The 72089-nt window shown below is 37.6% G+C and overlaps 5 protein-coding genes and 2 pseudogenes across 5 annotated transcripts; 1 reads left to right on the forward strand and 6 right to left on the reverse strand.

Moving 5' to 3' along the window:
• LOC129627885 (olfactory receptor 5D13-like) overlaps window positions 1-585 on the forward strand; it is a 2813-nt pseudogene extending 2228 nt beyond the window's left edge.
• An 8942-nt stretch (window positions 586-9527) lies between these two features.
• LOC129628439 (olfactory receptor 5W2-like) lies at window positions 9528-10472 on the reverse strand. Its single transcript, XM_055547881.1, has one exon. It carries the CDS (start codon window positions 10470-10472, stop codon window positions 9528-9530), a length of 945 nt encoding a protein of 314 aa, XP_055403856.1.
• A 16411-nt stretch (window positions 10473-26883) lies between these two features.
• Window positions 26884-27813, reverse strand: LOC129628440 (olfactory receptor 5W2-like). The gene has a single exon (XM_055547882.1). It carries the CDS (start codon window positions 27811-27813, stop codon window positions 26884-26886), a length of 930 nt encoding a protein of 309 aa, XP_055403857.1.
• A 4690-nt stretch (window positions 27814-32503) lies between these two features.
• Window positions 32504-33436, reverse strand: LOC129628441 (olfactory receptor 5W2-like). Its single transcript, XM_055547883.1, has one exon. The coding sequence runs from the start codon at window positions 33434-33436 to the stop codon at window positions 32504-32506; it is 933 nt and encodes a 310-aa protein (XP_055403858.1).
• A 4777-nt stretch (window positions 33437-38213) lies between these two features.
• On the reverse strand, window positions 38214-39145 carry LOC129628442 (olfactory receptor 5W2-like; annotated as a pseudogene).
• Window positions 39146-53240: 14095 nt separating this feature from the next.
• LOC129628443 (olfactory receptor 5W2-like) lies at window positions 53241-56983 on the reverse strand. Its single transcript, XM_055547885.1, has 2 exons — window positions 56971-56983; window positions 53241-54172 (listed from the first exon to the last, which is right to left on the reverse strand). The coding sequence occupies exons 1-2, from the start codon at window positions 56981-56983 to the stop codon at window positions 53241-53243; spliced, it is 945 nt and encodes a 314-aa protein (XP_055403860.1).
• An 8239-nt stretch (window positions 56984-65222) lies between these two features.
• Window positions 65223-66158, reverse strand: LOC129628444 (olfactory receptor 5W2-like). The gene has a single exon (XM_055547886.1). The coding sequence runs from the start codon at window positions 66150-66152 to the stop codon at window positions 65223-65225; it is 930 nt and encodes a 309-aa protein (XP_055403861.1). The 5' UTR covers window positions 66153-66158.
• Between the last annotated feature and the right edge of the window lie 5931 nt (window positions 66159-72089).

Consider the following 72089-nt stretch of genomic DNA (forward strand, 5'->3'; position numbering starts at 1 on the left):
TAAGCCTCTATTCTACACAGCGGTTACGTCCCCAAAGCTCTGTGCATCGTTAGTGACCTGTGCCTACACTTGGGGTGTAGTCTCCTCCCTGATATTCACCTGTTTTCTCCTGGAATTATCCTTCTGTGGGTCTAACATCATAAATAATTTTCTCTGTGAGCAGTCTGCTATTGTCTCTGTCTCCTGCTCTGATCCCTTCATCAGCCAAGTGCTCTCTTTTGCCATCGCCATACTCAATGAGGTGAGCAGCCTGGCAATTATCCTCACTACTTGTATTTCCATTTTTGTCACTATCATAAAAATGTCCTCTGCTGGGGGCTCCAAACAGCCTTCTCTACTTGTGCCTCCCATCTGACTGCCATCACCATGTTCCATGGGACAATCCTGTTCCTTTACTTTGTACCCAGCTCCAAAAACTCATGGTTTATGGTTAAACTAGGTTCTGTAGTCTATACAGTGGTGAGTCCCATGCTGAACCCTCTGATCTATAGCCTCAGGAACAAAGATGTGAAAGAGAGTGTCAGGAAATTAATGAATCACTTAATACAATTTGCTGAAAGGTCTATATTTCCAAAAGAAATTTGATCTATTACATAGTGTTGATTAAATCTTCTTGTAGAGATGAAGACTCAAATTATATAGTCAACTCACTAGATCATAAATTTAGAGTCATAAATTGGCTATTTGATCTCTTAGCTTCTGTTCAGTTCAGTGTCAAATAAAATAGCTGTATATCGAGTGTAAAATGATGTTTGTTGTGAGTGTATGAAAAGTGAAACTGTGAGTTGTTCAGTCATGTCTGACTCTTTGCCACCCCACAGACTATATAGTCTGCCAGGTTCTTCCATCCATGGACTTCTCCAGCAAAGAATAGTGGAGTGGGTAGCCATTGCCTTCTGCATGGGATCTTCCTGATGCAGGGACTGAACCTGGGTTTCCTGCATTTCAGGGAGATTCTTCAACTTCTGAGCCAACATGCAAGCACTGTGGGTGAATAGTGTCTCCCAAATATTCATGTCACCCGGAACTCAGAATATCACCTTATTTGGAAGTAAGAGCTTTGCAGATGTAATTAAAGTAAGAATCAAGATAAGCTGAAAGGGAACCCAAAATCCAACTACAGTGTCCTTATAAGAGACAGAGAAAGATACACAGAGACACAGGGAAGGAGGGTGTGTGACCTCCTCTTCTCTCTCTTTCCTCCTAAACCACACACAATTCTTAAAAAACAACAACAACAGCAGCAACTAATTTTTAGTATTGTTGGCACATAACTGCTTCCTGGCTGTTTGTAAGCCTGTGCTTTACACAGTTGTTGTGCCCCAGAAGCTGTGTTCCATCCTTCTGGCTGGTGCTACAGATGAGCATAGACTGTTTCTTACACTCATCCTTTGAGTTGTATTACCTACTGTGAGTCTGTCAGAGTAAACATATTTTGTATGAGTATTCTGCTACCCTTTTGGATCTTATTTTACTTTAGCCAATTCAATGAACTAAGAAAGTTCACAGTCATCATTTCCTAGCTTTCCCTTCTGTCACTATTTTAAAGATAGTTTCTACCTGTGGGCATCACAGAGTCCTGTCTACCTGTGCCTGCCACACATCATCATCCTTTCTCTCTATAGCACGTGTGTGCTGTGTGCTAAGTCATTTCACTCGTGTCTGACTCTTTGAGACTCTGGACTGTAGCCCACAAGGCTCCTCTGCCTATGGGATTCTCCAGGCAAGAATACTGGAGTTGGTTGCCATGCCTTCCTCCAGGGGATCTCCCAGATGCAGGGACTGAGCCAGAATCACTTGTCTCCTGCAGGTACCTTATCACTAGTGCCACCTGGGAAGCCCTCTATAGTATGCTCAGTTCCAAATTCTCATAAGTGATTGTTCAAGTAGAGTCTGTTTTATACCATGCCAATCCTCACACTGAACTCAGTGACGTACAATATCCATACTGACATACTCACTGACATAATAGCTTGAAATATAAAAACATGAAACACCTTGTAAGGAAGTTAATAGGCTCCAAATATTGTAGTGCTCAATCCACTGTTAATAAATATATTTCTATTAAATCATGTATGTGCCTATTCAGATGCCACCTTCCAAGAAAATTCTTTTTTGAAAATCTAATGTAAAGAGATAATCACTCTTTATCCCATTAATGTTAATTTTTTTCCTTAGAAACAGATGGTATGTTAAATACATGCAATAATTTATTTGTCTCATCCCCTTCTCCCTCTATACACTCCAAGAGAGTAGAAATTTCTGGTATTATTCTTGTATATCTCTAATGCCTAGAAATTTACCTAGAAAACACATTTAGCCTTCAATGAATACTTGCTGGATGAATAAAAATGAAAATTGCTGACTAAATTCATCATATTTAGTACTGTGCTCACCTAGGTAAGGGAGCTTCCTTGGTGGCTCAGATGTCATAGAATCCCCCTGCAATGCAGGAGACTCAGGTTCAATCCCTGGGTCAGGAAGATGCCCTGGAGAAAAATGGCAACCAACTCCAGTATTCTTGTCTGGAGAATCCCATGGACAGAGTAGCCTGGGTACAGTCCATGGGGTCACAAAGAGATGGACACGACTAGGTGACTAAGTTTTCATCTGGGGAAGACTTTAGATGATGTCTCCTTAATGAACATAGTTGTCACATGAGATTTAAAAGCTAAAATAACATTAATAATACACTCATCGACTTATATGAGTGCTTCTATTGCTGAGTACTGTAACTTGGAATATATTTCTTTGTCTAAGTTTAAGTCTTTAGCTGTAGCTACATACTCTATAAACATTTGACTCTCTTGCAGTTTTCAGAACCACAAAATGACACTTCCATTATCATAAGGGTCTCTCACAAATAGTCCTTGAATGTAGTTTATTAACACTTGCTGTTGTTGCTGTTGCTGTGTCGCTCAGTCATGTTCGACTCTGTGCGACCCCATGGACTGCAGCCTATCAGGCTTCCGTCCATAGGATTCTCCAGGCAAGAACACTGGAGTGGGTTGCCATTTCCTTCTCCAATGCATGAAAGTGGAAAGTGGAAAGTGAAAGTGAAGTCGCTCAGTTGTGTCTGACTCTTAGCGGCCCCATGGACTGCAGCCTACCAGGCTCCTCCATCCATGGGATTTTCCAGGCAACAATACTGGAGTGGGGTGCCATTGCCTTCTCCCTTATTAACACTGGTCATGTTCAATTTAGAGATCTTGCCCTTTCTAAGCTAATACAGATTTCAGAAATTCTGAAGAGTTTATTCAAAATTCTCCAAGTCAGGCTTCAACAATACATGAACCGTGAACTTCCAGATGTTCAAGCTGGTTTTAGAAAAGGCAGAGGAACCAGAGATCAAATTGCCAACATCCGCTGGATCATGGAAAAAGCAAGAGAGTTCCAGAAAAACATCTATTTCTGCTTTATTGACTATGCCAAAGCCTTTGCCTGTGCGGATCACAACAAACTGTGGAAAATTCTGAAGGAGATGGGAATGCAGACCACTGGACCTGCCTCTTGATAAATCTGTATGCAGGTCAGGAAGCAACAATTAGAACTGGACATGGAACAACAGACTGGTTCCAAATAGGAAAAGGAGTACGTCAAGGCTGTATATTGTCACCTTGTTTATTTAACTTACATGCAGAGTACACCATGAGAAATGCTGGGCTGGAGGAAGCACAAGCTGAAATCAAGATTTCTGGGAGAAATATCAATAACCTCAGATATGCAGATGACACCACCCTTATGGCACAAAGTGAAGAAGAACTAAAAAGCCTCTTGATGAAAGTGAAAGAGGAGAGTGAAAAAGTTGGCTTAAAGCTCACCATTCAGAAAACGAAGATCATGGCATCTGGTCCCATCACTTAATGGAATTAGATACAGAAACAGTGGAAACAGTGGCTGACTTAAATTTTTTGGGCTCCAAAATCACTGCAGATGGTGATTGCAGCCATGAAATTAAAAGACGCTTACTCCTTGGAAGGAAAGTTATGACCAACTTAGACAGCATATTAAAAAACAGAGACATTGCTTTGCCAACAAAGGTCTGTCTAGTCAAGGCTATGGTTTTTCCCGTAGTCATGTATCAATGTGAGAGTTGGACTATAAAGAAAGCTGAGCACCAAAGAATTGATGCTTTTGAACTGTGGTTCTGCAGAAGACTCTTGAGAGTCTCTTGGTCTTCAAGGAGATCCAACCAGTCCATCCTAAAGGAGATCAGTCCTGGGCAGTCATTGGAAGGACTGATGTTGAAGCTGAAACTCCAATCCTTTGGCCATCTGATGTGAAGAGCTGACTCATTTGAAAAGACTCTGATGCTGGGAAAGATTGAGGGCAGGAGGAGAAGGGGACGCCAGAGGATGAGATGGTTGGATGGCATCACCAACTCAATGGACATTGGCTTGGGTAAACTCTGGGAGTTGGTGATGGACAGGGAGCCCTGGTGTGCTGCGGTTCATGGGGTCGAAAAGAATTGGACACAACTGAGTGACTGAACTGAAGTGAAACTGAGGGTGTTTGTGTCACTCAAGAGTTTTACTACTGTTATCTACTTCTCTAGTCACATATTTGAACGTTGGAGTTTGTCCTTGCTTACTTCATTATGATTCTTTTCCAAAATCACTTTTTCCATCAGGCACTTCTCTGTTTCCAGGGATATCAGATCTCTTAGGGTTTCACTCTGTTGAGAAGCACTTAAATTCTTGTCTTGTTCCTTATCTTTGAGGGAAAGATTTTACCTTTTCACTATTTAATGTGATGTAAGAGGAGTTTGTCACATATGTCCTTTATTTATGTTGAGATAGGTTCCCTCTCTAGCTGGTTTGCTGAGAATTTAACCATGAAAGAATTTGAATTTTGTCATTTGTTTTCTGCATTTATTGATATGATTATATTACTTATACTTGTGTTTGTTAATGTGGTATATCACATTATTCAATTCACACATTTTGAACTGTCTTTGCATGCTTGGAATAAATAACATTTGATCATAGTGTATAATCTTTTCAATGCAGTTTTGAATTTGGTTTTCTGATATTTATGTTCATCAGGAATATTGACCCTTTATTTTCATTCCTTGTTGTGTTTTGTCTGGTATTGAGATCAAGGTAATGCTGGATTCATAAAGTGAGTTTGGAAGTACTGCCTATGCTTCTATTTTTTTTTTTTTTGAAAAAGTTTAAAAACTATTAATTCTTCAAATGTTAAAATTCACCAGTGAAGCCGTGTGGTTCTGGACTTATCTTTTTTGGGGAGCTTTGGATAACTGATTCAATCTCCTTATTAGTAATTTGTCTATTTGGATTTTCTATTTTTTCATTGTTCAGTCTTTGTAGGGTGTTATGCTCTAGGAATTGAACAATTTCTTCTAAGTCATTTGATTTTTTTTTTGGGGGGGAGGGATGTATATTGCTCATAGTAGTTTCTTATGATCCTTGGTTTTTGTGTAGTATCAAGGGTCATATCCCTTCTGCCATTTATAGTACTATTTATTGAGACTTCTCCTTTATTTTTGATAAATTTAGCTATTTTTCCCTCCATTTTGCTTACCTTTTCAAAAGTACAGCCTTTATGTTGATTGACTTTTTCTATTTAATTTGTTTTAACTCTGATCTTTATTATTTCCTTTCTTTTACTAACTTTTGACTTAGCATGTTCTGCTTTTCTAGTTCCTTGGGGTATAAAAGGTCTAGCTTTTTTTCTTCTTCTTCTTCTTCTTAATGTAAGCATTTTTTCACTGCAAATTTTTCTCTTAAAGCTGTGTTTTTTGTAATTTGTTATTGTACTCTAATTTTTGGCATTATATTTTTCTATTTCCATTTGTCTCAGGATATTTTTAAATTCTTTTTTGATTTCTTCTCTGAACTACTGGTTGTTCAGAGATATGTTTAATCTCCATACATTTGCAAAATTTTTAAACTTATTTCTCTAACTGATTTCTAGTTTTATACTGTCGTGGTTGGGAAAGTGTTTGATATGGTTTAAATTTTCTGTGGCATTCTTGAATGAAGGTCTTACTGTCAGAGTCAAATGATCTGGAGACATGTCAACCCTTAAAGTGTTAGTCACTCAGTCATGTCAGACTCTTTGTGACTTCATGGACTGTAACCCACCAGGCACCTATGTCCACGGAATTCTCCAGGCAAGAATACTGAAGTGGGTAGCCATTCCCTTCTCCAAGGGATCTTCCTGACCCAAGGATCAAAGCCAGGTCTCCCATATTCCAGGCAGATTGTTTACCATATCCCTAGGATAGTCATAAAAGCTGAGGTATATCTATGTGTACAAGTTCCTTCCAGGGAGATACTGGTTAATTGAGGTGGGAGGTCCTCAGACAATTGAATAAGTCAATTTTAATTTTATAATTCCATTTATAGGACTTAAAATATTCTTGCCTTTAGTTCACATCCACTAGCTCTCATAACAGTCAGTTTGTATATCAAATGAATCTTTAGATGCCCTGACTTTATTTTTTTGGGCCCCAAAATCACTGCAGATGGTGTCTGCAGCCATGAAATTAAAAAACACTTACTCCTTGGAAAGAAAGTTATGTCCAACCTAGATAGCATATTCAAAAGCAGAAACATTACTTTGCCAACAAAGTTCCGTCTAGTCAAGGCTATGGTTTTTCCTATGGTCATGTATGGATGTGAGAGTTGGACTGTGAAGAAGGCTGAGCACCGAAGAACTGATGCTTTTGAACTGTGGTGTTGGAGAAGACTCTTGAGAGTCCCTTGGACTGCAAGGAGATCCAACCAGTCCATTCTGAAGGAGATCAGCCCTGGGATTTCTTTGGAAGGAATGATGCTAAAGCTGAAACTCCAGTACTTTGGCCATCTCATGGGAAGGGTTGACTCATTTGAAAAGACCATGATGCTGGGAAAGATTGAGGGAAGGAGGAGAAGGGGAGGACAGAGGATGAGATGGCTGGATGGCATCACTGACTCGATGAATGTGTCTGAGTGAACTCCGGGAGTTGGTGTTGGACAGTGAGGCCTGGCGTGCTGCGATTCATGGGGTCTCAAAATCAGACATGACTGAGCGACTGAACTGAACTGAACTGATACAGGGTAGTCAAATAGAGAGAAATTAACTAACCAGTTTACACATTTATATTCTCTAAATTAGCAACAATCCACGAACACTCCATTTTTCTTGGACAATATATCTCAAAAAATGATTTCTACCATGTTTCTGCTGATAAATAATAGTTTTAAAATATTGTGTGTAAATTGAGAGAACATAGCACAGGTGAAAACCCCTGATGTCTTTTATTTAAAAAACAAAAATAAAAAAACCTCTTCATAAGTTCTTTCCAGTATGATTCTGTGTAAGAGGTCAATTTCTCACAAATGCCCCCTGTGGTAGCCAGAGAACCTTCTTGGGCTTTAATTTCATTCCAAAATGTTTTTGCACAAAGACACTCTACAATGATAGCTAGAAGATCTAAGAAACAGTGTTTTTTTAACTTTTGCAACTGTAATAAATAAGTAGATGAATTTTACATGCTTCTTCAAATATATCTATTGTTTAGACATGTTGATTCAGTGCTTTAGCAGAAACCAACAAAATAGATACATATTAAGAATGTATCCAGATGAATGCTCTTTATTTCTAGTGTGATATGTATCTTCTTTATAAATAAGTACCCTGGTATTCACAACCATTTTATATTCTTTCTTAAAATTTATTATATATATGTATTCAAGCCACATACCATATCTTCAGTTAATTTTTATTTTGTTAATTATTGATGTCTAATAAACACCCACAAATGTTATCTACTCTTTTTATTCCTTCCTTTTTCTTTACTTAATTCTCTCTCTCTCCTTCTCCATTTGTGTCCCAAACATTAGGTAAGTCCTTTGGATAATGCAGACAGAATGCAGAATCCTTGAGCAAAGATTGTTCACAATCTCATATTGTGGGCCATAATTTCACAAACAGGACAATATTAAACAGAATGATTAAAGAAAATGGTTGTTTGTGAACTATAAAAAGGAACATTTAATCAGAGCTAAGAAGGGGAGGAGTTGATAGCTAATTATTAAAGAAATGTATGCAATTTACCAAGGCACTGTAAATTGCTTTCAGTTTTGGATTTCTTAATTCTAAAAAGGTGTGTGTATGTATGCGTCTGTGTGTTCAGTTGCATCCAACTCTTTGTGACCCAAGGGACCACAGCCTGCCAGCCTCCTCAGTACATGGAACTTTCCAAGCAAGAATATTGGATCAAGTTGCCATTTCCTATTCCAGAGGATCTACCTGACCCAAGGATTAAATCCGAGTCTCCTGCGTCTCTTGCATTGGCAGGCAGATTGTTTAGCACTGAGCCACTGGGAATCCCCTGAAAAGTTATTGTTGTTGTTGTTCAGTCACTCAGTCGTGTCCGACTCTTTGTGACCCCATGGACTGCAGCACACCAGGCTTCCCTGTACTTCACCATCTCTTGGAGTTTGCTCAAACTCATGCCCATTGAGTTGGTGATGCCATCCAACCATCTCATCCTCTGTCGTCCCCTTCTCCTCCTGCCCTCAATCTTTCCCAGCATTAGGATCTTTTCTAATGAGTCATCTCTGTGCATCAGGTGGCCAAAGTACTAGAACTTCAGCTTCAGTTTCAGCATCAGTCCTTCCAGTGAATTTTCAGGATTGATTTCCTTTAGGATTGACTGGTTTGATCTCCTTGCTGTCCAAGGGACTCTCAAACATCTTCTCCAACACCACAGTTCAAAAGCATCAGTTCTTTGGCGCTCAGCCTTCTTTATGGTCCGACTCTCACATCCATACAGTTCAGTTCAGTCGCTCAGTCGTGTCCGACTCTTTGCGACCCCATGAATCGCAGCACGCCAGGCCTCCCTGTCCATCACCAACTCTCGGAGTTTACTCAAACTCATGTCCATCGAGTCAGTGATGCCATCCAGCCATCTCATCCAACTCAAGACCTCTATAAGTGTCAAATTATCTTCCTAGAATCATTTCCTTCCAAATTTTTGAATCTGATAATTAATATCTCCATTCAAGAAAAACTTTCTTCTGCACACTATGTTTTGACATTTGTTCCTAGATTTTTAACCCTACTTTTTTTTTTTTAATTAATGAAAGTCTTAAACTTTACTATGAATTGTATGTGTGGTTAGTTAGTAAATGTTTCTTTATTCATCTAGATTATAAGGTCCATTTTTATACAAACTAATGGGTTTTTAAAGAAATGTAAAGCACTTAGAGGCAGACAAAGAAGAATTAAATAGTTGCTAAATATTAATACACTTAAAATAATAATGTTTGAATGAATGGATACACAGATAAAGTATGATAGAATTTGAAGAGCCAGGAGGTTTTACACAGAGTTTCATAGATAAGGTCAAGACATATAATGAAGCATGACAAGTTTTGAAAACTGCAACAATTTCCTATGGCTGAGCTTTAGTATAGATACTCATTTATTAAATAATTTGATAAAATTATATTTCTCATGTATCATACTATATAATTTTGCAAAAATAATAACTACTGTATGTGTGTGTATATGTATTATATAAATCTTTGAAACCATCTTTTATTTTTTAATTTTCCTAGGGCAGTTTTCACATCCTTGTTACGTAGGCTATAAATCAGGGGATTTAACATGGGAATCATAAGGGTGTAAAACAATGAGGTCATTTTGTCTTGATCTAAAGAGTAGATTGAACTTGGCCTAAAGTACATAAAAAGCATAGTTCCCTGGAAAATTGCCACAGCAGTTAGGTGGGAGGCGCAGGTGGAGAAAGCTTTGAACCTCCCCTCTGCAGAATGGATTTTTGAGACTGCAAGGATGATATAACAGTAAGAGATAAGAACTCCTGAAATTGAGCTCAATTCAATAACACCAAAAACAATAAATACTGTCAATTCATTGACTTGTGTATCAGAGCAGGAAAGAAGGTAGAGTGGAGGTAAGTCACAGAAGAAGTGGTTAATCTCATTTGACCCACAAAAGCATAAGTGGAATGCTAATGTAGTGTGGATCAAAGCATCTGACATTCCCACAAGGTAAACCCCAGCCACAAGCAGGGAGCACACCCTGCTGGACATGCTGACCGCATAGAGCAAGGGGCTGCTGATGGCCCTGTATCGATCATAGGCCATCACTGCCAGCAGGAGACACTCAGAATCTGCAAAGGTACAGGCAATCAAGAACTGGAGGGCACAGCCATAGAAGGGGATTGGTTTGTTCTTGGCCAAAAGGTCAACCAGCATCTTGGGCCCAATTGCTGTGGAATAGCAGAGGTCACAGAAAGAGAGGTGGCTGAGGAAAAAGTACATTGGCGTTTGCAGCTGGGGATCCATTCTAATCAAAATGATCATTCCAAGATTTCCCAGAAGATTAATGAGATAAACAACTAGCAACATGGCAAATAAGGTCACTTTCACTTCCAAATCACTGGTAATCCCCAGGAAAATGAATTCAGTCACAGAGGAGCAATTTTCTTTCTCCATTCTTTAATTTTTCTTATCTAAATTTTTGACAAAATGATCAGGAAAAGTATAGGTAAATGTATGGACATCTGCAAAATATCTGTAAAGGAGAGCACAGTCTCTTTGTGTAAATGTCATTTTATACTCAGAAAATTACCCAATAATGTACTTACTTTTTGAAGGAACATTGTTACCTACCTGGAAAAATAAAAACAAACAAACAAACAAACAAAAAAACACTATATTACACATTGAAAAAGTTTTATCTAAGTCTGCATGTCATTATGATGTATATAAAACTCTATGAGTTTGTCATTTTCCTAGGTTTTTGCCTTTTTATCTCTGGAGGTATAATTGGAAGAATTAATGTTTTATTTTATGTTCAAAATACAATAGAAGAGACACCAGTGTTTGAGACCTGGCTGTCAGTTATAGGATTAAGCATTTTCCATCTCTGGAAATAGTCACTTGGGCACAAAAATTTGTTACCATTGTTATGTTTCCCAAAATACAGCTCAGATAATGTTGGTTTGAAATGATTTTCTATACATTCTAGAGCATATCAGCAACTATTCATAATGAAAATTATTATGTTACCGTCCTGGTCTAAGTTACCTTCGGCATTTGGTAGACATAAAATAAGCATTATTGGCCTTTACTATAGAAACATGTTGCTCCTTTGTCACAATTCTCATTACTGATCTCTGCTTCGCCCTGGTGCCAGAGGATCAGAGGATGGATCCCTTGACCAGCCAAAGAAAAACGATACAAAGAAGTGAAAACAACAGAATTTAACACACACATTTGTGTCTCTTTGATTTTAATTGACTTTTATATTAAAAAGAAAATGAGATGAGGTATAATAAACACTTCTGATATATAGAGTGCCCTCCTTGTGTGTATGTATTTGCATGTGTCATGTCTGCATGTATGCACATCTCTGTTGATATAAGAATTAGCATATTGGTGACAGATTTTCTTTAAGTATATATTGGCATATGATTTACATGGAGTTAAGTTTGCAAATATTGCTATTTATAGTGTTCTGACTATATTATTTTTTAAATAAAATTTAAAAAAGTATGTATATGCTTCCCCAGTGACAAAGAGTAAAGGCTTTCCTGTGAATATAAATTAAAAGTAACTAATTAAACAATCATTTTATAGATGCTAGAGACAGATTCTTCCAGTTCTGAGAAGATAGTATTTTCTGACTTTTAAACTCATGAGTTTATTATATTGAATTGGTAGGCATAAGTAATTAATTGCTTAATCTCTCATTTTTAAATGCTGTTTTTCTCCTATATTCTTACATCTGGAGACTCAAGAACATACCTGGAATGAGCAGGTCTTTCTGTCCTTGCTACTGATGTCTAAAAAATAAACAGCTAACCTTTTACTTTGCCAGGTAGCATTTGGGGACTTAAGTCTCTGAAGCGTCCATCCTCTGGCTCAGTGTTTGCTAACATTCGGTTAATTATATTTTCTGCTCTGTATTTTCCCCCGTGAAAACAGTAACAACCTTTGCAAAAATTAAGCTTTATTTCTTCACTATTGTCAACGTATTGATCTGACAGTATGAAAAATACAGATTATGTTTATTTTAAGCTGCACAGTTACACTGAATCTAAACTCTCCTTACCTAGTCAAAGCAGAGATCTGATGAATTACAAGATTTCCCAACTTAGTAATTTACATCTTCCTATTATTCTTTTTGTTTCTTCCTTTTTGAAATATTCACCTTCCTCATGTCATTTAGGAATATTTCCAGTAATAAAAGTATATGAAGAAATGCCAAAGCAATGCATGAAAAGCCAACAGATTTAAATAATCAGTACCTAAAATCAATTCTTTTTGATGAATGCAATGATTTGATGTAATTTGTGGGAATACTTGGATTTCACTAACGAACGTTATAAATGAAAAGTGGGGGAAATGTACTTGTTTTATACCTGCACTATATCTTTTTAGAACAAAGATTGACTCAGGTGTTAAAGCTTTTTTGACTCATAATTTCCTCTCTTATTAGAGAGGCAAAAACAAGATATCTGCACTAAAGAGAATTGATGATGCATTTAAGTCCTCTTAGGCTTCAAAATCACTGCAGATGGTGACTACAGCCATGAAATTAAAAGATACTTGTGCCTTGGAAGAAAAGGTATGACTAACCTTGGAAGGAAAGTTATGACCAACCTAGATAGCATATTGTAAAGCAGAGACATTACTTTGCCAACAAAGGTCCATCTAGTCAAGGCTATGGTTTTTCCAGGGGTCATGTATGGATGTGAGAGTTGGACTATGAAGAAAGCTGAGCACCGAAGAACTGATGCTTTTGAACTGTGGTGTTGGAGAAGACTCTTGAGAGTCCCTTGCACTGCAAGGAGATCCAACCAGTCCATCCCAAAGGAGATCAGTCCTGAATGTTCATTGGAAGGACTGATGCTAAAGCTGAAACTCCAATACTTTGGCCACCTCATGCGAAGAGTTGACTCATTGGAAAAGACTCTGATGCTGGGAGGGATTGGGGGCAGAAGGAGAAGGGGATGACAGAGGATGAGATGGCAGGATGGCATCACCGACTCGGTGGATGTGAGCTTGAGTGAACTCCGGGTGTTGGTGATGGACAGGGAGGCCTGGTGTGCTGCAGTTCATGTGTTCACAGAGTCGGACATGACTGAGCAACATAACAGCAGCGGCAGCAGCAGCAGGCATAAAATATTTTACTTACAAATTTATTTTCCCAAAACAGTAGCTATTTGTTCTAGAGTCTTGAAATCATTACCTGGAAACCTTACCTGAGATGAGCAGGTCTTGGGTAGCTGAATAAGCAGATACGCTTTTATTTTACCAGGCACACTGGGACTTAAATCCCTCTGCTAGTGTGTCTAGGATTTGACAATATGCAAATACATCATTAAATTTATTTCTGCTTCTGTGTATCCCCCTGTGAATTCAGAAACAACTTGGCAAAGTCTGAACTTTTATGCTTCAGTATTGTCACCAAATTAATCTATGGTACGAAGAAGACTGCAAAAAGTATGTAAGGTGTTCCCCACAGTTACGCTCTATCTGCTCAAAAAGATGCAAAACTTGGGAGTTGTGAGTTAAATTTTATTGGGGGAAAAATGAGGACTGCAGCCTGGGAGACAGCATCTCAGGTAGCTCTGAGAGATTTCTCCAAAGAGGCACTGGGAGAAGGTCAATATATGAAATTTTGATGAAGGGAGAGTTCTATGCAATCAAATGCTTATTTTACAAAAGGTTTTCTGCTGGTTACAAGGAGCTAATGTCTCGTGAAGGGATTTAGTGATTTTTCTAAATATTAAGGGATGCAAGGATTAGGATCATAAAATCAGTTTCTGAAAATCAGTTCGGTTCAGTTCAGTCACTCAGTCGTGTCCGACTCTTTGAGATCCCATGAATCACAGCATGCCAGGCCTCCCTGTCCATCACCAACTCCCAGAGTTCACTCAAACTCACGTCCACCGAGTCCGTGATGCCATCCAGCCATCTCATCCTCTGTTGTCCCCTTCTCCTCCTGCCCCCAATCCCTACCAGCATAAGAGTCTTTTCCAATGAGTCAACTCTTCGCATGAGGTGGCCAAAGTACTGGAGTTTCAGCTTTAGCATCATTCCTTCCAAAGAACACCCAGGGCTGATCTCCTTCAGAATGGACTGGTTGGATCTCCTTGCAGTCCAAGGGACTCTCAAGAGTCTTCTCCAACACCACAGTTCAAAAGTATCAATTCTTCGGTGCTCAGCTTTCTTCACAGTCCAACTCTCACATCCATACATGACCACAGGAAAAACCATAGCCTTGACTAGAAGGAACTTTGTTGGCAAAGTAATGTCTCTTCTCTTCAATATGCTATCTAGGTTGGTCATAACTTTTCTTCCAAGGAGTAAACGTCTTTTAATTTCATGGCTGCAGTCACCATCTGCAGTGATTTTGGAGCCCCAAAAAAGAAAATATCTAACATCTAAAGACCAAGTCCCACCAGTTTCCCTAGGGCACAGAGTGCCTCCCTCTCCACCCTGAATTCCCCTTGTCGGTGTCGCAGGCCGGCAGCAGCTGCAGCACAGGGTTCAGTCTCCACACAGGCAGATGGCAAACACCCTTGTTGTTGTTCAGTTGTTGGCAAAGATTTTTGTCAAGTGCTAAATAGTAGTTGACACCTCCATAAATATTCTCCTTCTTTAGTCAGAAATAAAATAGATCCTTCTTTTACAAATTCTTTGGATTGTTCATTGTTTTTGAAGCATTCTCTGCAACTACCTCATGTGGAGATATTACTACCCTTTGATCATATTTATTTTTATTTAAATGTTACATATATATAAATATATATATGCATTTTCATATAACTAGTTCTTTGGGTTTAAATATATTTTCAAGGTTGCTCACCCATCACCATTATCTCCTTCTGGAACATTTGCATCAATGAGACAGACATGCTAGTGTCTGTCACTACCTCTTCTTCCCTCCCCCAGCTCTGGCAACCACTAGTCTGCTTTCTGAGTCTAAGTAATTGCATATTCTGGCCATCTCACGTAAAAAGATTCATGAAATAATGTGTGTCTATGTGTGTGTTTCTCCTGTCAGGTTTCTTTTCTTCAGTTAAATGTCTAAGGTTAAATCATGTCGCTGAATGCATTGGAATTTCGTTTCATTAAATGGCACTACAATATTGCATTTTATAGATACAACACATTTTATTGATCCATTCTTCAGACATATGGATGTTGGCTTGTCTCTGCTCTTAATCTATTATGAATAATGATGTTTTAACATTTATGTCAACGTTGCCTTTCAAGGCAGCCTTCAAAACCAAACATCAGCTTATTCCCATCCTTCAGTCTCATACTGATAGCTTACAGTGAACAATTTCGGACTTGTGATCTCCAAAGAAGATTTAGCTTCAGGACCAGGGACCAGGCTTGATCACGCAGAGCTTTCGTGTGGCAGAGGTTTTATTACAGTGAAAAAAGACAGAGAAAGCTTCTGACATAGGCATCAGAAGGGGGCAGAGAGTGTCCCACTCACTAGTTTTAACAATCCCTTATATACTTTTACCAAACCCATTCCCCCAACATACATCTTAAGTTAACAAAAAACATGTATAATATCATATAAGAAACGAATTGCCAGTCCAGGTTCAAAGCAGTATACAGGAAGCTTGGGGCTGGTGCACTGGGATGACCCAGAGGGATGCTATGCGGAGGGAGGGGGAGGGGGGTTCAGTATGGGGAACATGTGTACACCCATGGCAGATGCATGTTGATGTATGGAAAAACCAATACAATATTGTAAAGTAAAATAATAATAATAATAAATTAAAATAATAATAAAAAATTTTAAAAATAAAAAAATAAAACTAGAAATAGAAAGGTATTACCACACCCACTCCCACAACATAGGTTTTAAAACAGCAAGATTAGTCAGAAGGTTCTTGTTAAGAAGGAGAAACATGTCCTTAAGCAAGATACATTGTTGTTACATAATCATTCAGTTCAGTTCAGTCACTCAGTCGTGTCTGACTCTTTGCGACCCCATGAATTGCACATGCCAGGCCTCCCTGTCCATCACCAACACCCGGAGTTCACTCAAGCTCACATCCATCGAGTCGGTGATGTCACCCAGCCATCTCATCCTCTGTCATCCCCTTCTCCTCCTGCCTCCAATCCCTCCCAGCATCAGAGTTTTTCCAATGAGTCAACTCTTTGCCTGAGGTAGCCAAAGTACTGGAGTTTCAGCTTCAGCACCATTCCTTCCAAAGAACCCCCAGGACTGATCTCTTTAGAATAGACTGGTTGGATCTTCTTGTAGTTCAAGGGACTCTCAAGAGTCTTCTCCAACACCACAGTTCAGAAGCATCAATTCTTCAGCGCTCAGCTTTCTTCACAGTCCAAACCTCACATCCATACATGACCACTGGAAAAACCATAGCCCTGACTAGATGGACCTTTGTTGGCAAAGTAATGTCTCTGCTTTTGAATATGCTATCTAGGTTGGTCATAACATTCCTTCCAAGGAGTAAGGGTCTTTTAATTTCATGGCTGCAGTCACTGACTGCAGTGACTTTTGAACCCAGAAAAATAAAGTCTGACACTGTTTCTACTGTTTCCCCATCAATTTCCCATGAAGTGATGGGACCAGATGCCATGATCTTAGTTTTCTGTATGTTGAGCTTTAAGCCAATTTTTTCACTCTCCTCTTTCACTTTCATCAAGAGGCTTTTGAGTTCCTCTTCACTTTCTGCCATAAGGGTGGTGTCATCTGCATATCTGAGGTCATTGATATTTCTCCCAGCAATCTTGATTCCAGCTTGTGCTTCTTCCAGTCCAGCATTCTCATGATGTACTCTGCATATAAGTTAAATAAGCAGGGTGACAATATACAGCCTTGACGTACTCCTTTTCCTATTTGGGACAGTCTGTTGTTCCACGTCCAGTTCTAACTGTTGCTTCCTGACCTGCATAGACGTTTCTCAAAAGGCAGGTCAGGTGGTCTGGTATTCCCATCTCTTTCAGAATTTTCCACAGTTTATTGTGATCCACACAGTCAAAGGCTTTGACATAGTCAATAAAGCAGAAATAGATGTTTTTCTGGAACTCTCTTGCTTTTTCTGTGATCCCGCAGATGTTGGCAATTTGATCTCTGGTTCCTCTACCTTTTCTAAAACCAGCTTAAACATCTGGAAGTTCATGGATCACGTACTGCTGAAGCCTGGCTTGGAGAATTTGGAGCATTACTTTACTAGCATGTGAGATGAGTGCAATTGTGTGGTAGTTTGAGCATTCTTTGGCATTGCCTTTCTTTGGGATTGGAATGAAAACTGACCTTTTCCAGTCCTGTGGCCATTGCTGAGTTTTCCAAATTTGCTGGCATATTGAGTGCACCACTTTCATAGCATCATCTTTCAGGATTTGAAATAGCTCACCTGGAATTCCATCACCTCCACTAGCTGGGTTCGTAGTGATGCTTTCTAAGGCCCACCTGACTTCACATTCCAGGATGTCTGGCTCTAGGTCAGTGATCACACCATCGTGATTATCTGGGTCATGAAGATCTTTTTTGTACAGTTCTTCTGTGTATTCTTGCCACCTCTTCTTAATAAATCTGCTTCTGTTAGGTCCATACCATTTCTGTCCTTTATCGAGCCCATCTTTGCATGAAATGTTCCCATGGTATCTCTAATTTTCTGGGAGAGGTCTCTAGTCTTTTCGATTCTGTTGTTTTCCAGTATTTGTTTGCATTGATTGCCAAGGAAGACTTTTTTTATCTCTTCTTGCTATTCTTTGGAACTCTGCATTCAGATGCTTATATCTTTCCTTTTCTCCTTTGCTTTTGGCTTCTCTTTAGATCCCAATACTAAAATATGACCTGTACTCCTGTGGAGATATTGTTGAGGCAAAGCTTCAGTTCAGTTCAGTCACTCAGTTGTGTCTGACTCTTTGCTACTCCATGAATTGCAGCATGCCAAGCCTTTCTGTCCATCACCAACTCCCAGAGTTCACTCAAACTCATGTCCACTGAGTTGGTGATGCCATCCAGCCATCTTAAACTCTGTCGTCCCCTTCTCCTCCTGCCCCCAATCCCTTTCAGCATCAGGGTCTTTTCCAATGAGTCAACTCTTCTCATGAAGTGGCCAATGTATTGGAGTTTCAGCTTCAGCATCAGTCCTTCCAATGAACACCCAGGACTTATCTCCTTTAGGGTGGACAGATTGGATCTCCTTGCAGTCCAAGGGACTCTCAAGAGTCTTCTCCAACACCACAGTTCAAAAGCATCACTTCTTCAGTGCTCAGCTTTCTTTACAGTCCAACTCTTACATCCATACATGACCACTGGAAAAACCATAACCTGACTAGATAGACCTTTGTTGGCAAAGGAATGTTTCTGCTTTTGAATATGCTATCTAGGTTGGTCATAACTTTCCTTCCCAGGAGTGTCTTTTAATTTCATGGCTTCAATCACCATCTGCAGTGATTTTGGAGCCCCCAAAAATAAAGTCTGACACTGTTTCCACTGTTTCCCCATCTATTTGCCATGAAGTGATGGGACCGGATGCCATGATCTTCGTTTTCTGAATGTTGATCCTTAAGCCAACTTTTTCACTCTGCAAAGCTTAAACCACAACTAATTTTTAATAGTGGCCCGCTAAAACCCAGAAGGTGATAAGCTTGTTTCAAAAGAATTTTACTATCATTATTTGCTTCTCTGTTACACATACAGTGTATATACAATTGTCCTTGATCACCTAATTCTATTCCTATCTTTTCTAATTTCTCCCTCAGTTACTTCCATTTCTTACATGGTATAAAAATCCCTTGAGTTACATTTTGTTCTGTCAGAACCTTGCCTTAGCTTTTTAACAGGGCTGATCCTCAAAACCAAGAGGAGTAGCATCATTTTGATCTACTCCCACTCAACAAATGAAACCTGAATTTGAGTAGCTGCATTATTATAACAAGCTGGATAACCTGATATATCTCACAATGGGATTTGTGTTTCATTAAAAATGAAGATTTTAAATAGTTTAAAAGTTTGTCTTAAGGAGAAAACATATTCCTCAGATATAAGTGAGAAAAAAAAATCTATACTTAGAGTTTTCCTGGTGCCTTGGTGACACTAAAGCAATTCTGTGTAGGCAAATACTACCCAGATCAAGATCTTCTTCAGAATGTAGTTGTCTGGTCCCCAAATCTATAATGATATAAAATGCATTGCATGGTTCTGAACTGAAGTACATTGTAGTTCTCTCCTGCTGTGAGAAAGACTAGGAGAGCCAATGGTTGTATAAAGACAGTGTTGTTCTACAAGCAAGGCAGCAGTTTTAGTAACATAAAGATTAATAACACATTGAGAGACTCTAGAAAGTATGCACTACATCAAGTTCATAAATATATAATGAACACTTGTACAAGAAACTTTTCATTTTAAAAATAAAAATTAACAGTCTTTTAAAATCTCATAGTGAATGTACTGTGTTTATGGAAAGCCATTTTTATAGTATAATATACACATTGAAAAGACATTTTCTGAGTTTAGAAAAGGCAGAGGAACAAGAGACCAAATTGCCAACATCCATTGGATCATCAAAAAAGCAAAAGTGTTCCAGAAAAATATATATTTCTGTTTTATTGACTATGCCAAAGCCTGTGACTGTGTGGATCACAATAAACTGTGGAAAATTCTGAAAGAGATGGGAATACCAGACCACCTGACCTGCCTCTTGAAAAGCTCATATGCAGGTCAGGAAGCAACAGTTAGAACTGGACATGGAACAACAGACTGGTTCCAAATAGGAAAAGGAGTACATCAAGGCTGTATATTGTCACCCTGCTTATTTAACTTACATACAGAGTACATCATGAGAAATGCTGGTCTGGAAGAAGCACAAGCTGGAATCAAGATTGCTGGGAGAAATATCAATGACCTCAGATATGCAGATGACACCACCCTTATGGCAGAAAGTGAAGAGGAACTAAAGAGTCTCTTGATGAAAGTGAAAGAGGAGAGTGAAAAAATTGGCTTAAAGCTCAATATTCAGAAAATGAAGATCATGGCATCTGGTCCCATCACTTCATGGGAAATAGATGGGGAAACAATGGAAACAGTGTCAGACTTTATTTTTTTGGGCTCCAAAATCACTGCAGATGGTGATTGCAGCCATGAAATTAAAAGATGCTTACTCCTTGGAAGAAAAGTTATGACCAACTTAGACAGCATATTCAAAAGCAGAGACATTCCTTTGCCAACAAAGGTCCGTCTAGTCAAGGCTATGGTTTTTCTAGTGATGTTGAATTGATGGGAGAGATGGACTATAAAGAAAGCTGAGTGCCAAAGAATTGATGCTTTTGAAGTGTGGTGTTGGAGAAGACTCTTGAGAGTCCCCTGGACTGCAAGGGGATCCAACCAGTCCATCCTAAAGGAGATTAGTCCTGAGTGTTCATTGGAAGGACTGATGTTGAAGCTGAAACTCCAGTACTTTGGCCACCTCATGCGAAGAGTTGATTCTTTGGAAAAGACCCTAATGCTGGGAACGATTTTGGGTAGTAGGAGAAGGGGATGACAGAGGATGAGATGGTTGGATAACATCAGCGACTCAATGGACATGAGTTTGGGTAAACTCCAGGAGTTGGTGATGGACAGGAAGGCCTGGTGTGCTGCAGTCCATGGGGCCTCAAAGAGTTGGACACGACTGAGCGACTGAACTGATACACATAGAAGGGTTTCCCAGGTGGCTCTAGTGGTAAAGAATCCTCCTACCAATGTAGGAGTCATAAGAGACTACGGTTTGATCCATGGGTTGCGAAGATCCCCTTGAGAAGGACGTGGGCACCCACTCCAGTGTTCTTGCCTGGAGAATCCCTTGGACAGAGAAACTGGGCAGGCTACAGTTCATAGGGTCACATAGAGTCAGACATGTCTTAAGCAACTTAGCATGAATGCATTCATAAATATAGAAAAGTTTAATCTAAAAATATATACTGCAAGGAAACTTTCAAAAATGGAAAAATTCCTACACCCAAAACCAGAAAAAAAGGCACATTGCTAGATTCCCAGAAATTCTCCATGCAGCCGTCAGAAATGATGTGCAATGTGATATAGTAGTTTGTATATTTTTGAAGTATGCAGTAGTGAAATCATACAGCTTTTACTCTTTTATGTCTGGATTTTTTTCATCAATATTTTATTTGTGAAATTTTTCTACATTATCATATCCAGAAGTCATTCATTCATTCTCATTGTTGTATAGTTTTATTACACACAGACTGTGATAACATTGCTTATCAAGGGTCAGTGAACCTGACTCATAATGTTTTATTGGAGCTGGGGCATACCATTTATTCATATAGTATGGACAGCTGCTTTTGTGATACAGGGCAAAACTGTTTAGTTGTGACTAATATTTATGGCCTAAAACCCTAAAATATACACTATTAAATATTTCAAGGCCTTCCCAGGTGGTGCTAGTGGTAAATAACCCATGTGCCAATGCAGGAGACATAAGAGACACAGGTTTGGTCCCTGGGCTGGGAAGATTCCTTGGAGGAGGTCACAGCAACCCACTCTAGTATTCTTGCCTGGAGGAGCCCATGGCCAGAGGAGCCTGGTGGGTTACAGTCCATGGCGTCACAAAGAGTCAGACACAACCAAAGCCACTTAGTATGCCCACAAATATTTCAAAGAAAAGTTTGTCAAGTCATGATCTAATGTGCTGAAACAAATTTGAACTGGTCCCATTTTTACATGATTTCAAATAACCCAATGATGAATATTTCTGTACATGTATTTCAGTGGACATATTCATTCTTCACTCTAGGGCATAATTCTAGGAAAGGTATTTGGGGCTTCTCGAACATTTATGTCCAGCTATGGTAATAAGAGACTGTCATGGTGTTTACTAAGTGCGGTGGCAATTCTCAATCTATTGTCAATGTGTAAAAGCCACAGCGGATTCACATCCTCAGATACTGCAGTTGGTTACACTTTGCCGCTTGGTCAGCCAGTCAGTTCAGTCGCTCAGTCATGTCCTACCCTTTGCGACCCCATGGACTGCAGCACGCCGGGCTTCCCTGTCCATCACCAACTCTCGAAGCTTGCTCAAACTCACATTCATCAAATTGGTGATGCCATCAAAACACCTCATCCTCTGTCATCCCCTTTTCCTCCTGTCTTCAACCTTTCCCAGCATCAGGGTCTTTTTCAATGAGTCATTTCTTCACATCAGGTGGTATTGGAGTTTCATCTTCAGCATCAGTCCTTCCAATGAACATTTAGGACTGATTTCTTTGAGGATTAACTGGTTTGATCTCCTTGCATGATACAATTTCTAACATTTTATTTAAGTTTTATTTACTTCAGTGCTAAATAGTTGGATATCCACTTTTGGGATGAGTATGAGTTTCTGAATCTGAATAACAGAACACACAATAGGGTCACGTTTGAAAATGTTTGCCCTTCTGAAACTTATACTACTTAGATGGCTTTGTGTTACCACTACTGTGGGTTAAACAGACTACACATATCAAACAATTTCTTGTTTGAATATGAAGTGATTCTTTTTCTCTTTTTTTGTAATTTTCAAGTCCTTTCCAGTACTGGGGGTGAATTTATACAGAAGTAGAATCATATTTTATAGAGACAGATTGTACCCGCTGGAAAGGACCTTAGAGATAATCTAGCTGAAGCCTCTATTTAACTTCAGGGAACCTAAGGGATAGAAAGGAAGAGTGATGTGTTAAATTTAGAGTGGACTTGCTGTCTGGGCCATAGCATGTTTCTAACTAAAGAGAGAGATGTCCAGGGAAGTTAAACGTTGCTGCCTCTGGCTATAACACAGAACCTCCTATTTACTGGTGTTCTGAACATTATTACTGCACAATTTATAATGAATATACTTGTGCAACCCATAATTAGTATGCCTCTATCTGTCCTCTATGTTAGACATTTACCCATATCTAACATTGATTTTGCCATATTTACACTTCTTTATTTCAGTGGCAAGGATGAAGGAAGAGGTCAAGATATATGACTATAATAGTAACACATGACACACTCATTGATAAATTGCATTTGGACATTGATATTTACCATCACACACTGCACTGGTTGTGTGAGAAGAATGTGGTGTTGAAAGATTAAATGGGAAAAGAATGCAGACTATTGAGATAGACAGAGTGTTAACATACTATATTAGTAAACCAATAATTAATGGCAGAACATTGAAACCATGGGCTTTCCTTGTGGCTCAGCTGGTAAAGAATTCGCCTGCAGTGCGGGATCCCTATGTTTGATCCCTGGGTTGGGAAGATTCCCTGGAGAAGGGAACGGTTACCCACTCCAGTATTTTGGCCTGGAGAATTCCATGGACTGTTTAGTCCATGAGGTGGCAATGAGTCAGACACGACTGAATGCCTTTCACTCACTCATTGACTCCATATTTTATCTGACTTTAATATGTTCCAGTCAATGTTTTCTGCCGTGTTACTCCTCATAAGCAACAGTTCAAAGAAAGTTTGAATAAATTAATAAAATATACCATAAATAGAAACCTATAAACCTTTTATATTATAGCATAGCTATCTTATGGTGTTTTTACCATGAGAACTCTTCTTAACATGCCATAGTGTTACAAATACAACCATGAAAAACAAAGGAATTTCATAGGCTTTATTTTTTCATTCTGAAATATTTTTATATAAGGACATTTTACAATGGCAGCTGGAAAATTTAAGACCATCCGAGGCTTTTAACTTTGCAATTTTAATGTGCAAATAAGAGTGTTCTTCAGTAGTTTATGATATCTCAAATATATGATTGGATTGTAGCCTAGCTTTATCAGCAAACTGATTCAGTATTTTAGCCTTCAGGAAGCCATATCAAAGTCAGATGCAAGAGTCAAATATCAAGAAGTTATAGCTTCTTACTTGTAGTGCAATTAACAAATACATGTGTCTTTATAAGAATATTATCTTAGTGTCCATTACAATTTTATGCACCTTCCAAAAAACTGTTGCGTATATACATACAATATGTATACACTGTTGTGAGATATGTGTCTATGTGTGTGTGTGTGTTAAGATACTTAACAAATCTTCAGTTAATTTTGTGTTATTGAGACATAGTGAAGTGAAGTCGTTCAGTCGTGTCCGACTCTTTGCAACCCCGTGGACTGTAGCCCACCAGGCTCCTCTGTCCATGGGATTCTCCAGGCAAGAATACTGGAGTGGGTTGCCATTTCCTTCTCCAGGGCATCTTCCTAACCCAGGGATCAAACCCAGGTCTCCCTCATTGTGGGCAGACACTTTAACCTCTGAGCCACAGGGCTAGTCAATAGTCAAAAAATGTTGCCTACTGTTTTTAGGTAAATTCGTGTTTATTTATTTTATATCCCAGGCAAAATTCGGTGCTTAGTTAACAAGGATGGAATGCTAGTTCTTTAGCAAAGAATGCTCACAAACAGGTGATATAAAGTAATGCCTTAAAAGTGACTGTTTGTAAACCACAGAGAGGTGGGCATTTAACCAGGGTTGAAGATGAGGAGGAAGGAAAGAAAATTATCTCGGAAGAAGTGCAGAAGAATTGGTAGTTGATAACAACAGCACAATATTGCACTTTAACAATTAGACAGCTGTTCTGTATGTCTTTAAAATCTAATCTTTAGACATCTTATTTTTATCTAACTTTAACTTATATGCAGAGTACATCATGAGAAATGCTGAGCTGGAAGAAGCATAAGCTGGAATCAAGATTGCCGGGAGAAATATCAATAACCTCAGATATGCAGATGACACCACCCTTATGGCAGAAAGTGAAGAGGAACTAAAGAGCCTCTTGATGAAAGTGAAAGAGGAGAGTGAAAAAGTTGGCTTAAAGCTCAACATTCAGAAAACAAATATCATGGCATCCGGTCCCATCACTTCATGGTAAATAGATGGGGAAACAGTGGAAACAGTGTCAGACTTTAATTTTGGGGGCTTCAAAATCACTGCAGATGGTGATTGCAGCCATGATATTAAAAGATGCTTGCTCCTTGGAAGGAAAGTTATGACCAACCTAGATAGAATACTCAAAAGCAGAGATATTACTTTGCCAACAAAGGTCCATCTAGTCAAGGCTATGGTTTTTCCGGTGGTCATGTATGGATGTGAGAATTGGACTGTGAAGAAAGCTGAGTGCCGAAGAATTGATGCTTTTGTACTGTGGTGTTGGAGAAGACTCTTGAGAGTCCCTTGGACTGCAAGGAGATCTAACCAGTCCATCCTAAAGGAGATCAGTCCTGCGTGTTCATTGGAAGGACTGATGTTGAAGCTGAAACGCCAACACTTTGGCCACCTGATGCAAAGATTTGACTCATTGGAAAAGACTCTGATGCTGAGAGGGATTGGGGGCAGGAGGAGAAGGTGATGACAGGATGAGATGGCTGGATGGCATCACTGACTCGATGGACATGAATTTGGGTGGACTCCAGGAGTTGGTGATGGACAGGGAGGCCTGGCGTGCTGTGATTCATGGAGTCGCAAAGAGTCCGACACAGCTGAGTGACTGAAATGAACTGAACTGAACTGATTCAAATGTAATTGGCTAATACCATGTGTAATTATAAGTACACAATGTGATATATGTATACATTGTGGAATGATTACCACAATAAGGTTGATTAACACAAGCATCATCTCACAGTGTTACCATTTTGAGTGTGTGTATAGTGAGGACAGTTAAGGTCTACTTTTTTTTTTTGATAATTTCTCAATTTTCCATTATTGTTAACTAGATATACCATATACATTTAGATCCCCCTAAATTATTCATCAAATAACAAAGTTTATACACTTTTACCAATATCACCAATTTCTGCTACCTTTTGAGCCCTAGCAACATTCAACTCACTCTGTTTGTGTGAATTTCATCTTTTTTTTTTTTTGACTATAGCACTCAGCTTTCTGGGATCTTAGTTCCCTGATCAGGGATCAAACTGGACCCAGTTAGTGAAAGCACTGAGTTCTAATCACTGGGCTGTCAGGGAATTTCTGAATTTGACCTTCTAGATTCTACATATTTGTGAGATCATATAGTACTTGTCTTCTTCTCTATTAATATTTCATTTAACACATGACCTAACAGTTCTTCCATGTTGTAGAAAACATGACTTCTAAAAGACATAGACGTGTACACTTCAGTTCACTCACTCAGTTGTGTCCACCTCTTTGTGACCCCATGGACTGCAGCACGCCAGGCCTCCCTGTCCATCACCAATGCCTGGAGTTTACTTAAACTCATGTCCATTGAGTCAGTAATGCCACTTTAAGATCTGAATAACTGTCAGATCCTCTGACTACAAACTTTTCATTTCCCAGATTGAATCTTTTTAAGATTTGACTGAATATCTCTATTCAAAGTATCTTTTTGAATAGTTTTAGATATTTTTGTTTTGAAATTATAGCCCTTTATGTTTATGTCATGATGAATTTGAGGCCAATTATGAATTACTTGACTGTTTTTTTGAATTTGTTTTTAGTACTAACTTCCGTAGTGCATAAACTATAAGATCTAGAATAATATATAAAAAGGCTACAGGTTCAAAGATCACTGGGCAAATGCACAATAAATCTTAGTGTAATTGAAAACAATGTTTTAATTAAACACTGAACAAAAATTACTACAAGAAAAAGACAGAAAAGTTTTTCACTTAGTCAAAGTGCTAGACACACACACAAACACACACACACATATATATAAATCCTTAAAGCATAATGAAACAGGACATGTGTGGGGGAAACAAAATTAGCATTTAATACAAATATCACCTTAAGAATCTGAGAAATTATTATTCTCATGTATTCTATCATTTAATTTTAGTAAATCAGTAAACAATATATGTATATGAATGCATATGTGTACACAAATGCCAAATACAAATAACTAAAACCATTTATTTTTCAATTTTTCCAGGGCCTGTTTTACATCCTTGTTCCTCAAACTATAAATCAGAGGGTTTAACATGGGAATCACAAGGGTGTAAAACAATGAGGTCATTTTGTCTTCATCTAGAGCATAGGATGAACTTGGCCTGAAATACATGAAGAGCAGAGTTCCCTGGAAAATTGCCACAGCAGTTAGGTGGGAGGTACAGGTGGAGAAAGCTTTGAGCCTCCCTTCAGCAGAGTGGATCTTCAAGACTGATAGGATGATATAACAATAAGAGACAAGGACTCCTGAAATGGAGCTTAATTCAATAAAGCCAAAAATCATGAATATCACTAACTCATTGAGCTGTGTGTCTGAGCAAGATATCAACAGGAGAGGAGGAACATCACAAAAAAAGTGATTAATCTCATTTGACCCACAGAAGCATAAGTGGAATGCTAGTGTCGTGTGTATCAAAGCATCTGCCATTCCCACCAGGTAAACCCCAGCCATGAGCAGGGAGCACACCCTGCTGGACATGCTGACTGCATAGAGCAAGGGGCTGCTGATGGCCTTGTACCGGTCATAGGCCATCACTGCCAGCAGGAGACACTCAGAATCTACAAAGGTACAGAAGACCAAGAATTGCAGAGCACAGCCATAGGAGGGGATTGATTTGTTCTTGGCAAACAGGTCTACCAGCATCTTAGGGCCGATGGCTGTGGAATAGCAGAGGTCACAGAAGGAGAGGTGGCTGAGGAAAAAGTACATGGGTGTGTGCAGCTGGGGATCCATCCTAATCAGGGTGATCATTCCGAGATTTGCCAGAAGATTAATGAGATAAACAGGTAGAAACATTGTAAATAGGATCACTTTATTCTCAGTGTTATCAGTAATTCCCAAGAAAATGAATTCAGTCAAGGAGGAGCAATTCTCTCTTTCCATTCTTCTTAGATCTTGTGCAAACTTTCGAGAACGTTATCAAGAAAATCACATATGCATGTTTAATGCTTCTGCACATCAAAAACAAATCATAAGGCAGAGCATGTTTTTTTTTTCCTTAATTGCCTTTTTATACTTAGAAAATAATCCAGTCTTGTACCTACTCTTTAAACAGGCATAACTGTCTATTCTGCAATAATAAAAGGCATATGAGGAAGACCTTTGAGAAAGTTTCAAGTCAATCTAGATGCCATTCATAAGGTTGCTACTTTCTACAAATTCTTCTCTGAGCCTTATTTTTCTTATATCAGAGAGAAGAGCTGGATGATTTTACCTTTCTTCAATTCTTTAAAACCACATGGAAGAGACACCAGTGTTAGCAAGACCAGATTCTAAGACTTCGGACTGAGCTTTCCCTGGGTTTAAAAATATTCAGTTGAGTCCAAAAAAAAAAAAACGATTACTATTTTTGTCTCTCAAAAAGACATGATTGGTTTAAGAATGTTCTTCTTAGTTCCAGAAACAGTGAGTACATCACTGACTAGTAATAATAAAAATCATTATGTTACTGGTTTTAGCTTATCTTCTGCTTAGCATCTGGTGACACATGAAATAAGTTATTACTGATCTGCTTCCTAGAAATTTGCTATTGCTTTCCCATAATGCTCTTTACGTCTTTGTAGCGAGGTGACCATCTAGGATGACTCTCTTGACCAGTGGAAGAAAAGAGCTAAAAGGAGGTGAAAACAACAGAATGTACCACATATATTTGCATCACTTTAGATTTTAAATGACTTTCAATTTAATTGAATGTAAATTAGATTAGGGACAATAAATGCTTCTAAAATGCAAAGACCTTGCTGTCTCTGTTGTGTTTATGTGTATGCCTGTGTATGTATCTTAATGTAAGTGAAAGCAATGGACTTTTTCTTTAGACCTTAGTAAATATAGTACATGGTCAACATGGAGGTGAATCTGTACATGTTTTTGTTTTTATTGTGGTATGTATGCTGTAAAACAAAACACACCTTAATTGTTTTGTTTCTATAAAACAAAACACACTTTAAATTCATGTACAGTTGCTCATTGAAAAAAGGAACAAAGACTTTTATGTGATCCAGCAGGAAAATAAAATTACATTATGAATGTTAACAAGTTCAGACAGATTCTTCCAATTTTGTGAAGAAAATGTTATTTCTGCCATTAAATGCAGATTTTAGTGAGTATGTAGGCATAAAGTCCTTCACTTACAAACTCTTATTTTGCCCCCAATTTAAATATTTTCTCTTATTTTTCTTCAGTTAGGATCTGGAAACGTACCTGGAAAGAGCAGGTCTTGGGTAGCTGAACAGTAATGAGCATTTGGTCTTTTATTTTACCAGGTATGTTGGAACTTAAATCCCTGTGCTATGGCCCTTAGGCTTTCGTGTTATTCAAACACTTCATTAATTATATTTTTGCTTCCGTATATTCCCCTGGCAGAGGAAGACATGGATAGATAGCATCACTGACTCAATGGCCGTTACTTTGAGCAAACTCTGGGTGATAGTGTAGGACCGAGGAGCCTGGTGCACTGCCATCCCTGAGGCTGCCAAGAGTCAGACAGACTTTGAAACAGAACACCCACCACAACATTCCCCTGTGAATTCAGAAACAACTTGGCAGAAGAGGAGTTTTTGTGCTTCATTGTTGTATCCAAATTGCTCTATGGAAGGAAGGGTACTGCAAATGATTTCTATGGTGTGTGTCAGCTACCCGGAAACTGTCTCCTCCTTCTCTAGTCAAAGAGGAAACTTAGTGAAATTCTAAAAGATCCCCCTTCATCCAACTCTTTTTGATTTTTCATTGTGTTTTTGAAATATTCCCCTCCTCTACCTCATGTTGGAATATTACACTTTGGTCATATTTTCTTTTATCTTGAATTGTTATCCTGTGTCATAAAATCATCCTTCTAATGTATACAGTTCTTTGATTTTTAGTGCACTTTCAAGTTTGTTCACTCATTACTACTATCTACTTCCAGAACATCTTCATCAGCCCAAGAAGAAATCTACACCTTCTAGCTCTCACTCTCCTTTCCTTCCTCTCAAGCCTGGCACTGCTAATCTTCTTTTTGATTCTATGTGGTTTCCTATTATTGGCCTTGCGTATAAAGAGAATCATGCAGTGTGTGTGTGTGCGCGCATGCGCTTCCTGTCAGGTTTATTTTCTTCGGTAAAGTATTTTCAAGTTTCATTCATGTTATTACATGTGTTAGAATTTTGTTTCATTATGTGGCTGAATAACATTTCATGTTATGGATATAATACACTTTGGCGATCCATTTTTCAGAAGGATGAGCACTGGCTTGTTTCTACTTTACAGCTGATATGACTAATGACACTATAAATATTCCTGTCAATCCCTTTCAAGACATCCCTCATTACCAAATATCAGCTTTGTCCCATTCTCCAACCACATATCATCCAAGGACATTTCACTGATTTTGTGACTTCATCACATTGTCTAAATAGTGCACTCTTTTCTGAATTATGTTTATTTATTTAAGATTTTTTTTACTACAATAAAGGCCACAGGAATTAAATCAATGGTTGCTTTGTATTCCCTATACTACATGGTACTAGTATTTGTAAAGGTAGTGGTTTCTAAATATTTATTGTTATGCATTTTTCACTATCAAATGAAGACCAGAGAATAATTGCAAGGATAAAAACATACTTGCTTTGGGAATTTTTCTATGTATATAGGTCATATGAGTGAAGATGTCTCATTTTAAAAAATGTGCATGGTGATGATTTTTTTTTTGCATTACTTTTTTAATTTATTTTATTTATTAACTTTACAATATTGTATTGGTTTTGCCATTTATCAACATGAATCTGCCACAGGTAAATTAACAGAGATCTATTATTTTTCTTAAAACAATTTGTTTACTATTATTTATATTAGTTATATACAAAATTGGAAAAAAATATCTTGGATGTTACACTTTTATGTCCTCCTTAAGTCCTCCCAGATAGCAATGGAATTCTCCATACTCCTATAACATGGTCTACCATCTTGGTATCTGGTGTGATTGGGCTGCTTCCTAAGGTCACAGAAAGTAAAATAATGCCTTAAGTAGATGGTTGCTTGTGGAACGCAAAAAGACAAAGAAAGATGTTTAACCAGGGCTGAAAATGAGGAAAAAGGAAAGGAAATCATCTTAGATGACATGACACGGTGTTGATAGCTGAGAGTGACAGCACAATAATGTACTTTACCAAGGCTTTTCCCATTGCTCTTTGTAACCTAATTTTCAACTTCCTTTCTTCTTTTTTCCCCTGATTTATTCAGATATAACTGTCAAATAGCATTTACATTCATTAGATATACAAACTGATGATTTGATATATGTATACATTGTGAAACGGTTACCACACTAAAATTGGTTAGCACATTCATCACCTCACATAGTTATCATTGTAGTGTGTGTATAGTGAGAACATTTAAGGTCTACTTTTGTAGTTAATTTCAAGTTTATAATATGGTATGGTTAACTAGAGTCACCATGTATATTAGATCCCCAGAACTTATTCATCAAATGTAATAGCAAAAAGTTTGCACACTTTAAACAGCATCACCCATTTCTCCCACCTTCCAACTCGTAGCAACCAATAATCTTCTTCCTGTTTCTATGAGTTCATTCTACCTTTGTAGATTCCACATATACATGAGATCATACAGTACTAGTTTTTCCCTGACTGACATAGTTTACTTAGATTAAGATCCTTGCAATGATCCCATGTTGCAGAACACATGACTTCTTTACTGCTGAGCACAGGGGATTCTCTGTTTCAGGACCTGTCCAATTGTCACATCCTCTGACTGCTATCTTTTCCTCACCCAACATGGATCTTTCTTAGATATGAGACGGAATATGTTTATCCAAAGATGCTTTTACTTTACACTAGTTTTAGATACTTTGCTTTTGGATTTACAGCACTCAATTTTTTATTACATGATGACTTTAAGTCTAATTTAGACTTACTTGACTATTTAGTTCATTATTGTCTAATACTAGCACCAACTTAAGTTCATTAATACAGAACCTAAAAAAAAAATGTTTTATAACATATAAAGAACCTAAGTGGTGGAAGATTGCTCAATACATGCATAATGTCTTAGTGAAATTGAAATAATGTTTGAATGGAAAATTACTCCAGAATTAGCATAACTAGAAATGTCAAAAGCTTTTTCAAACATAGCAAGTGCCTTATAGAAACTCTGGCCACATACTAAGCATAACATTTGAGGGCAACTGCAGTATCTCCGAAGACCAGGGTTTAATACAAATAATTATTCATTTAAGAATGGCATTGAAACATGTAAAATATCATGTATGAAACGAGTTGCCAGTCCAGGTTCGATGCACGATACTGAGTGCTTGGGGCTGGTGCACTGGGACGACCCAGAGGGATGGAATGGGGAGGGAGGAGGGAGGAGGGTTCAGGATGGAGAACACATGTATACCTGTGGTGGATTCATTTTGATATTTGGCAAAACTAATACAATTATGTAAAGTTTAAAAATAAAATAAAATTAAAAAAAAGGGAATGTGAAAAAAATTATGTTTCTCATGTATCATACCATATAATTGTAATTAAGCAATTACTATGTGTGTAGTCATATGTACAGATATATAATAAAAATACTAAAAATAGAGTTTATTTTTCAATTTTTCTAGGGCCTCTTTTACATCTTTGTTCCTCAAACTATAAATCAGAGGGTTTAACATGGGAATCACAAGGGTGTAAAACAATGAGGTCATTTTGTCTTCATCTAGAGCGTAGGATGAACTCGGCCTGAAATACATGAAGAGCAGAGTTCCCTGGAAAATTGCCACAGCAGTTAGGTGGGAGGTACAGGTGGAGAAAGCTTTGAGCCTCCCTTCAGCAGAGTGGATCTTCAAGACTGATAGGATGATATAACAATAAGAGACAAGGACTCCTGAAATGGAGCTTAATTCAATAAAGCCAAAAATCATGAATATCACTAACTCATTGAGCTGTGTGTCTGAGCAAGATATCAACAGGAGAGGAGGAACATCACAAAAAAAGTGGTTAATCTCATTTGACCCACAGAAGCATAAGCGGAATGCTAGTGTCGTGTGTATCAAAGCATCTGCCATTCCCACCAGGTAAACCCCAGCCATGAGCAGGGAGCACACCCTGCTGGACATGCTGACCGCATAGAGCAAGGGGCTGCTGATGGCCTTGTACCGGTCATAGGCCATCACTGCCAGCAGGAGACACTCAGAATCTACAAAGGTACAGAGAACCAAGAATTGCAGAGCACAGCCATAGGAGGGGATTGACTTGTTCTTGGCAAATAGGTCCACCAGCATCTTAGGGCCGATGGCTGTGGAATAGCAGAGGTCACAGAAGGAGAGGTGGCTGAGGAAAAAGTACATGGGTGTGTGCAGCTGGGGATCCATCCTAATCAGGGTGATCATTCCGAGATTTGCCAGAAGATTAATGAGATAAACAGGTAGAAACATTGTAAATAGGATCACTTTATTCTCAGTGTTATCAGTAATTCCCAAGAAAATGAATTCAGTCAAGGAGGAGCAATTCTCTCTTTCCATTCTTCTTAGATCTTGTGCAAACTTTCGAGAACGTTATCAAGAAAATCACATATGCATGTTTAATGCTTCTGCACTTCAAAAAAAAAATCATAAGGCAGAGCATGTTTTTTTTTTCCTTAATTGCCATTTTATACATAGAAAATAATCCAGTCTTGTACCTACTCTTTAAAGAGGCATAACTGTCTATTCTGCAATAATAAAAGGCATATAAGGAAGACCTTTGAGAACGTTTCAAGTCAATCTAGATGCCATTCATGAGGTTGCTACTTTCTACAAATTCTTCTCTGAGCCTTATTTTTCTTATATCAGAGAGAAGAGCTGGATGATTTTACCTTTCTTCAATTCTTTAAAACCACATGGAAGAGACACCAGTGTTAGCAAGACCAGATTCTAAGACTTCGGACTGAGCTTTCCCTGGGTTTAAAAATATTCACTTGAATTAAAAAAAAAAAATGATTACTATTTTTTGTCTCTCAAAAAGACATGATTGGTTTAAGAATGTTCTTCTTAGTTCCAGAAACAGTGAGTACATCACTGACTAGTAATAATAAAAATCATTATGTTACTGGTTTTAGCTTATCTTCTGCTTAGCATCTGGTGACACATGAAATAAGTTATTACTGACCTGCTTCCTAGAAATTTGTTATTGCTTTCCCATAATGCTCTTTATGTTTTTGTGGAGAGGTGACTGTCTAGGATGACCTTCTTGACCAGTGGAAGAAAAGAGCTAAAAGGAAGTGAAAACAACAGAATGTACCACATATATTTGCATCACTTTAGATTTTAAATGACTTTCAATTTAATTGAATGTAAATTAGATGAGGGACAATAAATGCTTCTAAAATGCAAAGACCTTGCTCTCTCTGTTGTGTTTATGTGTATGCCTGTGTATATATCTTAATGTAAGTGAAAGCAATGGACTTTTTCTAGACTTAAGTTAATAACGTATGTGGTCTACATAGAGGTGAATTTGTACATGTTTTTGTTTTTATTGTGGTATGTATGCTGTAAAACAAAACACACCTTATTGTTTTGTTTCTATAAAACAAAACACACTTTAAATTCATGTACATTGCTCATTGAAAAAAAGGAACAAAGACTTTTATGTGATCCAGCAGGAAAATAAAATTACATTATGAATGTTAACGAGTTCAGACAGATTCTTTCAATTTTGTGAAGAAAATGTTATTTCTGCCATTAAATGCAGATTTTAGTGAGTATGTAGGCATAAAGTCCTTCACTTACAAACTCTTATTTCCCCCCCAATTTAAATATTTTCTCTTGTTTTTCTTAGTTAGGATCTGGAAACATACCTGAAAAGAGCAGATCTTGGGTAGCTGAACAGTAATGAGCATTTGGTCTTTTATTTCACCAGGTATGTTGGAACTTAAATCCCTGTGCTACGGCCCTTAGGCTTTCATGTTATTCAAACACTTCATTAATTATATTTCTGCTTCCGTATATTCCCCTGGCAGAGGAAGACATGGCTAGATAGCATCACTGACTCAATGGCCGTTACTTTGAGCAAACTCTGGGAGATAGTGGAGGACAGAGCAGCCTGGTGCACTGCCATCCCTGAGGTTGCAAAGAGTCAGACAGACTTTGAAACAGAACAACCACCACGACATTCCCCTGTGAATTCAGAAACAACTTGGCAGAAGAGGAGTTTTTGTGCTTCATTATTGTGTCCAAATTGCTCTATGGAAGGAAGGGTTCTGCAAGTGATTTGTATGGTGTGTGGCAGCTACCCAGAAACTGTCTCCTCCTTCTCTAGTCAAAGAGGAAGCTTAGTGAAATTCTAAAAGATCCCCCTTCATCCAACTCTTTTTGATTGTTCATTGTGTTTTTGAAATATTCCCCTTCACTACCTCATGTTGGAATATTACACTTTGGTCATATTTTCTTTTATCTTGAAATGTAATCCTGTGTCATAAATCATCCTTCTAATGTATACAGTTCTTTGATTTTTAGTGCACTTTCAAGTTTGTTCACTCATTACTACTATCTACTTCCAGAACGTCTTCATCAGCCCAAGAGGAAATCTTCACCTTCTAGCTCTCACTCTCCTTTCCTTCCTCCCGAACCTGGCAACTGCTAATCTACTTTCTAATTCTATGCGGTTTCCTATTATTGGCCTTGCGTATAAAGAGAATCATGCTCTGTGTGTGTGTGTGTGTGTGCTTCCTGTCAGGTTTATTTTCTTCAGTAATGTATTTTAAAGTTTCATCCATGTTGTTACATGTGTTAGAATTTTGTTTCATTATGTGGCTGAATAGCATTTCATGTTATGGATATAATACACTTTAGCGATCCATTTTTCAGAATGATGAACACTAGCTTGTTTCTACTTTTCAGCTGATATGACTAATGACACTATAAACATTCCTGTCAATCCCTTTCAAGACAGCCCTCATTACCAAATATCAGCTTTTTCCCATTCTCCAGCCGCATATCCTCCAAGGACATTTCACTGATTTTGTGAGTTCATCACATTGTCAAAATAGTGCACTCTTTTCTGAATTATGTTTATTTTATTTATTTAAGATTTTTTTTGACTACTTTAAAGTCCAGAGGAATAAAATCAATAGTTGCTTTGTATTCCCTAAACTACATGGTACTAGTATTTGTAAAGGTAGTGGTTTCTAAATATTTATTGTTATACATTTTTCACTATCAAATGAAGAACAGAGAACATTTACAAGGATAAAAACATACTTGCTTTGGGAATTTTTCTATGTATATAGATCATATGAGTGAAGATGTCTCATTTTAAAAATTGTGCATGGTGACAATTTTTCCTAAATCAACAGAGTTCTATTATTTTTCTTAAAATAATTTGTTTACTATTATTTATATTCAGTTCAGTTCAGTTCAGTCGCTCAGTCGTGTCCGACTCTTTGCGACCCCATGAATCGCAGCACGCCAGGCCTCCCTGTCCATCACCAGCTCCCGGAGTTCACTCAGACTCACTTTCATCGAGTCAGTGATGCTATCCAGCCATCTCATCCTCTGTGGTCCCCCTGTCCTCTTGCCCCCAATCCCTCCCAGCATCAGAGTCTTTTCCAATGAGTCAACTCTTCGCATGAGGTGGCCAAAGTTCTGGAGTTTCAGCTTTAGTATCATTCCTTCCAAAGAAATCCCAGGGCTGATCTCCTTCAGAATGGACTGGTTAGATCTCCTTGCAGTCCAAGGGACTCTCAAGAATCTTCTCCAATGCCACTGTTCAAAAGCATCAATTCTTTGGTGCTCAGCCTTTAGTTATATACAAAATTGGAAAAAAATATCTTGGATGTTACACGTGGATGTTATGTCCTCCTTAAGTCCTCCCAAACAGATAGCAATGGAACTCTCCATACTCCTAAAACATGGTCTACCATGTTGGCATCTGGTGTGATTGGGCTGCTTCCGAAGGTCACAGAAAGTACAATAATGCCTTAAGTAGATGGTTGTTTGTAAAACTCAAAGAGACAAAGAAAGATTTTAACCAGGGCTGAAAATGAGGAAAAAGGAAAGGAAATCATCTTAGATGACATGACACGGTGTTGACAGCTGAGAGTGACAGCACAATAATGTACTTTACCAAGGCTTTTCCCATTGCTCTTTGTAACCTAATTTTCAACTTCCTTTCTTCTTTTTTCCCCTGATTTATTCAGATATAACTGTCAAATAGCATTTACATTCATTAGATATACAAACTGATGATTTGTTATATGTATACACTGTGAAATGGTTACCACACTAAAATTGGTTAGCACATTCATCACCTCACATAGTTACCATTGTAGTGTGTGTATAGTGAGAACATTTAAGGTCTACTTTTGTAGTTAATTTCAAGCTTATAATATGGTATGGTTAACTAGAGTCACCATGTATATTAGATCCCCAGAACTTATTCATCAAATGTAATAGCAAAAAGTTTGCACACTTTAAACAGCATCACCCATTTCTCCCACCTTCCAACTCGTAGCAACCAATAATCTTCTTCCTGTTTCTATGAGTTCATTCTACCTTTGTAGATTCCACATATACATGAGATCATACAGTATTAGTTTTTCCCTGACTGACATAGTTTACTTAGATTAAGATCCTTGCGATGATCCCATGTTGCAGAACACATGACTTCTTTACTGCTGAGCACAGGGGATTCTCTGTTTCAGGACCTGTCCAATTGTCACATCCTCTGACTGCTATCTTTTCCTCACCCAAACTGGATCTTTCTTAGATATGAGACGGAATATGTTTATCCAAAGATGCTTTTACTTTACACTAGTTTTAGATACTTTGCTTTTGGATTTACAGCACTCAAGTTTTTACTCAATGATGATTTTAAGTCTAATTATGACTTACTTGACTTTTTAGTTCATTATTGTCTAATACTAGCACCAACTTAAGTTCATTAATACAGAATCTAAAAAAAATGTTTTATAAAATATAAAGAACCTAAGTGGTGGAAGATTGCTCAATACATGTATAATGTCTTAGTGAAATTGAAATAATGTTTGAATGGAAAATTACTCCAGAATTAGCACAACTAGAAATGTCAAAAGCTTTTTCAAACATAGCAAGTGCCTTATAGAAACTCTGGCCACATACTAAGCATAACATTTGAGGGCAACTGCAGTATCTCCGAAGACCAGGGTTTAATACAAATAATTGTTCATTTAAGAATCTGAAAAAAATTATGTTTCTCATGTATCATGCCATATAACTTTAATTAAGCTATTAGTCACATGTAAAGATATACATAGTCGTATGTACAGATATACAATAAAAATATTTAAAAATAGAGTTTATTTTTCAATTTTTCCAGGGCCTCTTTTACATCTTTGTTTCACAAACTATAAATCAGAGGGTTTAACATGGGAATCACAAGAGTGTAAAACAATGAGGTCATTTTGTCTTCATCTAGAGAGTAGGAAGAACTTGGTCGGAAATTCATGAAGAGCAGAGTTCCCTGGAAAATGGCCACCGCAATTAGGTGGAAAGTGCAGGTGGAGAAAGCTTTGAATCTCCCCTCAGCAGAGTGGATTTTCAAGACTGAAAGTATGATATAACAATAAGAGACAAGAACTCCTGAAATTGTACTCAGCTCAATGAAACCGAAAACAATGAACAACACCAACTCATTGACCTGTATATCAGAGCAGGAAAGGAGGAAAAGTGGAGGTAAGTCGCAGAAGAAATGGTTAATCACATTTGACCCACAGAAACATAAGCGGAATGCTAATGTCGTGTGTATCAGAGCATCTGCCATTCCCACCAGGTAAACCCCAGCCATGAGCAGGGAGCACACCCTGCTGGACATGCTGACCGCATAGAGCAAGGGGCTGCTGATGGCCTTGTACCGGTCATAGGCCATCACTGCCAGCAGGAGACACTCAGAATCTGCAAAGATACAGAAGACCAAGAATTGCAGAGCGCAGCCACAGAAAGAGATTGACTTGTTCTTGGCAAATAGGTCCACCATCATGTTAGGGCCGAGGCTGTGGAATAGCAGAGGTCACAGAAGGAGAGGTGGCTGAGGAAAAAGTACATGGGTGTGTGCAGCTGGGGATCCATCCTAATCAGGGTGATCATTCCGAGATTTGCCACAAGATTGATGAGATAAACAAGGATAAACATTGTAAATAGGATCACTTTGTTCTCAGTGTTATCAGTAATTCCCAAGAAAATGAACTCAGTAAAGGAGGAGCAATTCTCTCTACTCATTTTCTTTGTTCTTGTCTAAAGTTTTAGCAAGTGATCAAGAAAATTACACCTGGATGTGTAACACTTCTGCACATCTGCAAAATATCATAAGACAGAGTATGATTTTTTTCTATATTTTTATATTTAGAAAATAATTCATGTCAGGTATATGTACGCTTGAAGAGGGATAGCTGTATATTAAGAAGTAATAAAAATTATCTGGAATTGAGCTTTTGAGAAATAGTGATGCAAATTTAGATATCATTCATGAGGTATGCTACTTTCTACAAGCTCTTCTCTGAGCATTATTTTCCTTATCTCAGTGGGTAGATATCGATAAATTTCACTCTCCTTATCTCTTCAAAATAATTTGTAAGAGACATCAGTGATAGAAAAGCCAGGTTTAAGACATGAGACTAAGCATTTTCTATGCTTGAAAATATTCACTTGAATACAAAAAATGATTAGAAAAGATAATTAAAAAATTTGTGTTTCTCAAAAGCACATGATCAATTTAAGAGTCTTCAACTTAGTTCCAGAAACAATGAGTATAACACTGACTAGCATTAATAATGGAGAAGGCAATGGCACCCCACTCCAGTACTCTTGCTTGGAAAATCCCATGGATGGAGGAGCCTGGTGGGCTGCCATCTCTGGGGTCATGCAGAGTCGGACACGACTGAGGCGACTTAGCAGCAGTAGCAGCAGCATTAATAAAAAAATAATTATGGTACAGATTTTAGTTTATGTTGTGTTTAGTATTTGGAGATACATGAAATAATTATTATTTACCTTTTTGCTAGAAATTTATAATTGCTTTCCCACAATGCTCATTATCTCTTTTTGTAGTAGTTGTAGTCAAGGGATGAATCTATTGACCAGTGGAAGAAAAAAAGTTAAAAGAAAGTAAAAGCAACAGAATGTACCACATACATTTGCATCACTTTAGATTTTATATCTCCTTTCTGGATTCAATTTATGATAGGAACATATTTCTGTCTCAGTTTGTAAACAGTGGACCTTTCAGAGATGGCTTAGTTATTTCAGCACCAAAGTATTAAACCAGTAGTTTAAAAAAATATTCAGCATAGCAGTTGGCAGAGGTAATTTGGAGGTAAATGGAGTCCATGAGTGAGAAAACAATAAAAAAGTGTAGGAACAATAGCATGCCATAAAAAAGAAATCTGAAGAAAAAGCCAAATGCTTTTTCTGGGTCATCAACAAGGATTTGTAGGGATTTCCCAGAGGAAGGTGAGCTTCCTGGGGCTGTGGGAGGCCTGGGAAAGAATTAATTAGGCCTGACCCTGGGGCTAAGTCGCTAAGTTGCCTTTCCCCTGTAAAATAACATCCTTCCTGTGGTTGGGAGAAGGCCCGGCCTGCAGGCCTGCCAAGGTTAAGGCAGTGGTGAAGGAAAGAGGGGAAAGGTTTAGCACGGGGATGGTTCTGTAAGAACAGAGGCTGATGCGGGTGACCAGCTGTCCCAGTTTGTCTGGGCTTAAGGAGTTTCCTAAGTGTAGAGCTGTCACTGAGCCTGGACCAGGAAGGCATTAGCAGCCGTATGTCTATTCATTGCCAGGTACCTCATGTTCTTTCCCCTGAAATCTCAGATCCTATTACCCCATATGAGCTTTCATAAGTATATCAGCAAATGTTACGCAACTCCCCAAAGTACAGGCACAGCTTGTTTAGTTGTGCTTCACTTTATTGTGCTTCTTGCATGCTGTATTTTTCAGACTGAAGGATCGTGGCACTCCTTCACTGAGCAAGTCTACTGGCGCCATTTTTCCAAAAGCATTTGCTCACTTTGTGTCTTTGGGTCACATGTTGGTAATGCTCACAATATTTCAAACTTTTTCATTATTACTATGTTTGTTATGGTGATCAGTGATCTTTGATGTTACTGTTGTGATTGTTCTGGTATTTTTTAGCAATAAAGTGATTTTAAATAATAAAAAAAACTCCTTTAATTTAATAAAATATAAATGAAAAGAGTGACAATAAATACTTCTAAAATACATAGACTTCTCCCTATGTTATATGTATGTATTTATGTGTGTGAATGTGTATATACATATATATATTTAATGTATCTGAGAATAGAATATAAGTAATAGACTTTTTCCTTTAGTTCACTTCAGTTCAGTTGCTCAGTCATATCTGACTCTTTGAGACCCCCAGGGCATATGGTTCATGTGGAGATGAACTTGTACATGTTTTTATTTTTACTGTGGTACCTACACTATTTTTAAAATAAAACAATATATACCTTAAATTGTTTTTTGATACTTACCAAATGATAAAAAGAGTGAAGGCTTTCCCATGAACCAAGAACAAAATGAAATAAATTAAAAGTAATTACGTATGGATATTAACAAGTTCATACTCATTCAGTTCTGAGAAGAAAATATTATTACTGGCCATTAAATGCAGATTTTAGAGAATAGGAAGGCATAAAATATTTCATTTACAAAACTTATTCTCAAAAAGTTAAGTATTTTCTCCTATATTCTTTAAGTTAGGATCTAGAAACCTACCTGAGATGAGCAGGGCTTGAATAGCTGAACAACAACCAGTGTGTGTTAGTCACTCAGTCGTGTCCAGCTCTTTGTGACCCCATGTGACCCTCTCTGGCTCCTCTGTCCATGGAATTCTCCAGGCAAGAATATTGGAGTGGGTTGCTATTCCCTTCTCCCAGGGATCTTCCCCATCCAGGGATCAAACCTAGGTCTCTTGTACTGCAAGCAGGCGCTTTACCATCTGAGCCACCAGGGAAGAACAACAGGCAGATGGCCTCTTATTTTACCAGGTACGATGGGACTTAAATCCCAGTGCTACTGCCCTTAGGCTTTGATGTTATATAAACACTTCATTAATTATATTTCTGTTTCTCTATATTCCCTTGAGAATTCAAAACAACTTAGCACCAGCTGAGTTTTTGTGCTTCACTATTGTTACCAAATTGCTCTGTGTTAGGAAGAAAACTGCAAATTTTAGGACTGCTTAACAGTTACTCTGAAACCATTTCCTCCTTCTCTAGTGAAACAGGAAACCTTAAGGAAACTCAAAAAAGGTCCCTCCCTCCATCACTTCTTCTTTTTTTTTTTAATTTTATTTTATTTTTAAACTTTACATAATTGTATTTGTTTTGCCAAATATCAAAATGAATCCGCCACAGGTATACATGTGTCCTCCATCACTTCTAACTTCTTCACATTATTCATTGTGTTTTTAAAAAAAATTCTCTTTCATACCTTATTTAGGAGTATTACTGCATTCCTATTGTATTTTCTTTTATATTAAAATATAATACTCATATCACATATACCATAAAATTCACCCTTTTAATGTATATAGGTTATTTTATTTTATTTTTTTTAGTTTTATTGTGTTTTCAAGGCTTTTCAGTCACCACTACTATCTACCTCCAGAACATTTTCATCAGTTCAGTAAGAAGCCCACACCTATTAGCTCTCATTCCCTGTCCCTGCTGACCCCAGCCCTGGCAACCACTTATCCATATTCTGACTCTGAGCAGTTTCTTGTTCTTAGTCTTGCATATAAACAGAATTATGCAATATGTGTTGTATTCTTTTCTTCTCTCAAGCTTCTTTTCTTCAGTGAAATATTATCAAGGCTCATCCATGTGTCAGAATCAGGATTCTGTTTCATTGAAGGGCACAATAATATTTCCTTTTATGGATATTACACACTTATTGACCCATTGTTCAGTTGGATAAATGTTGGGTTGTTTCTATCTGTCATGGATAATGATGCTATGTTATTCTTGTCAATGCTACCTTTCAAGGCAGCCTCCATCACCAAACTTTATCTTACTCCTATCTTCCAACCACATACCAAAGGATATTTCATTGATTTTATGTCTCCCTCACATTCTCTAAACTATGCACTTTTTTTCTGAGTTATGTTACTTTGTTCTTGTAAGAATCTCTGCTAAATTTAAGACCTCATAAATTACAGCAATGATTATTTTGTATTTTCTAAACTTAATGGCACAAGGATTTGAAAAAGTAGTATTTTCTAAATATTTGCCATTAAGTATTTATGACTATAAGGGTAGAAAATAGTGTGCTGTGCTTAGAGTTGCTCAATCATCTCCAACTCTGCAACCTCCTGGACCATAATCAGCTAGGATCCTCTGTCCATGGGATTTTCCCAGCAAGAATACTGATACTCCTCCAGTCTATCTTCCCAAAACCAAGGATGGAACCTGTGTCTCCTGCATCTCCTGCATTGGCTGGCAGATTCTTTACCACTGAGCCACATGGGAAAACAATCTAAAAAATAGCAGTATACCTGCTTTGAAAATTTTTCTACAGATATAGCTCAATTGTACAAAAAAGGTCTTAATGACCTGGATAACCATGATGGTGTGGACACAAACTTAGAGCCAGATATCCTAGAGTGTGAAGCCAAGTGGGCCTTGGAAAACAGTACTATTAACAAAGCTAGTGGAGGTGATGGAATTCTTGCTGAATTATTTCAAATCTTAAAAAGATGTTGTGAAAGTGCTGCATTCAATATGCCAGCAAAATTGGGAAACTCACAAGACTGGAAAAGGTCAGATTTTATTCCAATCTGAAAGAAGGGCAATGGCAAAGAATTCTCAGATCAGATCAGATCAGTCGCTCAGTCGTGTCCGACTCTTTGCGACCCCATGAATCACAGCACACCAGGCCTCCCTGTCCACCATGTGATTGTGTTCATTACACATGCTTGCAAGGAAATGCTCAAAATCCTTCAAGCTAGGCTTCAACAGACATGAACTAAGAACTTCCAGGTGTACAGGCAGGCTTTACAAAGGGCAGTGGAACCAGAGATCAAATTGCCAACATCAGTTATTCCAGAAAAAAATATTTACTTCTGCTTCATTGACTGTGCAAAAGCCTTTGACTGTGTGGATCACAACGAACTGTGGAAAATTCTTTAAGAGATGCAAATACCATACCACATTACCTGCCTCCTGATAAACCTGTATGCAGTCAAGAAACAACAGTCAGGATCAGACTTACATCAAGGTTGTATATTGTCACCATGTTTATTTAGTTTGTATATGCAGAGTACAAATTTCCAGATAGGATGAAGCCCAAGCTGAATCAAGATTGCCTTAAGAAATATCAGCAACCTCAGATATGCAGATGATACCACTCTAATGGCAGAAATGAAGAGGAACTAAAGAGTCTCTTGATGAAGGTAAAAGAAGAGAGTGAAAACATGTCTTAAAACTCAACATTCAAAAAACAAAGATTATGGCATCCAGTCCCATCACTTCATGGCAAATAGATGGGGAAAAAGTGGAAGCAGTGATAGATTTTATTTTCTTGGGTTCCCAAATCACTATGGACATTGAAATTAAAAGATGCTTGCTCCTTGGAAGGAAAGCTATGACAAACCTAGAGAGTGTATTAAAAAGCAGAGATATCACTTTGCTGACAAAGACCCAAACAGCTAAAGCTATGGTTTTCCCAGTAGTCATGTAAGGTTGTGAGAGTAGGACCATAAAGAAGGCTGAGGGCTGAAGCATAGATGCTTTCAAATTGTGGTGCTCGAGAAGACTCTTGAGAGTCCCTTCAACAGCAAAGGGACCAAATCAGTCAATCCTGAAAGAAATCAACCCTGAATATTCACTGCAAAGACTGATGCTGATGCTCCAATATTTTGGCCATCTGCTATGAAGAGCCAACTCACTGGAAAAGACCTTGATGCTGGGAAAGATTGAGAGCAGGAGGAGAAGGGGGTTACAGTGTATGAGATTGTTGGATGGCATCACTGACTCATTGGACATGAGTTTAAGCAAACTCAAAGAGATACTGGAGGATAGGAGAGCCTGGCGTGCTACAGCTCATGGGGTCACAAAGAGTCCAACATGACTTGGCAACTGAACAATAATAATAATATTGGAAAGTGAGGAAAATGTTTGAAAATCATGTGTCTATATATCTGACAAAGAACTTGTATCCAAACTTTATGAAAATCTCTCATAAATAATAAAAATAAAATTAATAAAATTTATACAAAGGATTGGATAGATTATCTCACCAAGAAGATATATAAAGAGCAAGGTCATGTATAACATTTTGCTCAGCATCTTTATTTGTTAGGGACATGACAATAAGGTAAATTAAAAATACTGATCATGTCTAATTTTCTGTTTTATCTGAATTTTCATTTGGTATTTAACAGAAACAAAGATCATATTTTTATTTGTTTGGACTACATTTCTATTTGTTTGTTTCCTGCCTTTTTGTGTGTTTTTTTTTTTCCTGTAAACCTAAGAAACTCATCAAGCTAAATTTCATATCATTAGTACATTTTTAATTTGGGAAAAAGATTCATAGGGACAATTGTTGATTCATTTTTAATGTATTGCCATTCTTGGTGTGATCAACCCGATACTCAAATATCTAATGTATTACTGTGGGGATATTGTTGAGAAAAAGCTCAAACCACATAGGTAATTGCTAATAATTTCCCACTGGTTAAAATCAAGAAACTGATGCATTTATGTCACAAAAGAATTTCAGTGTCATTATTAACCTCTCTGGCACATATTTGCTGTATGTAGAATTGTCCTTGATTACCTAATTCTATTTTTATCCAAATTAATTTTCCCTCAGATACTTTCTGATCTTCTGGGATTCAAAAATCCCTTGAGTTGCATTTTATTCCCCCAGAACCTGACTTTAGCTTTCTAACAGCTCCTTAAAACCATGTAGACTATTGTGCCTTCAATCTGTTCCCACCTAGCCACTTAAAACTGAGTTTGGGTAGCTACATTACAACTGTAAGTTGGATAAACTAAAGTATTTCCCAAAGAGATCTATGTCTCATTAAAAATGGAGACCTTAAATAATTGGAAAACATGTCTCAAGGAGAAAATATATTCCTCTGGTACAAACAAGTGAGAAAAAAACAATCTATACTTAGGATTTCTCTAGTGCCCCTGGTGACAGTAAAATTGTGTGTAGGCAAATGTCTACCCAGAAGGTTATTTTTTCAGGACACTGTTGTATGTTCCTCAAACTTGGAGTATTGAGATGCAGAGTTCACTGCATGATCAGGTACCAAAGTTCATTATGTCCCACTGTTGGTGGGAGAAAGACTAGGAGAACCTGTGAACGGATACAGACTGTGCTGTTCTACAAACAGAGCAACGCTCTAGTAGCATAAAGATTAATTATGCACTGAGATAATCTATGACACAATGCACTGCATCATTTTCACAAATATATCAACACTTATTTGCACAAGAAACTGTTAGATAAAAAAAAAAATTAAAATTTAACAACCTGCAGTGAGCATACTTTTTTATGGAAATTTTATTTTTAGAGTATGATACACATAAAGAAAACATTCTTCTATAAAAGTATACTACAAGAAAATTTTCGATAATGAAAAGATGCTAATCCCAGAACACCAAAGATAAAACATGTCTAGTGTCTCAGAAACTGTCATCCCACATCTATCACAAATTGATGTCCAATACAGTACTTTGTGATTCCCTGATGGCTCAGTGGTAAAGAATCTGCCTGCAATGCAGGAGACATGGGTTCTATCCCTGGGTCAGGAAGATCACCTGGGAAGAGGAAATGGCAACAAACTCCAGTATTCTTGTCTAAGGAACCCCATGAATAGAGCAGACTTGTGGATCTATGGGATTGCAAAAGAGTCAGACAAGACTTAGCAACTAAACTACCATCACCACCATAATAATTTAGTTTTAATATTTTGAGTTATATAGTAGTATAATCATAGATTTTTTATCTTCGTTTCTGACTTCTTTCACTCAATATTATTTTTATGAAATTTCTCTACACTTTTGTATCTCAAGGCAGTTCATTCATCCTCATTGTTGTGTAGTTTTCCTAGGTATAAACTTACCACATAGTAATTTATTTAATACAAGAGCAGGTGTCAGCATACTTGACCTATAAATTTTCAGTGGAACTGAACATACCATTTATTTACATGCTATTCATGGTTGCTTTCATGATTCAGAGAAAACCTGAGGGTTGTGATGAAGTTTATGAACTGTGGCCTCTAAAATGTACATTATTTAACACTACCGAAAAGTTTGTTAGGTCTTTAATATGTTGAACAAAATTGAGTTTAAGAAGAGATTAGTTCTATATTATTATAAATAAAGCAATGAGGAATATTTTGTGTACATCTTTTGGTCGTCATAGTCACTCATTTCTCTTGGGTAACATTCAAAGAATTGCATCTTTCGAGTTGTATGACATGTACATGTCCAGCTATATTAAACCCCCCTTAGAGTTCTACGAAGTGTAGCAACAAGTCTTGTTCTACTGTTAATGTGAAAAAGTCATGGTTGTTCCACATCCTCACCAAGAGTGTCTAATTCAAATATTTGCATCTTGCAATTTTTTAGATTGATTGGTTTGATCAATTTGATCAAACTAGTCAATCCTGAGGAAATCAACCCCGGATATTCATTGGAAGGACTGGTGCTGAAACTGAAGCTCCAATACTTTGACCACCTGATGTGAAGAGCTGACTCATTGGCAAATACTCTGATGGTGGGAAAGAATGAGGGCAAGAGAAGGGGGCGACAGAGGATGAAATGGTTGATTGGCACCAGTGTCTCAATGGACATGAGCTTGAGCAAACTCTGGGAGATTGTGAAAGACAGGGAAACATGGCACTGCATTTCATGGGGTCACAGATAATTGGACATGACTTAGTGACTGAACAATGAAGAAAAATCTTTCAGATCAGATCAGATCAGATCAGTCGCTCAGTCCTGTCTCTCTCACAGCTATTTGTAAGGCCTCCCCAGGCAGCCATTTTGCTTTTTTGCATTTCTTTTCCATGGGGATGATCTTGATCCCTGTCTCCTCTACAATGTCACAAACCTCATTCCATATCTCATCAGGCACTCTATCTATCAGATCTCTAGGCTCTTAAATCTATTTCTCACTTCCACTGTGTAATCATAAGGGATTTTATTTAGGTCATACCTGAATGGTCTAGTGGTTTTCCCTACTTTCTTCAATTTAAGTCTGAATTTGGCAATAAGGAGTTCATGGTCTGAGCCACAGTCAGCTCCTGGTCTTGTTTTTGCTGACTGTATAGAGCTTCTCCATCTTTGGCTGCAAAGAATATAATCAATCTTTAGATGAACCATAATACTGTGTTTATTTACTGTTAATTTTTAATTTGTTTTACTTATTGGAGGGCTAATAAATTTGGATATCCACTTCTGTGAGGAGTCTATGTGATCCTGAATTTGAATAACAAGCCACACCGAAGAGCCATGATTAAAAGTCTGTGGCTTCCTGAAACTCATTGTATCCCCAAAGCTTCATGTCATCACTATTTCAGGTTAATACAGTCTAGATTAATAGTATAATTTTTTTTCCTTTGAAATTAAATGATTTCTTTTTTTTTTTTTAACATTTTCCAAATTTCTAGTACTTTTCAATAGTAGGCATGGATTTAAACATCATGGACGGAGAAGCCTGGTAGGCTGCAGTCCATGGGGTCGCACAGAGTCGGACACAACTGAAGCAACTTAGCAGCAGCAGAGCAGAGTCATATTTTATAGACAAAGAGTGTATCAGCTGGAGAGGACATTAAAGTTAATCTAGTTGAAGTCTTATTTTACACGGGGGGCTCAGAGGCATTGAAAAGAAGTTTTGCTTTAAAGTTAGAGTTACACTGCTACCTGGATCATAGCACATTTCTAGAGAGAGATATCTAGTCTAGAGACGTTAAATGTTGCTGCCTCTATATTTAACACAGAAATTTGCACTTATTGAATTGCTGAACACTCATAGTGCTTTATTTTTACAAATATAGTTATACAGCCAGTGACCCACATGTATCTCTCTATTTTCTGCATTGGACATATGCTCAAATCTATCATTGTTGCATCATATTTGTACTTAAGTATTTCAGTGGCAGAGGCTTCTTTTATGGCTCAACACTTAAAGAATCTACCTGCGATTCAGGAGACATAGGAGATGTGGGTTTTATCCCTGGGTCTGGAAGATGTCCTGGAGAAGGAAATGGCAACTCACTGCAGTATCCTTGCCTAGAGAATTCCATGGACAGAAGAGCCTGGAAGGTTCCATGGGGCTGGAAAGAGTCAGACATGACTGAGCAAGTAAGCACACACACACGTTTCAGTTGCAAAGATGCAGAGATCAAGCTACAGGAACTTGGCTGTAGTTTAACCTCATTAGTCTAACGGGATTCCCAGGTGCACAGTGGTAAAGAATATGCCTATCAATGCAGGAGACACAAGAGACACAGGTTCAACTCCTAGGTGGGGAAGATCCCCTGGAGGAGGAAATGGCAACCCACTCCAGTATTCTTACCAGGAAAGTTCTTACCAGGAAAGTTCTATGAACAGATGGGCCTGGCAGGGTACATGGTGCCACAAGAGTTGGGCATAACTGAGTGACTGCATACACAAACACAAATTAGCCTATGACACACTGTCATTGATAACACTGCAGTTGTACGATGACAGGTTTTATCAGTCATTGTTGGATATATGAGAGGAAGTGATGTAAGAAGGGGAGTGAGGTGATGCAATTGAAGCAGACAGGCTAGAACACATCAGCGTCTTTAATGCAGATTTCTTATTTTGTAAAATCTCAAGATAGAAGAGTTATTATACATTCTTACATTTTTTTTTAATTTTTAGTTATTGATTCCTAAAATAATTTTCCCATAATTGGTTATTCAACCAAGCAAAGAGAAGGCAATGACAACCCACTCCAGTACTCTTGCCTGGAGAATCCCAGGGATGGGGGAGCCTGGTGGGCTGCCATCTATGGGGTCGCACAGAGTCGGACATGACTGAAGCAACTTAGTAGCAGCAGCAACAACCATTCAAATTTTGGGAGAGGCAGAATCAGTCAGTCAATCTCATTGTTGGCCTTCTATTTAATGGACTTTTTTTCTTCTTTTTTATACCACACAAGTAGATCTAATAAAATGGGTCAATTTTAGATGAAATCATTCTTTATATACTATAATAAATTTCCATCATATAGATGAAAGTTGGTTATTCATGGCGATCTATTGACAGTCTATTTTGCTTGGAATTTAATATATTTCAATGTTTTTCTGTCATATTTCTGCTCATTAGCAGCAGTTCCTAAACAGCAAGAATCGATGAAATACATTAGAGATAGACATTTGAAGCTTTTATCTAAAAAAATAATTTTCTGTAGGTTTTTATCCACATAAGATCTTTGCCTAATATGCCATAATGTCTAACAAGAGCCTCCCTGAGTAATGGAGGCATTTCTTAGACTACTTATATCTAGAATATCTTCACAAAAAGAAATTTTATAGGACAGTTTGAAAACCTAAAACTTTAGTGGCTTTTAGCTTTATAATTTTAATCGGTAATTAATGTTTTTCAGTCTTGCAAGGTTTTTCAAATATAAGACCACATCCATACTTTCTCAACAAATAGATTTAGCTCTAGACTTCAAGAAACAAAAACAGAAACAGATGAAATAGTCAAATATCAAGAGCTTATAGCTCTTTGTTCTTGTATGTGTGTGTGCTCAGTCACGTCCTACATTTTATGACCCCATGAACTGTAGTCTGCCAGAATCCTCTCTCCACGGAATTTTCCAGGTAAGAATACTGGAATATGTTGCCATTTCCTCCTCCAGGGATCTTCCAACCCAGGAATTGAACTTGCGTCTCTTGCATTGGCAGGTAGATTCTTGGCCATTGTACCACCTAGTATAATTAATATGCACATCTTCATAGTGCCATTATTTTAGTATCCACGCAGTGTGATGAGCCTTCCCCTAAATCTGTTGTGTATATAATGTATATACTGCAATATACATATATATTTTTACTATTCCTCTGGTAATTTTTTACTGACATATAATTAACACTCAAAAATGTATGCAGTGTTTTAATTTATTAGGTGTCTGTTTATTTTCCTTTTGTGACCCAGACAACATGGAGTGTTTTGGATAGCAGTATGGAATGCTCAGTCCTTCAACAAAGAATTCTAACAAATAGGATGAAATAACATAACACTTAAGTAGATGACTGTTCATCACAAAAAGACAGAGACATTAAAACAGGCATGAGAAGAGGAAACAAGGAAAGGAAATTATCATGGAGGAAGTGATGAAGTTGATAGTTGATAAATATAAACAAACAAACAAACAACAAAAAAAACTAAGTTGATGGCATCCAGCCCCATTACTGCATGGCGAATAGAAGGGGAAAGTGTGGAAGCAGTGACCAATTTCCTCTTCTTGGGCTCCAAATCACTGTGGAGGGTGACTGCAGCCATGATAGCAGGAGACTATTGCTTCTTGGCAGGAAAGCATTGACAAGCCCAGACAGTGCGTTGAAAAGCAGAGCCATTACTCTGCTAACAAAGGTCCATATGGTCAAGGATATGGTCTTCCCAGTGGTCACTATGGTTGTGGGAGCTGGGCCATAAAGAAAGCAGAGTGACAAAGAATTGAAGCCCTGGAACGGTGGTGATGGAGAAGACTCCTGAAGGTCCCTTGGACAGCAAGGAGACCAAACCTGTCAATCATAAGTGAGATCAACCCTGAATATTCACTGGAAGGACTGATGCTGAAGCTGAAGTTCCAATATTTTGGTCATCTAATGCGAACACATCACTCATTGGAAAAATCCCTGATGCTGAGAAAGATTGAGAGCAGAAGGAAAAGAGGGCATCAGAGGATGAGGTGGCTGCATGGCATCACCGATGCAATGAATGTGAACTTGTGCAAGCTCTGGGAGATGGTGAGGGACAGGGAGGCCCAGTGTGCTACAGACCATGGGGTTGCAAAGAGTTGGACACGACTGAGCGACTGAACAACAACAACGACAGCATGACTATGCACGATACTAATGTCCTGTCCATTGGACTTTATACCCATACTACTGTTCCATCCATTGGTCCTTATAGCCTTCTTTCCTTCCTTTTATCCAAGCTTTATTCAGTTAAAATTGACAAATAGAACGTATAAGGTATTCAAAATGAAGATCTGATACATGTATGTGTTGTGAAATGGTCACCACTGTATGGCTAGTAAACAGTTCATTAATTCATAGAGTTAACGTTTAGAGTTTGTGTATGATGAGGACCATTAACATCTACTGTCCTTGCAAATATCAAGTTTATAACATAGAATTATTACTTAGAGTCATCATATACATTAGATCCCCAGAACTTAATCACTGAATAATAGTAAGTTTGGCCATTATTACTCATTTTGCCCACCTTTGATACCTTGGAAAAAACCACCATTCTACTCTCTAATTCTATAAGTTTGAACTTTTAAGAGTCAACATATATGTGAAACTATACAGTATTTACCTTCATCTGTCTGCCTATTTTAGTTAGCATAATACATTTACGGTTCTTCCATATGTGGTAAACAAAGCTTCTTGAATTCTTAAAGACACAGTCTTGTCCCTCTCAAGACCCATCTAATTGTCAGATCCTCTGCCCACTATCATTTTGTCTCCCAAGTAGAATAATTGTTAGATCTAAGACTGAATATATCTATCAAAAGATACAGTAGTTTTAGATTTTGTTTTGGATTTACAATCCTCATTTTTTATTTCATAATGATTTTGAGATTTCTTATAAGTTATATAGTTATTTAAACAATTAATGCCTCTTATTAGCATTAGCTTATATTCATTTGTATAGAAAGTACAGTGTATGCCATAGAACATAAAGAGACTCAAAGATTTCTCAGGAAATTCAATAATTCTTAAGGTAGCTGAAATATTATTCAAATGAAAGAATAAACCCACAAAATTTGACAAAATTAGAAAATCCTGGAAAGTTTTCAACAAAGGGAAAGCACCATATGTAAATTCTTGATGCATGAATCGAAGTATGCAATATTTCAGAACTAAAATATTTCTAAAACTTAAATTTTATAACAATAAATTCTCATTTGAACTGTTAAAGACAACTTTGTTTCTCTTGCATCATGCAGTATAAGTGATATATATATATATAGATATAAAAATATGTGATATAAACACAAAAACAACAATACATGTGTACTTGTAACTATGAGAGTGTGTGAAATATAAACCTTTAAAATCACATTTAAAGTTTCAGTTTTTGCAGGGCCTGTTTCACATCCTTGTTCCTTAGGCTGTAAATCAGAGGGTTCAACATGGGAATCACGAGGGTGTAAAACAACGAGGACATTTTGTCTTCATCTAGAGAGTAGGATGAACTCGGCCTGAAATACATGAAAAATACAGTTCCCTGGAAAATTGCCACAGCAGTTAGGTGGGAGGTGCAGGTGGAGAAAGCTCTGAACCTTCCTTCAGCAGAGTGGATCTTCAAGACTGCTAGAATGATATAACAATAAGAGACAAGGACTCCTGAAATGGAGGTCAGCTCAACACAGCCAAAAAAAATGAATAATGCCAATTCATTGACCCGTGTATCAGAGCATGAAAGGGAGAGAAGTGGAGGTAAGTCACAAAAAAAGTGATTAATCACATTTGACCCACAGAAGCATAAGCGGAATGCTAATGTCGTGTGTATCAAAGTATCTGTCATTCCCAACAGGTAAACCCCCGCCATGAGCAGGGAGCACACCCTGCTGGACATGCTGACCGCATAGAGCAAGGGGCTGCTGATGGCCTTGTACCGGTCATAGGCCATCATTGCCAGCAGGAGACACTCACAATCTATAAAGTTAGAGAAGACCAAAAATTGCAGAGCACAGCCATAGAAGGAGATTGATCTCTTTTTGGCTAAAAGGTCCACCAGCATCTTGGGGCCAATGGCTGTGGAATAGCAGAGGTCACAGAAGGAGAGGTGGCTGAGGAAAAAGTACATAGGTGTGTGCAGCTGGGGATCCATCCTAATCAAAATAATCATTCCCAGATTTGCCAAAAGGTTAATGAGATAGACAATAACAAACATGATAAATAAGATCATCTTGACTTCAGGCTTATCTGTAATTCCCCACAATATGAACTCAGTTAAGGAGGAGCAGTTTTCTCTTTTCATTCTTCTGTCTTCTTGTCTAAACTTTTGAGGAAATGATCAAGAAAATGATACACGTAAGGGAACCACCTTGGGGTGTTCACAAAATATCTGCAGGGAAGAACACAATTTATTTCTGCAATGGTCTTTTTGTTTGTTTGTTTGTTTAATATTTTCAACCTGGTGTCTCTAACATCAGTGTTTTTTGCACACTGTTTTGAAGATGTGATGAGATATCAGTTCATCCAAATATCCCTCTTGATACAAGGAAGGTAGTGCTCAGAGGAACTGAAGAGTTCATGACAACAACCAGTCAATCCCCAAAGGAAATCGGCCCTGTTTATTCATTGGAAGGACTGGCTGATGCTGAAGCTGAAGCTCCAATACTTTGGCCACCTGTTGCAAAGAACCAACTCATTATATTCATTCAACCAATTCATTAGAAAAGATCCTAATGCTGGGAAAGATTGAATGCAGAAGAAGAAGGAGCAGAAGATGAGATGGTTAGATAGCATCACCAACTCAACTGACATAGATTTGAACAAACTCCAAGAGACAGTGAAGGACAAGGAAGCCTAGAGTGCTGAAGTCCATGGGGTCACAAAGAGTCAGACACGACTTTGTGACTGAACAACAACAACACAGGCAGTAACATACCTCAGAAATTACATCTAGATTTACATAGAAGTTTCTCAACTGCCTATCTCAGATATGTTTATTATTATCAGATTGATAGCAATACCTCTTTAAAGAATACCCATTGATCAAGTCATTTTCTGAGTGTGTGCCTGCATGCGTGCTCTGTCACTAAACTCTGTTTGACTCGTTGTGTTCTCATAGACTGCAGCCCATAGATAGGAGCCCAGGCTCCCTATCCATGGGATTTTCCAGGCAAGATTCTTATCCCATGGAGAGGGAAACCTGGTGGGCTGCAGTTCACGAGGTCGCAACGAGTGAGACAGAACTTAGCGACAGAGCATACACTCAGAAAATGACTAAGTCAGTGGGCGTTCTTTAAAGAGGGATTGCTATCTACCAGATAATAATAAAAAAGACCTGAGATAGATAGCTGAGAAACTTTGTCTATTTCTAGATGTTCTTCCTAACTAAACTACTGCCATAAGCTCTATAATTTCTCTGAGCACTGTATTCTTTGTATCGAGAAGGATATTTAGATGAATTGACATCTCATTACATTGCCAAAGCAGTGTGAAAAAAAACACCGATGCTAGAGACAGCAGGCTGGAAGTATATGAACAGCCATTTACTATGCTGAAAAAATTCCTTGGATACAAAATTTTATTTTCATTATCATGTTGCACATAAAACATAATTTAAAATATTTATTATTAGTTTTACAATCTATTAGTATACCATGCACTGGTAGCAATGAAAATAATTGTTATTGATCCTAGTCTTGAGTATTTAGTGAGACATGAAATAAGTAGCATTGAAACCTTGCTCGAAAAATTCATCACTGCTTTGCCACATGACTTATTACCTATTTATAGAGTTTCTGCTGCCAAAGGAGGAGTCTCTTAAACAACGAAAAATGCTAAAATGAAGTGAAAACCACAGAATCTAACACCTACTATTGAATCCCTTTGGATTTTAATGGACTTTTATATTATAAAAGTGGAAATAGGTTTAGGGACAATAAATGCTCCTGTGATACATAGGTTTCTCTGTCTAGTATGTATGCACTATGTGTCTGTCATATGTTTGCATGCAGATTACATGTCTCTGACGTACATAAAAACAATGAGTGGGTAAGGAATTTTTTCTTTTGACCTTAGTAGCTATGGGGCTTCACATGAAGATGAATATGCACATTTTAATTTTTAAATTCACTTGTACAGTATATTTTTAAATAAAAGAGAACAAACCCACCAAGCCCCCTTTAAATTCACCTATATGCTACTCTGATTATAAAAGAAGTAATATCTTTCCTATAAACCAGAATCAAAATAAATTAACTTAATAGTTATATTATGGATATTAACAAGTACAGAATCTGCCAGTTCTGAGAAGAAAATATTGTTCCTGAACATTAAATTACAGAATGTATTTAACTGAGTAAACAGGTATAAAATGTTTTATTTATAAATTGATTTTCCCCCAAATGTGAATGTTTTTGTCCTATGTTCTTTAAATCAGGACCTCAAAACCTACCTGAGATGAGCTGGTCTTAGGTAGCTGAACAGTTAGCAGATAGCATTTTATTTTACTAGGTACATTGGGATTTAAATCCCTGGGCCACTGCCTTTGGGTTTTGGTGTTTTACAAACATGTCATTAATTATGTTTCTGCTTCTGCATATTGGCTCATGGATTCAGGGACAAATTTAGCACAGGATGATCTTGTATACATCAATTATTTAGTGACCTTGTCACTAAATTAATCTAGCATACGGGGGGCTTCCCTCATAGCTCAGTCGGTAAAGGATCTGCCTGCAATTCAGGAGACCTGGGTTTGATTCCTGGGTCAGAAAGATCCCTGGAGAAGGAAATGGCAACCCACTCCAGTACTCTTGCCTGGAAAATCGCATGGATAGAGGAGCCTGGCAAGCTACAGTCCATGAGGTCCCAAGGGTTGTGCACGACTTAGTGACTAAACCACCACCACCAAGGATTAAGCAGTATGAGCGCATATAGAGAGAAATGTTTCCATAATATGTGATGAAAATATTTAAAAACCATGCATTTGTATATATGACAAAGAACTTGTATCCAAAATATGTGAAGTTTCATCAACAGTAAAAAAAAAAAAAAGTGAGCAAAAAAAAAAATTGAACAAATATTCTCAACAAGATAAATAAGCAAAAGGTTAATGCTTAAGAATTTCATTCTTATATGAATCAGTAGGTATTAAGGCAGTGGCATGGAGAAGGCAGTGGCACCCCACTCCAGCACTCTTGCCTGGAAAATCCCATGGGCGGAGGAGCCTGGTGGGCTGCAGTCCATGGGGTCACTAAGAGTCAGACACGACTGAGTGACTTCACTTTCACTTTTCACTTTCATGCATTGGAGAAGGAAATGACAGCCCACGCCAGTGTTCTTGCCTGGAGAATCCCAGGGGTGGGGGAGCCTGGTGGGCTGCCGTCTATGGGGTTGCACAGAGTTGGACACGACTAAAGCGACTTAGCAGCAGCAGCAGCAGTAGCAGCAAGGCAGTGGCAATAAACCACAATAAGATAACATGACCTAAATGTTAATGGACTGAAATTAAATACTGATAATAACTAATGTTCTGTTTCATCTGAATTCTCATTTGCGAAATACACAGGCTTTCTTATCAGTTTGGGTGTTTTCTCAGTTCTTTTCAATTTTTTTGTTTGTTTTTCTACTTTTTTTCCTTATAAATCTGAGAAATTATTTATGCTAAAATTCATAAATGTAGTACATATATAATTTTGTAAAAGTGATTCTCAATTTTTTTAAAATGCCTTTATATATGTCATTGTCATTCTTGCCTATGAGGAGCTCAACACTAAAATGTTACCTGTAACCTGTGGAGACACCATTGAGGCAAATCTCAAACCACAATATGATTGCTAATAATTCCCCACTAAAATTAAGAAGGGCTCCCAGGTAGCTCAGTGGTGGAGAATCCAACTACCAATGCAGGAGACTCAGAAGACAGATGCTCGATCCCTGGGTCAGTAAGATCCCCAGAGGAGGAAATGGCACCCCACTCCAGTATTCTTGCCTGGAAAATTCCATGGACAGAGAAGCCTGGCAGGCTACAATCCAGGGGTTGCAAAGAGTCGGACATGACTGAGTACACACACACACACACACACACACACACGTGCACACACACACACACACACAAAATCAAGAAACTGATTATGTTTCAAAAGCATTTTGCTACCATTACTTCTCTGTTACACATATGGTGTATGTAAAATTGTTCTCAATCCCCTAATTCTACTCCTATCCACATTAATTTTTCCCTCAGGTACATCCCTATCTTCAGGGATGCAAAAATCCCTTGGGTTACATTTTGTTCAGCCAGAAGCAAGTGTTAATTTTTTAACAGGCCTGCTCCTCAAAAACATGTGGACTAACATCACTTCTATCTTCCCCCACATAACAATTTAAACCTGAGTTTGGGCAGCTACATTATAAATTGCAAGGTGGGTAACCTAAAATATCTCCCAATGGGGTTGGTGTTTCGTTAAAAATGGAGACTTTAAGTAATCAAAAAACATCTTAAGGAGAAAATGTATGCTTCAGACACAAGTGAGGAAAAAAGTGATTAGGTTTTTCCCGGTGCCTCTGCTGACACGAAAACAATTTTATGTCGGCAAATACTACCCAAAAGTGATCTTTTTTTTAATATAATGGTCAGTTCCTCAAACCTCGAGTAGTATGACACAGAGCTCATTGCATGGTCTGGTATTAAAGTACATTTGAGCTCCCTGCTGCTGTGAGAGTGACCAGGAGAGTCAGTGGGTGGACGAACGCAGTGCTGTTCTACAAGCAAGGCAGCGCTTTTAGTGATATAAAGATTAATAATGTATTGAGATACTCTGGTACTTATACTCTACATCAATTTCATAAGTCTATATGAATAATCATTTTATATAAGAAAATTTTAGACTTAAAAATAAAAAATAAATATTAATATTTTTATAATCTCATAGAAAAAAATAAAGACAGTGATTTTAAACTATAATATACATACAGAAAAAATGTCCATCTAAAAATGTAGATTGCAAAAAATCTTTCAAAAATGGAAAGATTCCTTCACCCAGAACCAAATCAAAAACAAAAAATTATTAGATTCTAAGAAACTTTCTCTACATCCATCAGAAATTGATTTTCCATATGATATGTGAGTTTGTTTATTTTTATTTATTTTTTTATATTTTATTTTATTTTTTAACTTTACAATATTGTATTGGTTTTTGCCATATATCAACATGAATCCACCACAGGTATACACATGTTCCCCATCCTGAACCCTCCTCCATCCTCCCTCCCCGTACCATCCCTCTGGGTCATCCCAGTGCACCAGCCCCAAGCATCCAGTATCGTGCATCGAACCTGGACTGGCAACTCGTTTCATATATGATATTATACATGTTTCAATGCCATTTTCCCAAATCATCCCACCCTCGCCCTCTCCCACAGAGTGCAAAAGACTGTTCTATACATCAGTGTCTCTTTTGCTGTCTCGTATACAGGGTTGTCGTTACCATCTTTCTAAATTCCATATATATGCGTTAGTATACTGTATTGGTGTTTTTCTTTCTGGCTTACTTCACTCTGTATAATAGGCTCCAGTTTTATCCACCTCATTAGAACTGATTCAAATGTATTCTTTTTAAATTTTTAAGGTCATAGTAGTGAAATCATACAGATTTTATACTCTTATGTCCAACTTTTTTCACTCAAGATTATGTTTGTGAAGTTTTCCCATGCTCTTGTATGAGGATGTAGTTATTCATTCTCATTGCTGTGTACTTTTCCAGCATACAAACTTATCATAAAGTCGTTTGTCTAATCTAAAGCAGAAGTCAGTGAACTCGACCTGTTAAGTTTTATTGGAGCTGTGACATACCATTCATTCATGTATTACGGATGGCTGCTTTTGTGATAGAGGACAAAACAGCTTAGATGTACCAAGATTTATGGTCAACAAACCTAAAATATACATTATTAAATACTTTCAGAAAAGTATGTCAAGTCTTGATCTAACGTATTAAAAGAAATGAGTTACTTTTGATGTTACACTACTGTAATTAATACAATGGTGAACATTTCTATGAGTGTCTTTTGGGTGCATATTCATGCTATATGCTTGGACATACTTCTAGGAATAATATTTTTGGTCCTAGGACATTTATTTGTTCAGCTATAGGAGACTCAGGCAATGGCACCCCACTCCAGTACTCTTGACTTGAAAATCCCATGGACGGAGGAGCCTGGTAGGCTGCAGTCCAAGGGGTCGCTGAGGGTTGGTTACGACTGAACGACTTCACTTTCGCTTTTCACTTTCATGTATTGGAGAAGAAAATGGCAACCTACTCCAGTGTTCTTGCCTGGAGAATCCCAGGGACGGGGTGGCCTGGTGGGCTGCTGTCTATGGGGTTGCACAGAATCAGACACAACTGAAGTGACTTAGCAGCAGGAGACTCAGACATAGAATTTTACCAGGTGCAGTGTCAAATCTCAATCTACTCTCAATGCATAAAAGCCATGGTTGTTTCACATCCTCAACAATAGTAGATACCTGTTTACTATTTGGTGTGTAAATAAGTACTTTTGCCATTTGGTAAATGTCAACACAACTCTTAACATTTTACTTCACTTCCATTTACTTCAGCATTAATAAAGTCGGATATCTATCCGCTTCTATAAGTGAAAGTTTGCACCCTCAAGCCAGGAGCTACTCCAGAATTCATGACCTCCAGAGGAAAGGATTTTGATCTGGAGTCAGAGAGGAGGCTTGATCACTTGAAGTTTTTGTGTAATAAAGTTTTATTAAAGTATAAAATGATAGAGGAAGCTCTGACATCAGAAGCGGGCAGAAAGAGTGACCCCTTTGCTAGCTTTTAGCAAGGAGTTATATATCTGTTACAGAATCATCTCAAAACTGAGAGAGTTGTATCAGGCCCCTCTCCCACAACATGCATTTTTGAGACAGCCCAGGGCACAAGGTGAGTCACCCCCAGCCATAAAACAATTGACATGAACCTTAAAGAAAGGCAGATTTCCAAGCAATTACATAGTTTCAATAACACAGCTTGAGAACATTCCCATGAGTAAGACATAGGGATTTGTTGAGCCATTATCAGTTCAAGGTTTGAGAAAAGTTAAGTCCAAGCTGAACCAGGGGTCTTCCTGATAACACAGAATTTAAAACAAACCTTCTTTTAATTTTGTACAGAGAGGGAACAAACAAACAAAAAACACCTGCCACTTGCATTCTATTTCCTCTGCTTAGGGATCCCTAGCCTTCCTGCCTGTTACCCTCTCATAAGGAGTCCATGAGATGTTGAACTTGGATAACAGGGCATGTAAAACGGCTGTTTTTAAAAGTTTTTGGCCTCCTAAAACTCACACTGTCTTAATGGCTTCATGTAACTGACATTTCAGGTCGAGTGAGTAAGTGAAAGTCACTCAGTCATGTCCAACTCTTTGCAACCCCATGGACTATATAGTCCATGGAATTCTCCAAGCAGAATACTGGAGTGGGTAGCCTTTACCTTCTCCAAGGGATCTTCCCAACCCAGGGATCAAACCCAGGTCTCCCTCATTTCAGGCAGATTCTTTATCAGCTGAGACACAAGGGAAGCCCTAGAATACTGGAGTGGGTATCCTATCTCTACTCCAGGGCATCTTCCCGACCCAGGAATTGAACTGGAGTCTCCTGCACTGCAAGTGGATTCTTTACCAACTGAGATACCTGGCCTATATGTTCAGATCAATTCTTTGACTGAATGTGAAGTGACTCTTTGTTTTTTCTTTATATTCTTTCCACGGATATGGATGGATTTATACCACAATAAAGCCATATTTTATAGAGGCAGATCATATCACCTGAAAAGAGCCTTAGAGGTAATATAGCTTAAACCCCTCTTCTACACAGGGTGATCTGAGGGGTAGAAAGCAAGAGTGAGTATTTAGAGTCGTGTTCCTGCCTGGTTTATAGCATGATTCTAACTAAAGAGAAAGACATCCAGGGTGGTTAAAGATTTCTGCCTCTAGCTTTAACCCAGAGAAGGCAATGGCAGCCCACTCCAATAACTTGCCTGGAAAATCCCATGGATGGAGGAGCCTGGTAGGCTGCAGTCCATGGGGTCGCGAAGAGTCAGACATGACTGAGCAACTTCACTTTCACTTTTCACTTTCATGCATTGGAGAAGGAAATGGCAATCCACTCCAGTGTTCTTGCCTGGAGAATCTCAGGGACAGAGGAGCCTGGTGGGCTGCCCTCTATGAGGTTGCACAGAGTTGGACACGACTGAAGTGACTTAGCAGCAGCAGCAGCAGCTTTAACCCAGATCCTCCTACTTACTGGTGTATTGAACATTACTGCTTTTCTATTTATAATGAGTATACTTGTACAGCCTGTAACAAGTATGTGTCTGTCTGTCCTCTGCATTAGACATTTACCAAATCTAACATTGCTTTGCCATGATTTAGTTCAGTTCAGTCTCTCAGTTGTGTCTGACTCTTGGCCACCCTGTGGACTGCAGCACGCCAGACTTTCTTGTCCATCCCCAACTCCCAGAGCTTGCTCAAACTCATGCCACTGAGTTTGTGATTGTCATGTTTATGCTAAAGTATTTCAGTGGCAATGATGAATAAAGAGGTCAAGATATAGGAATTTGACTGTAATATTAAAACATTATATATATCATTGATAAATTGCAATTGCACAATGATATTTTCCATGAGCCATTGGTGCATGTATGAGGATAATGTGATGTGAAGACATTAAAATGGTAAAGAATGAAGAATACTGAAATTTACAAGCTAGAATAAAGTTTTTGATGTATTGTTCCTTTTTTTTTTCACATATTACTTTCAAGAAAGAAGAATCATTTTGCCCATATTCCTGAGTTAGAAATTATTATTTTTTTAAATTTTATTTTATTTTTAAACCTCAAACACTGTATTAGTTTTGCCAAACATCAAAATGAATCCGCCACAGGTATACATGTGCATCTAGTGGGGAATATATAAATAGAAGAAAATTTTAAGCCCATTAAATGGAATTCCAAAAATAGAACTGACTGATTCAGTTAATTGTAGGCTTCCTCTCCTCAAATTGAAAAAACTAAATTTCTCATTAGTTTTTTCAATTTGAGGAGAGGAAGCCTACAATTAACTGAATCAGTCAGTTCTATTTTTGGAATTCCATTTAATGGGCTTAAAATTTTTTTCTATTTATATATTCCCCACTAGATACAATATAATGGGATAGTATTTATGTTGAATTAGTCTTTAGATGGTGACATAAAACTGATCATATATATGAGGATGGATTAATTAGATCCATGTTTATTAATCTCTGAATTAATGGTAGTCCACTGACACCCTATTTTAACTATATTTCTGACTATATTTGCTGCCATTTTGCTGCTCATCAGTAACAAGTCAAAAGAAGTCTAAGTGAATTGATGAAGTATGCCAGGAGTACACATATTTAAGTCTTTTCTATTATGCAAGAATTATCCTAATTTTTTCACTATGAGAATTTTTCTTAACATGGCATAGTGCTTTACAAATACTACCCTGAACAACAGAGGAATTATGTAGGCTTTATTTTTCCATTCTGAAATATTGTCACATAAGGTCATTTTACAATGGCAGCAAGAAAATTGAAGACCATCAGAGGCTTTTAATTGTATAATTGCAATGAATAAATATGTCTCTTTCAGTACATTATGGTATTTTAAATACATGGTCACATCCTAGCTTTCTCAACAAACTAATTTAGTGCTTTAGCCTTCAGGAAACCAGATCAGAATCAGATGAAATAGTCAAATAGCAAGAACTTAGAACTTATTCTTTCTAGTGAAATTAATAAGCATGTCTCTATAGTATATTATCTTAATGTCCAAAACTATTTTATGGACCTTCCAAACAAACATGTGTATATATTGTTCAATATGTTAATATATTCTGATATACATTTTTAAGCTACTTATCAAACCCTCATTTAATTTTGTACTACTGACACATAATTAGCAGTGAAAAAGTGTTGTCTTCTATTTTTAGTTTATTATATATTTGTTTATTTGATCTTCCAGACAACATGTAATGCTTTGTTTATATAATGCAATGCTCAGTCTTTAGCAAAGAACTCTGATAAACAGGGTGATATAAAGCAATCTTTTAAATAGGTGTTTTTTTGTGAACCACAAAGAGACAAAGAAGGGTATTTAATCAGAGCTAAGAGTAAGGAAAATGGGAAGGAAATTGGTGTGCAGAGAGTCACAGAAGAATCAATAGCTGATAATGAAGCACAATTATGTACTTTACCATGATTCTGTCCACTGTCCCTTAACTTCTTTTACTCTTTTTTTTAAAACTGTATTCAGATAAAATTGACAAATAACATGTTTATGATATAGGGCATGAAAATTTAATATATGTGTACATTGTGAAATAATTACTACAAAAAGTTAGTTAACACATTCATCAATTTACATACCTATCATTTTGAGTGTGCATACCATGGAAACCCTTAAGAACTACTCTCTCAGCAAATTTCAGTCTTACAATACACAATTGTTAACTAGAGTTACAGTGCACATTAGACCCCCAGAACTTATTCATCAAGTAACAGAAAGTTTGTAAACTTTGATCAACATCCCCCTTTGCTCCCACCTTTCAGCCCGTAGCAACAGCCGATCTACTCTCTATTTCTATGTGCTTGACCAGTTGGATTCTATGTGTTTGTGAGACCGTGCAGTACTTGTCTTCCTCTGTATGAATTATTCCACTTAGCATATGCCCCTCATGGTTCTTCCATGTTGTAGCCAATATGACTTCTTTTAACAGGCATGGACTCATACACTTCAAGATCTGAGTAACTGTCAGATCCTCTGCCTGCTATTTTTTCATCTCCCAAATTGAATCCTTTTCCGAATATCCAAAGATACCTTTTGTTTAGACTGGTTTTAGATATTTTTACTTTTGAATAATAGACCACTATGTGTTATCTCATGATGAATTTCAGGCTTATTATGAATTACTTGACTGTTTAGTTAATACATTATTAAAACCAGCTTATATTTAGTAGTATTTAAGCTACAAGATGTATTGTAGTACATAAAGAACTGAAAAGCTCAAAGACCAATGAACAAAATACACTATATATCTTAGTGTAATTTAAATAGTGCTTGAAAATTAACATATTGAAAAAGTCAGAAAAGTTTTTCCCAGAAACTAATACCATATACAAATTCTGGAAATATAAAGAAGCATGACAGGTGGGGGAAATAGAAATATACTTCAAATAGAAATTATGTTTCTCATGTAACCTCCGATTTAATTTTAATAAGTCAACAATCAGCATATATGCATGGATGTGTATGTGTGTACATACATAAAATATAAAATTTTAAAACCATTTATCCTTCCATTTTTTCAGAGTTTGTTTCACATCCTTGTTCCTTAGGCTATAAATCAGCGGGTTTAACATGGGAATCACAAGGGTGTAAAACAAAGAGGTCATTTTGTCTTCATCTAGCGAGTAGGAAGAACTTGACCTGAAATACATGAAGAGCATTGTTCCCTGGAAAATTGCCACAGAAGTTAGGTGAGAGATGCAGGTAGAGAAAGCTTTGAACCCCCCTTTGGCAGAGTGGATCTTCAAGACTGATAGGATAATATAACAGTAAGAGACAAGAACTCCTGAAATTGTACTCAGTTCAATGAAGCCAAAAGCAGTAAATATCAGTAACTCATTGACCTGTGTATCTGAGCAAGATAGCAATAGAAGAGGAGCAACATCACAAAAAAAGTGATTAATCTCATTTGACCCACAGAAACATAAGCGGAATGCTAATGTCATGTGTACCAACGTCTCTGCTATACTCACCAGGTAAACCCCAGCCATGAGCAGGGAGCACACCCTGCTGGACATGCTGACTGCATAGAGCAAGGGGCTGCTGATGGCCTTGTACCGGTCATAGGCCATCACTGCCAGCAGGAGACACTCGCAATCTATAAAGGTATAGAGCACCAATAATTGCAGGGCACAGCCATAGAAGGGAATTGATTTGTTCTTAGCCAATAGATCCACCAGCATCTTGGGGCCAACTGCTGTGGAAATGCTGAGGTCACAGAAGGAGAGGTGGCTGAGGAAAAAGTACATGGGTGTGTGCAGCTGGGGATCCATCCTAATCAGGGTGATCATTCCGAGATTTGCCAGAAGAGTAATGAGATAAACAAGGAGGAACATGGTAAATAGAATCACTTTGGTCTTGGTGTTATCAGTAATTCCCAAGAAAATGAATTCAGTTAAGGAGGAGCAATTCCCTGTGTCCATTCTTCTTTGTTCTTGTGTAAACTTTTGGAGAAAATGATACTTGCATGTGTGACACTTTTCAACATCTACAAAATGTCAAAAGACAGAATATTTTTCCTGTAACTGTCTTTTTATACTTAGAAAAGTATTCAGTCATGCACCCACTCTTTAAAGAGGCATGGCTCTCTATTCTGCAATAATAAGAAAGTCTCTGAGAAAGACCTTTGAGAAATTGGATGTAAATCTAGATGTCATTCATGAGGTTTTTTTTTTTTTTTTTACTTTCTATAAGCTCTTCTCTGAGTGTTAGTTTCTTCATCCCAGGGAGCAGATTTAGAGAAATTTGACTCTTTACCTCTTGAGAAAAACCTAGAAGAGACACCAGTGTTAGAGAGACCAGGCCATAAGACATAGGACTGAGCATTTATGAGGGCTGAAAATAGTCACCTAGACACAAAGAACGATAACAATTTTTATGCTTCTTAAAAAAGCATGATTGGTTTCAGAGAATTTTATTTAATTCCAGAAACAGTGAGTACATCAATGACTAGTAATAAAAAATAATTGTATTCCTGGGTTTAGTTTATGCTATGATCAGTATTTTCTTGGACACGAATTAAGTATTATTGACCTGATTTTCTAGAAATTTATTCTTGCTTCTCCACAATGCTCATTACCTCTTTGTGGAGTGGCAGTTGTCAAAAGGTGAATCTCTTTTAATGAGTGGAAAAAAGAGCTAAAAGGAAGTGAAAACAAGAATTTATTGTATGATTCACATCATTTTAGATTTTAAATGGCCTGTTAGTTACTAAAGTGGAAAGAAGATGAGGGATAATAATGTTTCTAAAATGCATAGACTTTCCTCTTTGTTATATGTGTGTATGTGTATACGTGTTAATGTTTATAAGAATAGAATGGAAGCGATGAACTTTTTTCCCCCTCTGACCTAAGTAAACATGGCATGTGGTTCACATGGAGATGAATTTGTACATGTTTTTATTTTTACTGCGTTACCTACTCTATTTTAATAAAGCAAAACATACTTTAAATTCATGTATACCATTTTCCAATGATTAAAAAGCAAATATTTCCTGTGAAGAAAAAGCAAAATAAAATAAACAGTTGCATTCTGGATATTAACAAGTTCAGATTCTTGTGATTCTGAGATTGAAATATTTCTAGCCATTGATTTCAGATTTTCGTGAGTAGGCAGGCACAAAATGGTTCATATACAATTTTTTTCCCCTCAAAATGTTACATATTTTCTTCTATATTCTTTAAGTTAGGAACTGGAAACCTACCTGAGATGAGCAGGTCTTGGCTAGCTGAACAATAAGCAGATGGCCTCTTATTTTACCAGGTACATTGGGGCTTAAATCCCTGTGCTACTGCCCCTCTGCTTTGATCTTATGCAAACATTTCATGAATTATACTTCTGCTTCTGTATTTTCCCCTGAGAATTCAGGAGCCACTTAGCACAGGCTGCATTTTCATACTTCACTACTGTCATCAAATTGATCTATGGTAAAAAGAAAACTGCAAAATTTTTTTTGTATGATGTGCTTCACAGTTATGAAATGGTTTTGTCCTTCTTTAGTTAAAGAGTAAACCTACTGAAACTCAAAAAGATCCTCCCTTCATTATTTCCGTTTTGTTAGATTTGTTCATAGTGTTTTAGAGTCTTCTTCACATCTCATTTAAGGATATTACCACACTTGGTTCATGTTTCGGTATTTACTGAAATGTAATGTGTACATTATAAAATTCACCCTTCTAATGTATACAGTTCTTTGTTTTTACCATATTTTTAAGGTTCTTAGGTTATCACCAGTATTTACTTCCACAACATTTTCATTATTACAATAAGAAATCCATATTTATTAGCTGTCACTTTCCCTTCCTTCCTCCCTGAGCCCTGGTAACTACTAATTTACTTTCTGGTTCTTTGTGCTTTCCAATTCTCAGCCTCCTTTTTTTTTTTAAATTTTATTCTATTTTTAAACTTTACATAATTGTATTAGTTTTGCCAAACATCAACATGAATCTGCCACAGGTATACACGTGTTCCCCATCCTGAACCCTCCACCCTCCTCCCTCCCCATACCATCCCTGCACGATACTGGATGCTTAGGACTGGTGCACTGGGACGACTCAGCCTCCTTTTAAACAGAAATATGCAACATGCTTTTTGTTTGTTTGTTTTTGTTGTTGTTATTCTTTTCATCAGGCTTCTTTTCTTCATTGAAACATATTCAAAGTTCCTTATATTGCATATTTATCCTTCTTTGAATTTTGCCATACTTCACCTGTTTTGACAAACAAAATTAGTGGAAATATTATAAGTCACTTCTGGGTCTTGTCTTGAAGAAGACAGTATGTGAAAGCCATGAATTACTATTACAACTAGACATCTGATTAAGCAGTGTGGCACATTCTGAGATTACATGAACTGAAAGGGGAGAATTTGGGTTCATCTTTCTAGACATTCATATCTAATGTCAATTATTAAAGTACTTGCAACCTAGCCAGTCTTTCCACGGAATATTTCATGCAACCTCAGTAAACACGAGAAAGAACAAAATAAGGAGTCAGTGGCCATTCTCTTAAGTTATTTAGTTTTGAAATACAGTTTATGTAGGAAGAGATAACTAGAACAGTGTGCAAAAATAAATCAGAGAAACACGCTTTTGAATATATATAAATGCATGTATATTCAAGGGTTTCCAAGGCGGCTCAGCAGAAAAGATTCTGACTGCCTAACAGGAGATGTGAGTTCCATCCCTGGGTCGGGAAGAACCCCTGGAGTAGAAAATGGCAACCCATTCCAGTATTCTTGCCTGGGAAATTTGGGCAGAGGAGCCTGGCAAGCTATCATCCATGGAGTCACAAAGAGTCAGACATGACTGAGCACACTTGGTCAGTGGTCCTTCTCAAGTTATCTAGTTTTGACATGCAGTTTATGTAGCAAGAGATGAGTGGAAGAGTGTGCAAAAATAAATCAGAGAAGCAAGCTTTTGAATATATATATAAATGCATGTATATTCAAAGATTGAGGGAAAATGTTTGAAAACTATCTATATATCTGACAAAGAACTTGTAGCCAAAGTATATGAACAGTCCTCATAGACATTAAGACAACAAACAATCTAATAAAAATTGAACAAATTTTTCAGGGAATGTTTAACAGGAGGATTCCTACGTGCTGTTTCTCATAAATCCTCTGTTTCTTAGTTTCTGTTGTCAGAAACCAGTGGAGTGGCAAGCCGCTCCCAGGAATGAGGTTGTGATATGAGACAGGCTTGAATCTCCTTCAGTAAACATTCTCTTTACAACAAAACTGCTTAGTCTTGATCCTCTTTCTTGAGATATGGATTGTCTCCTGACCTTGTGACCATTATTAATCCCTTGTTCCCTTGGTAACGGTTGCTGTACATTTGGTTTTCTTTTTTTTTTTTTTTAATTTTATTTTATTTTTAAACTTTACATAATTGTATTAGTTTTGCCAAATATCAAAATGAATCTGCCACAGGTATACATGTGTTCCCCATCCTGAACCCTCCTCCCTCCTCCCTCCTCATTCCATCCCAGTGCACCAGCCCCAAGCATCCAGTATCGTGCATCGAACCTGGACTGGCAACTCATTTCATACATGATATTTTACATGTTTCAATGCCATTCTCCCAAATCTTCCCACCCTCTCCCTCTCTCACAGAGTCCTATTATACAGAGTGAAGTAAGCCAGAAAGAAAAACACCAATACAGTATACATTTGGTTTTCTGATCTTTATCATTCTCAAAGAAATTTCTTGTACAACAGCTTATATATACTCACAGGAAGATCATTAAAGCACCTTTGCTCCATCAGAGCTTGGGTCCCCGTATCTTTCTTTCTTTCTTTCTCTCTCTCTCCCCCTCCCTTTGGCTCTCTCTTTCACTTTCTTATCATCGACTCCAGACCACCAGGTTCCAGTCCCTTAAAGGACCCCAACACAAATTAAGTCTCATCAAGAAGATATACACAAAGAAACTCACTTCAGACCTAGAGACACATACAGACTGAAAATGAGGGGATATAAGAAGATACTTCACATGCAAATGAAAATCAAAGGAAGCTGGAAAAGCAATATTCATATCAGACAAGATAGACTTTAAATTAAAGAATGTTAAAAGAGACAAGGAAAGACACTACACAATGACCAAAGGATCAATCCATGAAGAAGACATAACAATTGTAAATATATATGCACCCAATACAGGAACACTTCAATATATAAGGCAAGTGCTAATATCTATAAAAGGGGAAATTAGCAGTAACACAACAATAGTGGGGAACTTTAACACTCAAATTACACCAACGGATGGATCACCCAGGCAGAAAATTAATAAGTAAACCAAGTCTTAAATGACACAACAGACCAGATAGATTTGATATTTGTAGGACATTCCATCTGAAAGAAGCAGAATAAACATTCATCTCAAGTAAACACAGAATATTTTCCACAATAGATCATATCATGGATCACAAACCAAGACTTGGTAAATTTTTAAAAACTGAAATAATAACAAGCATCTGTTTCCAATGACAATATGAGAAATCCATTACAAGATAAAGCTGCAAAAAACACAAACATATGGAGGCTAAACTATATGTGACTAAACAACCAGTATCACTGAAGAATACAAAGAGGAAATCGAAAAATACTTAGAGACAAATGACAACAAAAACAAGACAATCCAAAACCCAAGGTGCTCAGCAAAAACAGTTCTAAGAAGGAAGCTTATTGCAATACAATCTTACTTCAGGAAACAAGAAAAATCACAAATAAACAACCTTACATTACACTTAAAGCAACTAGAGAAAGAATAAACAAAACCTGAAGTTAATAGAAGGAACCAAAACATAAAGATCAGAGCATAAATAAATGAAAAACATAAAGAAAATAATAACAAAGGTCAGTGAAATTAAAAGCTGGTTCTTTTAGAATATAAAGTTGATAAACCTTCAGTCAGACTCATCAAGAGAAGCAAAGAGAAGACTCAAGTCAATAAAATTACAAATGAAAGATGAGAAGTAACAACTGACATTACAGATATTTTCCATCAGTCATTGGTGATGTGTAAGAGGGATGTGTTATGGAAAGAAGAAGAAAAGTTAGTGATGAGGACTGAAGTAGACAGCCTAGAATGCATCAGAGTCTTTTGATATGCTGTTCCCTATTTTTGTGGAATTTCAAGAATTTTCATGGAACAGAAGAGTAACTCCATGCCATTGCCACAACTTGGATTTGAATTGTGAATTTCCTAAAAAACACTCAATTCTTCTTTAAGTTATCCAATTTCAGATGAAGAAGCCTATTTTAATCAAATGTTGTCTGCTTCAATACTATTTTTGACTTCCATTTAATTGACTTAATTTTTTTTCTTTTTTTTCATATCATATTTATTAGATCCAATAAAATGGACCAATATGTAGGTCACATCAGTCTTTAGATGCTGTAATATCCATCTTTTTTGGGTGTTAGTTCTAAAAGGTCTTGTAGGTCTTCATAGAACCGTTCAACTTCAGCTTCTTCAGCATTACTGGTTGGGGCATAGACTTGGATTACTGTGATATTGAATGATGTGCCTTGGAAACGAACAGAGATCATTCAGTCATTTTTGAGATTGCATCCAAGTACTACATTTTGAACTCTTTTGTTGACCATGATGGCTACTCCATTTCTTCTGAGGGATTCCTACCTGCAGTAGTAGATATAATGGTCTTCTGAGTTAAATTCACCCATTCCAGTCCATTTTAGTTCGCTGATTCCTAGAATGTCGACATTCACTCTTGCCATCTCTTGTTTGACCACTTCCAATTTGCCTTGATTCATGGACCTGACATTCCAGGTTCCTATGCAATATTGCTCTTTACAGCATCGGACCTTGCTTCTATCACCAGTCACATCCACAGCTGGG

Source organism: Bubalus kerabau, chromosome 15, assembly GCF_029407905.1.
Source record: "Bubalus kerabau isolate K-KA32 ecotype Philippines breed swamp buffalo chromosome 15, PCC_UOA_SB_1v2, whole genome shotgun sequence".
Classification (NCBI taxonomy): domain Eukaryota; kingdom Metazoa; phylum Chordata; class Mammalia; order Artiodactyla; family Bovidae; genus Bubalus; species Bubalus kerabau.

Excerpts from the sequence above, each read along its gene's own strand:
- LOC129628439 (XM_055547881.1), bottom strand. The coding sequence starts at position 10,472 with ATGGAGAAAGAAAATTGCTCCTCTGTGACTGAATTCATTTTCCTGGGG.
- LOC129628440 (XM_055547882.1), bottom strand. The coding sequence starts at position 27,813 with ATGGAAAGAGAGAATTGCTCCTCCTTGACTGAATTCATTTTCTTGGGA.
- LOC129628441 (XM_055547883.1), bottom strand. The coding sequence starts at position 33,436 with ATGGAAAGAGAGAATTGCTCCTCCTTGACTGAATTCATTTTCTTGGGA.
- LOC129628444 (XM_055547886.1), bottom strand. The coding sequence starts at position 66,152 with ATGGACACAGGGAATTGCTCCTCCTTAACTGAATTCATTTTCTTGGGA.